This window comes from Syngnathoides biaculeatus, chromosome 15, assembly GCF_019802595.1.
Source record: "Syngnathoides biaculeatus isolate LvHL_M chromosome 15, ASM1980259v1, whole genome shotgun sequence".
Lineage (NCBI taxonomy): Eukaryota > Metazoa > Chordata > Actinopteri > Syngnathiformes > Syngnathidae > Syngnathoides > Syngnathoides biaculeatus.
This window is the reverse complement of record NC_084654.1, coordinates 20127173-20198699: the sequence shown is the minus strand read 5'-3', so window position 1 is coordinate 20198699 and position 71527 is coordinate 20127173. Positions and strand designations below refer to the sequence as shown.

The 71527-nt window shown below is 45.7% G+C and overlaps 1 protein-coding gene and 2 long non-coding RNA genes across 12 annotated transcripts; 2 read left to right on the top strand and 1 right to left on the bottom strand.

Moving 5' to 3' along the window:
* Nucleotides 1–21573: 21573 nt before the first annotated feature.
* Nucleotides 21574–35013, top strand: LOC133513279 (uncharacterized). Of its 7 annotated transcripts, none has more exons than XR_009798443.1 (4): nucleotides 21574–21687; nucleotides 22508–22660; nucleotides 29296–29400; nucleotides 30200–32204. It is a non-coding gene; the product is annotated as an uncharacterized LOC133513279 (long non-coding RNA). The 7 variants fall into 7 exon arrangements; XR_009798442.1 differs by lacking the exons at nucleotides 29296–29400; nucleotides 30200–32204 and adding exons at nucleotides 25493–25581; nucleotides 28572–28917; XR_009798446.1 differs by lacking the exons at nucleotides 29296–29400; nucleotides 30200–32204 and adding an exon at nucleotides 34839–35013.
* A 6396-nt stretch (nucleotides 35014–41409) lies between these two features.
* LOC133513464 (uncharacterized) lies at nucleotides 41410–51182 on the top strand. Its single transcript, XR_009798501.1, has 3 exons — nucleotides 41410–41556; nucleotides 42429–42551; nucleotides 49751–51182. It is a non-coding gene; the product is annotated as an uncharacterized LOC133513464 (long non-coding RNA).
* A 1743-nt stretch (nucleotides 51183–52925) lies between these two features.
* On the bottom strand, nucleotides 52926–69278 carry bmp4 (bone morphogenetic protein 4). 4 transcript variants are annotated; one of them, XM_061844301.1, is made up of 4 exons: nucleotides 68993–69278; nucleotides 64238–64360; nucleotides 63477–63844; nucleotides 52926–55008 (listed from the first exon to the last, which is right to left on the bottom strand). In XM_061844301.1, exons 3-4 carry the CDS (start codon nucleotides 63835–63837, stop codon nucleotides 54152–54154), a joined length of 1218 nt encoding a protein of 405 aa, XP_061700285.1. In that variant the 5' UTR covers nucleotides 63838–63844; nucleotides 64238–64360; nucleotides 68993–69278; the 3' UTR covers nucleotides 52926–54151. The 4 variants fall into 4 exon arrangements, with proteins under 4 accessions (XP_061700285.1, XP_061700286.1, XP_061700283.1 ...); XM_061844302.1 differs by lacking the exon at nucleotides 68993–69278 and adding an exon at nucleotides 68533–68657; XM_061844299.1 differs by having other exon boundaries at nucleotides 63477–64360.
* Between the last annotated feature and the right edge of the window lie 2249 nt (nucleotides 69279–71527).

The window sequence follows — 71527 nt, the reverse complement described above, 5'->3', positions numbered from 1 at the left end:
TTGAGAAGAAGCAGGAAGTGCCGAAAAGGACAGAAGTGCCCCCAAGTTGACTCGTTTGTTTCTACTAGTTTTACCTGTGAGAAGTTAGCTCGTTGTTCCTTCGTGTTAGCCAAAATGCCAGCTCGTTGCATTGCTGGATATTGCTCGATGGATTCGCTCTTCATACTTTTCCAAATGATCCGGTTCGTCGTGAAAAATGGATTGCACAGGTGCAAAGGACGAGATCTTCGTGGTTTCCAAATGATCGGAAGGTGTGTATAAAAACAATAGTTGGGGGGCTTAATCCGTATGTCAGGGGTGCTAAATGCATCAGGAGTCTCCTGTGCAGCTGCCGCTGAAGGACGGCCTCCGCCGGCCTTGTGAATTGCCACAACCTTGTCGACAAGGCCGACCCGGCCGCCAGACTTGTCGGCTGGGGTGGCTCGTCATGGTGCCGTGCCGTGGTGGCTCATCTCCGCTGCGGAAGTGGATCGGACGGGGAGGCGGTTTGGCCGCGGCGTCATTGTCGCTCGCGGGCGCCATTGTTTTTATCACCACCGTGCGGAGGTGGATCAGGCGGGGAATTGGTTTGGACTTGATCCGCATATCATCTAAATACGCCTCGAAACAATAGGGTCATATTGCCACGGTAAATTCACTCGGTTGCGAGATGTTCTCTTCTTCGAAAAGAGCTTCCGTGTCAGAAGGGGCGTGTCCCATAGCAGGGGCCACAGCAATGGCGAATTTCCCAGTGTGATGTCACGGACAGAAGATTCAGCCAATATGGCGACCACTTGGATGTCGAATGACACTTCCGCAACTTTGCGCACCGATGACGCGCTCTCCGCTCATATTTATTTTTTCGTATAAACTTGAAGTGAATAATTTTACATGTATTTTTCATTTCAATATCTCTTTTAGAATGTTTATAGGGATGACACTTGACCTTTAGGTTCCATACTGAAATTGGTGAAAAGAAGTCAAGACGAAACCCGCTCATTGTACAGCTACATTATTTTTACGTCACAGAAGACTGGTAGTAGCTAAATCCGATTGGCCGCTTTTCTTTTTATTGAAGTGTTTATTTTAAAGTGGGGCGGTAGGAGTGGGGGGATCCATCGCACCCCAAAAAGAGAGCATCTTGAAGCCGTTAGGAAAGCATTCCAGATCCTAAACAGAGCAGTCGGGGAGTGTGTACATCTCCACTAATTACATATTTGTGTACGAGCTCCACCGCTTCCGGCATGCAGCAGGTGAAAATACACAGATGAGGCTCCGCGCTGCACCGAACGCACACTGCGCGTCACCCAGAGGCCTTGTTCGTGGAGTCGAGGTCGCGCGCGGGGAAAAAATGGTGTATCGCATCTACGGGAGCAATAACTCCACAAATATGTTGTGTGTGTGTGTGTGTGTGTGAGAGAGGGAGGTGAAAGGAGAGTCGTCGCTCGCCCGGGGTCCGTATAACGTTTAACGCGCCGGCCCAACGGGGGATCCTGCGTCAATAATGCTGTCGGCACCTCATGTGCGTGCGGGCTCCGTGCTGTGACGTCAACATCCAGCGTCCATGGGAGAGAGCGCAAAGAAAACACACAAAGGAAGCCCGAATCCCATACATCGCACATGCTATATTAATAGAAGGCTTCCCTTGCTTGGCTACATGGGAAGGGGAAACGGAATGAAAACAGACGAGTAGTAGCGGGAGGAGGAGTGGTAGTGGGAGTAGTGTCAATGGTAGGAGTGATAGTAGTGGGGGCGATGGGAGTGGTAGTGGTGGCGGTGATAGTAGCAGTGGTAGTGGAAGTGAAGATAGCGATAGTAATAGTCGTAATGGTGTTGGTAGCATTGGTTGTGGAAGTGGTAGTGGGAGTAGTATTTGTGCTGGTAGTGGTCGTGATGGTAGTGCGGATGCTTTAAGCGGCAGTAGTGGTGGTTGTGTAAACGGTGGTAGCGGTGGTCATATTGGGGCGAGTGGAAGTTGTGGTTTTTGTGGTGGTAGTGGTAGTAGTAGTGGAAGTTAGGGTCGTGATAGTAGTAGTGGTAATGGTGTTGGTAGTGTTGATAGCATTGGTCGTGTCAGTGGTAGTGGTAGTAGTATTTGTGTTGGTAGTGGTAGTAATGGTAGTGGGGATGCTTTAAGCGGCAGTAGTGGTGTTTGTGTAAGCGGCGGTTGCGGTGGTCATATTGGGGCGAGTGGAATTTGTGGTTTTTGTGGTAGTAGTAGTGGTAGTAGTGGTAGCGGTGTTGGTAGTAGTATTGGTAGTGGAAGTGAATGTAGTGAAAGTAGTTGTGGTAATGGTGTTGGTAGTGTTGGTAGCATTGGTAGTGTAGGTGGTAGTGGTAGTCGTATTTGTGTTCATAGTAGTAGTAATGGTAGTGGGGATTCTTTAAGTGGCAGTAGTGGTGGTTGTGTAAGTGGAGGTTCCGGTGTTCATATTGGGGCTAGTGGAAGTTGTGGTTTTGGTGGTAGTAGTGGTAGTAGTAGTGGTAGTGGGTGTGGTAGTAGTGGTTCTGGTGGTAGTATTGGTAGTAGTGGTAGTAGTAGTGGTAGTGGAAGCGGATGTAGTGATAGTAGTGGTGGTAATGCTGTTGGTAGTGTTGGTAGCATTGGTCGTGTCAGTGGTAGTGGTAGTAGTATTTGTGTTGGTAGTGGTAGTAATGGTAGTCGGGATGCTTTAAGCGGCAGTAGTGGTGGTTGTGTAAGTGGTGGTAGCAGTGGTCATATTGGGGCTAGTGATGTTGTGGTTTTGGTGGTAATAGTGGTAGTGGTAGTAGTAGTGGTGGGGTAGTAGTAGTGGGAGTAGTGGTAGTGTAAGTGAAGGTAGTGAGAGTAGTAGTGGTAATGCTGTTGTAGCATTGCGTGTAAGTGGTAGTGGAAATAGTATTTGTGGCGGTGTGGTAGTTGTAGTTGTAGTGGAAAGTAGTAGTATTTGTGCTGGTAGTGGTAATAATGGTAGTGGTGGTTGTGGAAGTGGTGGTAGCGGTGGTGATCGTGGGGCGAGTGGAAGTTGTGGTAGTTGTACTGGTCGTGGTAGTGGTAGTGGAAGTGAAGGTAGTGATCTTGGTAGTGTTGGTAGCATTGGTCGTGTAAGTGGTAGTGGTAAAAGTATTTGTGGTGGTGTGGTAGTTGTAGTAGTAGTGGAAGTGGAAGTAGTATTTGTGCTGGTGGTGATAGTAATGCAAGTGGAAGTGAAGGTCGTGATAGTAGTAGTGATAATGGTGTTGGTAGTGTTGGTAGCATTGGTCGTGTAAGTGGTAGTGGAAATAGTATTTGTGGCGGTGTGGTAGTTGTAGTTGTAGTGGAAAGGCTAGTAGTATTTGTGCTGGTAGTGGTAGTAATGGTAGTAGTGGTGGTTGTGTAAGCGGTGGTAGTGGTGGTCATAGTGGGTCTAGTGGAAGTTGTGATTTTGGTGGTAGTAGTGGTCGTAGTGGTAGTGGTAGTAGTAGTGGTAGTGGTGTTAGTAGTAGTGGTGGTGGTGGTAGTAGTGGTAGTGGAAGTGAAGGTAGTGATAGTAGTAGTGGTAATGGTGTTTGTAGTGTTGATAGCTTTGTTCGTGTAAGTGGTAGTGGTAATAGTGTTTGTGGTGGTGTGGTAGTTGTAGTGGAAGTGCTAGTAGTATTTGTGCTGGGAGTGGTAGTAATGGTAGTGGGGATGGTTTAAGTGGCAGTAGTGGTGGTTGTGTAAGCGGTGGTAGTGGTGGTCATAGTGGTAGTGGTGTTAGTAGTAGTTGGTGATGGGAGTGGTAGTAGTGGAAATAGTGGTGGTGGTAGTATTGGTAGTAGTGGTGTTGGTAGTAGTACTAGTAGTAGTGGTAGTGGTGTTAGTAGTAGCTGGTGATGGGAATGGTAGTAGTGGAAATAGTGGCGTTGGTGGTAGTGGTGCCAGTGGTAGTATTGGTTGTAGTGGTAGTGGTGTTGGCTGTACTACTGGTAGTAGTGGTCGTGGTTTTAGTAGTTGGTGATGGGAGTGGTAGTAGTGGAAATAGTGGTGGTGGTAGTAGTGGTGCTGGTGATAGTATTGGTAGTAATGGTAGTGTTGTTGGTAGTAGTACTGGTAGTAGTCAGTGGAAGTGAAGGTAGTGATAGGAGTAGCGGTAATGGTGTTGATATCATTGGTTGTGTCAGTGGTAGTTTTTAATAGTAGTGGAGGTGTTAGTAGTATTTGTGCTTGTCGTGGTAGTCACGGTAGCGGGGATGCATTCAGCGGGTAGCGGTGGTGATCGTGGAGCTAGTGGAAGTTGTGGTTTTGGTAGTAGTAGTGGGAGTGGTAGTAGTAGCAATGGCCAAAGAGGTCATGGTAATAGTAGTAGTCATGGTGGAAGCAGCGGAAGTAGTAGTGGTAATGGTAGTGATCGTGGTAGTAAGTGCTATTCACTGCAGCGGTAGTAGCAGTGATAGTTAAAGTGGTAGTAGTAATAGTGTTGTATTTATGTATTTATAGTGATACTGGAGTTCGTCGTTGTAGCGGTGATAGTAGTGGTCCTCGCGCTAGTAGTCCACACAGAAATGGAAGAAATAGCCATTCATTTGGGAAACGTCTCGCCGCCTAAAAAAAACCTGACGCGACTCAAACGTACCTCGCTGGGCCCGCCGCGTATTTTGCGCGGCTCGGGTTGGACGCCGTCCGCAAATGATCCAAAACATCCTAAAGCGAGCAAAACATCCACCCGCTATGCGCTCCCTTCGCCTATTTCGGATCGGGTGAGTCAACATACGTGTTTGGACAGCGATCGCGCGAACCTCCTGCACGGGTCGGGGGGTGAAAAACATAAAAAGTACGCTTGATGGGGATCGGGCACGCCAACTTCCTGCGGCGGTGTTTACTATTTACATCCGAAATCAAGTGTGAAGACAGATATTTGCGTACATCTCCAGACGAGCTAAAAATGTATTTCAAAGTGGACGATGATTGATTATAAACACATGCGTTCATGCTAATTTGGGGAAGGCGTTTGCAGTGTTTGGATAGCGTGGAATTGGAGCACGCGACAGGGATGCTCACTATTTGAAGGAATATGCTGGATAATATGCTTGTTTATATTAGTCAGAGGTGGCACGGTGGTCCTGGTGGTCAAGCGTTGGCCTCGCAGTTCTGAGGACCCGGGTTCGATCATCGATCGTTTCCTCCCAAATCCCAAAAACATGCGACAACAATCGGACACTCTAAATTGCCCCTAGTTATCGGACATTGTTTCTTGTGTTTTGGATCCTGCCGTCTTGGACTGTGTTGTCGTGCGCAACTTTCGTTTATAATAAAATCCACTGAACATCATGTCCTCGTCTTGGAGTCCTGCATTTGGTTCCTCCATGTGCCCTGCTATTGGCCTGCAACCAGTTCAGGGTGTACCCCTTCTCCAGCCTGGTGACACCGGGGATAGGCTCCAGCGCTCCCTGCGACCCTTGTGAGGATTAGCGGCAAAGAAAATGGATGCACTCTAAATTGCCCCGAGGTGTGATTGTGAATGCAGCTGATTGTCTCTATGTGCCCTGCGATTGCCTGGCAACCAGTTCAGGGTGTACCCCACCTCCAGCTCGTTGACAGCCGGGATAGGCTCCAGCGCTCCCCGCGACCCTTGTGAGGATAAGCGGAAAAGAAAATGGATAGATGGACTCTAAATTGCCCCTAGGTGTGATTGTGACTGCAGCTGTGTGTCTATATGTGCCCTGCGATTGGCTGGCAACCAGTTCAGGGTGTACCCCTTCTCCAGCCTGGTGACACCGGGGATAGGCTCCAGCGCTCCCTGCGACCCTTGTGAGGATTAGCGGCAAAGAAAATGGATGCACTCTAAATTGCCCCGAGGTGTGATTGTGAATGCAGCTGATTGTCTCTATGTGCCCTGCGATTGCCTGGCAACCAGTTCAGGGTGTACCCCACCTCCAGCTCGTTGACAGCCGGGATAGGGTCCAGCGCTCCCCGCGACCCTTGTGAGGATAAGCGGAAAAGAAAATGGATAGATGGACTCTAAATTGCCCCTAGGTGTGATTGTGACTGCAGCTGTGTGTCTATATGTGCCCTGCGATTGGCTGGCAACCAGTTCAGGGTGTACCCCTTCTCCAGCCTGGTGACACCGGGGATAGGCTCCAGCGCTCCCTGCGACCCTTGTGAGGATTAGCGGCAAAGAAAATGGATGGACTCTAAATTGCCCCGAGGTGTGATTGTGAATGCAGCTGATTGTCTCTATGTGCCCTGCGATTGCCTGGCAACCAGTTCAGGGTGTACCCCACCTCCAGCTCGTTGACAGCCGGGATAGGCTCCAGCGCTCCCCGCGACCCTTGTGAGGATAAGCGGAAAAGAAAATGGATAGATGGACTCTAAATTGCCCCTAGGTGTGATTGTGACTGCAGCTGTGTGTCTCTATGTGCCCTGCGATTGGCTGGCAACTAGTTCAGGGTGTACACCGCCTCTTTCCCGTTGACAGCTGGGATAGGCTCCAGCGACCCTCATGAGGATAAGCGGCAAAAGAAAGTGGATGGATATTAACATTGGAGCAACACACGTGGACAAAAAATATATAAGAATGCTCGGAGAATATATTCCTTATCCTCTGCGAAGAGCGACAAATATTATTGACTGTCTCCATGTACTGTAATGTATCATTGCACGTTTATGGAACGTCGAAGGAAACTGGGGTATCGGGAAAACCAAAAAACAGGCAGAAATGGGGAGAACAAGCGAAATCCACACACGGACGTTGGAGTTGGCGTTTCAATCTCACATTTGAATATGTGGTTCCGATAATCCCACAACCGTCACGACCAGAACACGGGGTTTGGACCCAAATGCCCAACTCGGGAGACGTGGAGGCGGTTTGGGAAACGGTTTTTATTCAGTCTAGTGTCGGGTTTCAAACAGGCAGTCCGCAAAAGTAGCGGTGACAAAATCAACAGGCGTCAGAGGGAGGTCGGTAGGCAGGCATGGTACATGGTACACCGGGAGATCAGGAACAGAATCAGGAGAGCGCGGGAACGAGGACCGGCAGGGCCGTGACAACGAGTCAATTCGGCACTTGTGTCAGTGTAAAATTGTTTAATTTTGTTGTACTTCCTACTAAACTCTCAGCAGAACACGGAAAAATTGAATCAACCCGTCAATTAATGTTACGCTGTCTTCTAATTTGAAATTTGTTGACTACTTTGTCTCCCCATGCGACTGTATTTTCACGTTCACCATCATGGTGGTCGTTAAACCGCCTTTGAGGGCGGTCGGCCTAGACAAGTCGGATTCACGTCGAGTCGCAGTGACGATCCCGGCGTATTAAACGGTTTTAAAAGGTCACGCAGAGCCAACTTCAAGGTTTGTTGTCTCGCCACTTGAGCGGAGACGTCTTTTGAGGGTGAGAGGTCGGGGGGGGGGGGGGGGGGTTCTCCCGCCATTTTTCACGGGGGAAGACGGACGGACATGTTTACTCGTGCCGCGGAGGGACGTCGTGTTTTCAGAGGAGGGGGAAGAAGAGTTGTCTGGCGGCCACATGTCCGTCTCCCGGTGCCGCCGCTGAAACGCGGAGGCCCGAATCTCGGTCTCCGCGCAGCCTCTGCGTCAACTCTGACCTCCAGGCGCTGACTCATAAATCCGAGACGAGATGAAATCTTCTTACTCGCTTCATGTTTTCCGAAAAAACACACGAGGAGAACTCAATCGCCCTCCGCTTGATTATCGCCGAAGCCGTGAAAATTGGATGAAAAGTTCATATAATTCCATTTCTCCAATCGGGTTTCAGTCCGCTTGCGTCTGGGCCGACTGGCAGTGATCTACTAGACCCAGGGGTGTCAAATTAATTTTTGTCGCGGGCCACATTGTAGTTCTGGTTTCCCCCAGAGCGCCGTTATGACTGTGAAACCATAAAAATCGTTAATCGCCTCGTCACATTGACGCGTGAAATTTATGAATTGCTTTTTGGAATCAGAAATCAACCGTAATGGGTTTTTCGACGATTGTTGATGTTTGCTAACATAAAAACACTTGCAATACCTAAACGTCATCATTTATGATGTGACAATTTGAAATTTTGTGACAGATTTGAACAAGAATCACAGAAATTGACATACCGGAATTCCCGGCCTACTGAACGCGCCTGGTGATAAGCCTCGGTACACTGAAAGAGTTTAACGCTAGCGCAGCCGCGTTAATGCTTATGTGGCGGTGCGAATGCTAATGCAGCGGTGATAATGCTAATGCTAACAGTAGCGCGATGGTGCTAATGCTAATGCAGTGGTGCTAACACTAATGCAGCAGTGCTAACACTAACGCTAGCGCGGTGGTGCTAACACTAACGCAGCAATGCTAACACTAAGTACCGTGCAGGCTGTGAAAAAATTTGCAGCTTGTAGGCCGGGAATTATGGTACATGTTTTGCCTTCACGGCCTACTGAGCACACCTGGTGATAAGCCTCGGTACACAGAAAGAATTTAACGCTAGCGCGGCCACGCTAATGCTTACACGGCAGTGCTAATGCTAATCCAGTGGTGCTAACGCTAATGCAGCGGTGCTAATGCTAACGGTAGCCCAGTGGCTGTGAAAAAGTCACGTCTTGTAGGCCGGGAATTACGGTACATGATTTGCGGGCCACATAAAATCATGTGGTGGGGCCTTGAGTGTGTCACCTGTGTACAAAAAAAATTACCGTGGCAGTTGATGGGTTTCTTAGTCAGTTCATTTGTCACGTAGTTAGTACTTAGTCATGTAGTTTGTTCGCTAGGTAGTCACTTATTTGCTGAGTTTGTCAGGCAGTCATCAAGCAAGTAAGTTAATTATTTTATCAGTCCCTGAGTCACTAAGTCACGTATCCGGCCAATTAATCAGTTCCTAAGTTGTTGACTTAGTCAATTAGTAAATCAGTCTGTCCACGCGTTAGTATTTAGTCATTCAGTTAGTTTCCCTGAGTTTTGATAGTCATTCAGTTGGTTTGTTGCTTGGTTCGCTTGTTGTTTATTTATCATGTGTGGCAGTGGGCCCCCACTTTACAAGTCCCGTTGCAGCCGCCCATAGGACTGGAGGTTCCCATTTGAGCATATTGTGCGCTAAAATCAAGCTAGCTTGGAGTCTTCTGGCCAATGGAGCCACCTTGATGTGGACCTGACGGGCAAACCCGGTGTACCATTAGCGTCACCATTAGGAAGCACCTTCAGCCAGTGCCCATCCTGGGATGAGAGGAATCTGCGGCGCCAGTGGTTTTAAGCACTAGTTAGCGAACTCGTCTGTCTCCCGTCAATCCGCCGTCACGCGCACACGAACACGCGCTCCCTCCTAGACCGCTTGCACCCTTGTACGCTCGGAACGCGCATGTTTTGATTGCCGGCGGCCTTGTCAGGAGTCAAGTAGAGCCTCTTAAAAATGTGGTCCCCGGGGGCCAAGGGTCACCCGCTAATGAGTGAAAGCTTCTCCGTTGTCGGCGAGGAGGGAGCGGGAAAACGTGCTCGCTAGGTGGTAGGAAGGTGAGCAAAGGAGGGAGGTGACGTGTGAAGGGATGGACAATGGCGGGGGGGGGGGGGGGAGAAGGAAGGTGAAAGGGGCTCCCCCGGCACAGGGGGGTGATGTCAGGAAGCGGTGAGGCGAGAGCTGAGGTCTCAGGTGAGACGGGTGAGATTGATAAATAATTTTTTTTCTTTATGCCTCGTGAGGCTTTCAAAAAAAAAAAAAAAAACGACATAGAACGGATAAGTTTGCTGAAGAAACCAATACCATAGACCAATGGTGTCGAATAGGCGGCCCTGGGGCCAGATCCGAGCCGCCACGTCATTTACGTGGCCCGCGTGGGTGTGCGTCCACATTGTGTGTGTGGTTTTTTTTAAAAAATAAAATACCAAAATAGAAAATTGGCTTCACTTTTAAAAATACTGAAATATTCCAAGCAGTTTTGTTACCAACCCCGCTTCTAAAATGAAATTGATATCATACCGTAGCGGATCAAAGAGTTTTTACTGGCTTCTGATTTTGAAAGTAACTCTACATTAATAGCCTCCAGCTTTCCTGTGACCCTTGTGAGGATAAGCGGCTTGGGTAATGGATGGATGGATGGATGATAAAAATGTCTTTTCTGGAAGTCACCCCCCACACCCCCACCGCCGGACCCCTTCGATCTAAATCCCCTCTACCCCAAAACACGAATGTATACAGTATGTGCAGGTGGTTGTAGGCGCTCTCCAGGAAGCCTTTTTCTGACCCCCCCCCCGACGGATGAGCATGTCCAGATGTCCCCACGATTCCCTCTCGCAGTCTTCTTGTGTTTAGACAAGAACAAGAAGAGAAAAGGACCATGTTCCAATTAGCGATAGCTAAACAGTTGATGTAAAAGAAACTAAAGCTAACATTTACAGGCCGTGGAAAGCTCCGCTTTTGACGGATCGCCGGTAAATTCCCTATCCCAGAATGCACAGGGGCGCCGTTCGCAATTGGTAAGAAGCGAGAGACCCTCGGTTTACCTCCCCCTCCGTGGACTAGGGGAAATTTTGGGGGCGCAAGAACTGCGCAAGAGCCGTGAAATGGCTATCAGTTTAACGGCCAAGGAGACCTGACAAAAGGTCAAGGTTTACAGTTCGGATGATGAACTGCCCTCCTTGGCGTCTTAAACGCAACGGAAATAACGTTGAATACAGTACTCATCTTTTGAATTTTGTATATACATTTTTTTCAAAGGATACAAGCGGCCGCAATGAATTTCCTGCGCAGGGTGTCTGGGCTCTCCCTTAGAGATAGGGTGAGAAGCTCGGTCATCAGGGAGGGGCTCAGTGTCGAGCCGGTGGTCCTCCGCATTGGGAGGAACCAGATGAAGTGGCTGGGGCATCTGATTCCGATGAGGTGTTCTGGGTATCTCCCACCGGAAAGAGAACTTGAGGACGAACCAGGACACGCTGGAGAGACTATGTCTCTCGACTGGCCTGGGAACGCCTCGGGATTCCTCCGGAAGGGGTGTTCTGGGTGTGTCCCACCGGAAAGAGAACCCGGGGAGGACCCAGGACACGCCGGAGAGACTATGTCTCTCGGCTGGCCTGGAAACGCCTCTGGATTCCTCCGGAAGAGGTGTTCTGGGCATGTCTCATCGGAAAGAAAACCCGGGGACGACCCAATACACCCTTGGAGGTACTATGTCTCTCGGCTGGCCTGGGAATGCCTCGGGATCACTCCGGAAGAGCTGGAAGAAGTGTCTGGGGAAAGGGAAGTCTGGGTATCCCCGCTGAAGCTACTTCCCCCGCGACCCGACCCGGAAAAGTGGTAGAAAATGGATGGATAGATGGATATAAATATTTAGAACTTCTTTCGCCCTGGACGCTGCGGTATTCCGACTCCGCAGTCTCCACTTCGTCACTTTCCCGGAGCTCTCTGTCTCCTCTTGAATGAAGCGAATCTCCTTACCGCGGCGTCGCGATCCGCTTCAAAGAGCCCGACGTTTGCACGTTTACCGCGGGATTTCCAACCTCTGCGACTCGCCAAAAGCCGCACTTGAGCTGTGACCTCATTTGGGGCGGCGGGGCGCAAACAATTATCCCATTAGTGCTGCCGCTCACCTTTTTTTTTTTGTGACCGGGATTTCCACACGTGAAGAGGATCACAAGAAGACAGACGGGGGGCGGCGGCGGCGGCCCACACACACCTGGATCTGCGAGGGCTTCAAAGGGGCTCCGCCACCTGCGAAACACAGCGAAAGAGGCTTAAATGTTAAGTGCCGGTGACTGGAGGCCTACTTATCTGCATAGACCAAACAAACACTTATGCACACGTCTAATCCGCACACGTACACGGAGCTCCGTGGTGAGGCTTGGGAACGTTTGGGTGCGGGCTGCTGTGTAGGAGCTGTTTGAAGCCAGCTGTCTCAACCTGACAGCCTGTTGTTTTAGAGGCCTTCGCTATGGCCGAAGGGGGCCGAGGGGAGAGAAAAACAACACCAGGAATGTGTACAAGTCAGGACCCAACAGTAAATCCTTGGTCCGCTTCCTTTCTCCCGACACCCGGCGGCGGGAGAAATGAGGCGGAGGGAGGGGCGGGAGCGACGTCGGCAGAATCGCCGGTACCCCAATATCCTAAACCGGGACTGAGAGGTAGCGTCATGAAAGGGCATCCGCTGGAAAAATTACTGATGGGACAAGTCGAAAATTATAACAATGACTTGCTAGCTGGTAAAATACATACTCGATGAGGTTTAAGTTTGAGGATTTACAGTATTTGCCGAGTTAAGTGTGACTTTTTACTGGCCTTGTTAGCGTTTCGGTGTTACTGGCGTGTCTCAGTGATATTTACCGGTAAGTTTTATTTTAAGCGGCCCTGTTAGCGCTAGCTAACTTTAGCGCGACGCTAGCGGTAGTACTAGTATTAGCGCAGCGCTACTGTTAGCGCCGGGCTAGAGTTAAACTCTTTCTGTGTACCTCCTTTCATTGTGATGCGGCTAATTTGTGCATTTTTTTCTAATGGCCGCAAGGGGGCACTCGAAAGGAAAAGTGAGACCGGTGGAATATATGTGCCAAGGAAGTGACTTTTACTGGCCTTGTTAGTGTGTTGCTGCGGTGTTACTGGCGTGCCTCAGTGATATTTACCGGTATGTTTTTTTGTTTTTTTTTACCGGCCCTGTTAGGGCTAGCTAACTTTAGCGCCACGCTAGCGGTAGCACTAGTATTAGCGCAGCGTTACCGTTTGCGCCGGGCTAACGTGAAACTCTTTCTGTGTACTGCCTTTCATTGTGATGCGGCTAATGGCCACAAGAGGGCACTCGAGGGGAAAAGGTAAGAGTGAGACCTGTGGAATATATGTGCCAAGGAAGTGACTTTTACTGGCCTTGTTAGCGTGTTGCTGCGATGCCACTGGCGTGTCTCAGTGATATTTACCGGTATGTTTTTTTTTTTTTTTTTAACTGGGTCTGGTAGCACGACACTAGTGTTAGCAATAGCGCGGCGCTAGCGTTAGTATTAGCATTAGCGCTAGCACAGAGGCACAAGCATTATCGCTGTGTCTTTGTAAATATCTCGTGTTTAAATGTGGGCACTTGCGGCTTTTACACAGCTGCGGCGTATGAATGTACCAAATAGTATTTCCTTTACAAATGTACTGGGCGAGGCTTATAACCAGGTGCGCTCTGTAGGCCGGGAATTACTGTTGTTGAATTACTGGAATTACACACAAAAATGAGTGAATGCGACCAAACAAGTTTTACGATGTCGAATCACTTTATGTGCTGTCGTATTTACGTGATTTTTCACAATCATAACGGATCTTTTCATTGGCCAAAAGCTGAAGTAGGAAGTGGTAATCGTTTTATCGCGTTTGTTTTATTGGTACACCAGACTCACGTCATAATTTTTTTTGTAAATACTTTTGTACAGTCCAAAGCTACATGCCACAGACCTGAGTTTGAGAACCAAACACTCCTGCGTATTTGTGTGTGTCGTGCCCGGAAAGGCTCGAAGCGCAAGCAGTCATGAGCGAGTCGGGCTTTCTGGATCGTGTTACGGGCTGGGTACTGTACGCCTGACGAGGACACCCTGCTATCACCATCAGGGTTGACCCGGGTGTGGGGAGACGGGAATAAAATCGGCATCCGAAAAGACTCTTCGTCGGATGCAGTCGTCAGTCGATCGCGTCAACCGTACGGGCGGAGAGTCCGGGTGGGTGGGCTTGGCGGCAGCGCCGGGGAGTACGTAGAAAGTGGGCAAGCAAACAATGTCAACCGGAGACCTCGTCTGTGATTTGTATCTGCGGCGCCGTAAAAACAGGACTTTATAGGTTTTGTTTGGCAGTCTGTGAAGCAAAAGGATGAGCGGCGAGAACCCAAATCTAACCTGGACAAATGCAGAGTCTGGGTATGATGCGGCCGGGCGATATGGGCTTAAAATAGAATTGATGATTTTTATCATTAAAAAATAAAATGGAAATAAATTTCCCAAGGGGCAGCACGGTGGCTCAGCTGGTAAAGCGTGGGGCTCACAGATCTGAGGTCCCATGTTCAATCCTGGACCTGCCTGTGTGGCGTTCGCATGTTCTCCCCGTGCCTGCGTGGGTTTTCTCCGGGCACTCCGGTTTCCTCCCGCATCCCAAAAACATGGAAAAGTAATTGGACTCTCTACATTGCCCCTAGTTATTGGACATTGTTTTTTTGTGTTTTGGATCCTGCCTTCTTGGACTGTGTTGTCATTGCCAACATTCGTTTATAATAAAACCCACTGAACATCATGTCCTCGTCTTGGAGTCCTGCATTTGGGTCCGCCCGTGCACTGTTGGTCCGTGACACTAGGTGTGATTGTGAGTGCAGCTGTGCCCTCTGATTGGCTGGCAACCAATTCAGGGTGTACCCCGGCTCCTGCCCGTTGACACCTGGGATAGGCTCCAGCACTCCTGTGACCCTTGTGAGGATAAGCGGCTAAGAAAATGGATGGATGGATAGATTTCCCACTTTGCGAGTAAAAAAAGTGAAAAATGACATTGATAACCAAGTAAATTTGTTTAATGGGGCATTCTGTATATATTACAAAACTGTCGAAAACTATCTTTGCGAATATTTTTCACAAAATAGGAATAATATTTGCCTTTGAGTATCGTTACAACTTCATTCTCTATACTTTACTGTTCCCTTTGTGTTATCTGTTATTTTAAAGTTACCACATTGATGCTGATTTACATCGTTTTGTAATATGTGTAATCATCAAGCTAGCATCAAACCATGCGCTCGAGTAAATACACAAAGAGTAATTCTCTTTATTTTGTTTTAGTTTTACAATAAAATTAAAGTGAGAATATGAATAAACAGCTTGAGGAAAACACGTAGACACTTTCTGAAGAAATACTCGCTACCTGACAAACTGCTGATAGCTAAGAAAAAATAGAGCCACGGATCGTTAAATCTGGCTGGTAAAGTTACAAAAGCTTTGAATCGAGTTTTTCAAGCACGAACTCGCATCAACTTCCACAGATATTAAAGAAATACAGCAAATATTTTCATTTCTAAGTAAGCTAGGTAATGTTCATGGTCATGTAAATCCAGATACTTGCATTATGTAAATAAAAACGTATTGTTTTCCTGTTGTTAGCTTGTTAGCCGAACCGCTAGCTTCAGATCTTCTTCGTGATCCTGACCAGTCCCGGAGAGAAGAAAAAACTTAATTCTTGTTGGCTTTGGGATTGTTGTTGTGAATTTGGCAGCCGCGAGAGGGGGAAGGAATTGGCCGGCGGCCACCGCGTTGCAGCACCTGTCGATTTACAACGACCGGTTGAGATCTGGTCGATGGTTTCCAGAAACACCTAAAAAACAAAAAGTCATCAATAAATCAAAAGGGAATGAGTTTGGTTGTGAGAGGCATGGTGGTGTTGTCTTGAAATGGAATTTGTGTCTCGAACGCCCCTGCTGAGCGCAGGTGCATCGGCTGCGAGACGGGAGAAGATTTTTGTCTTGCGCGGTACGGTCGCCATCTTGTTTTTCCAGTCGCTGTTCATGGAGTCATTGGTCGGTCGGTATGTGACTCATCAACTAGAAAATAGACATCGTGCAAATCGGTCGTCGTGTGTTCTTCCAAGGCTGTGTGGCTTGTGTTTCCCTTTTAGTCTAGTGATCCGGTGACTTTAATGTAGTGGTTCATGCAGTCGCACGATTGACATGTGGACCAAAAACACATCAAATCTATGAGTCAGCATGTATTCTTCCACTGATCTATGTCTTATGTTTCTCTTTACTTTCCTTTTACGACTTTCCTGATCAACCGAGTACAGTGGTTCCCAGAGTCGACCTGGGCCCGGACCCCCAACCTCAACTTTCGCCAATAAATGTAGTGCTGGACACAGCTATGCCATTCTGGTACAAAGAAATCCTCAATTTTAGTGGCTCACGTGCTCTTGGTTTTCATTTTTTACAGGATACATCAAAACGTGGTTCAACACTGGAAAGGGCAATCCTCACGTCATGATGAGCTTCCAGACGATTTCAGTTTTTCGTCGTCACATCTAATAGAGTTGAAAACCCCGTCTCACACTTGTACGGAGTAACGAAGGGAACATAGTATGCCACGGCTGATTCGGCGAGTTTTGGGAACAGTTCCAACCCCTCGCACTAAAAGGTGCTGTTTGACTTGTTCTCAAATTGTTGACGGACAGCTTCTGAATGAGGGAGTTCGATGAGTTCTTCCTTTCTGTCGTCGTGCATCGTGTCAAGATTGAAGCCAAATGGATCTCGAACCCATGATTCTTCTTTTCCAGACAGTTCATCAGGTGTAAAATAGTGGTCAAAACCTCCCCGCAATGTTTTCAAATGCTGCTGGATTTCTTCTTTGATATCTGTCACGACCCATCGGTACGGAGGAGGACGCAAATGCAGGACTCCGGAGACGCAGAGGCAGTTTGGGAAAAGTGTTTATTCGGTCAAAAGTCGGGGATCAGGCAGACAGTCAAGTGGAGCAGCGGTATTCAGGACGTCGGGCGTAGAGAGCAGGTCCACGGCAGGCAGGGCTCGGTACACGGGGGATCGATCAGAGAAGGCAGGAGTATCAAAGATGTCGAGCTCACGGGGTCGGTCGGAGGACAGGCGGAGATCGGTACACCAGGGTTCACGATCAAGAATACGGGAGTGCAGAAACGGGGCATGAGTTGCGACGATCTGGCGAAGACCAGTCCTCCCCTGGGTCCTATAAATACAGGGGTTAATCAACGAGGATGAGGCGCAGCTGTGCGCCTCCTAATCAGCGCCAGTGTGCCAGGGCTGGACCGGCAGGACTATGACAATATCAGCTTTTTTTTGTTCTTTTCTTCAGAAAAATATTTTATTATTGCTCCGTCTCAGACTACGTGGAAAGATGTTTTTCACCCCCTGGGGGTCCGTGGACCCTACTTTGGGAACCACTGATCTAGTAGCAGTAGCTCTAACTTGTTATGTCTTCCTAACCAGTCTAGTTGCTCGCTGGCTTTTCAGTATGCTGTCGCAGTCATTTCCTGGTCTTCATGAGAATTATTAAACGATTTAGCGTGTCCAGCCCCTTTCAAGCGTGTGTCATGACATGACATCTTCTTCATCTTCTTTTCCTTTCGGCTTGTCCCGTTATCTCGTGAATCTTCCTCTCCAACCCCAACTGCCCTCATGTCTTCCCTCACAACATCCGTCAACCTATTCTTCGGGCTTCCTCTCGCTCTCTCTTCCTTGGTAGCTCCATCCTCAGCACCCTTAAACCAATATACTGACTCTCTCGCCTCTGGACATGTCCAAACCATCGAATTCTGCTGTCTCGAACCTTGTCTCCAGAACATCCATCTTCAGCTGTCCCTCTAACGAGCTAATTTCTAATCCTATCTAAGTGAAAACCTCAACATCTTCTTTTCTGCCACCTCCAGTTCTGCTTCCTGTTGTCCCTTCAGTTCCACCGTCTCTAACCCGTACCGGCCTCACCACTGTTTTATAAACTTTGCCCTTTATCCTAGCGGAGACTCTTCTGTCACATAGAACACCAGACACCTTCCGCCAACTGTTCCAACCTGCTTGGACCCGTTTCTTCCTTCCGTTTCTTGACCCTAAATATTTGAAGTCGTCCACCCTTGCTATCTCTTCTTCCTGTAGCCTCACTCTTCCCCTCACATATATTCTGTTTTACTTCGGTTAATCTTCATTCCTCTCCTTTCCAGCGCGTGCCTCCATCTTTCTAATTGTTCCTCCGGCTTCTCCCTGCTTTCACTGCAGATCACAATATCATCTGCGAACATCATGGTCCAAGGGGATTCCAGTCTTACCTCATCTGTCAGCCTATCCATTACTACCGCAAACAGGAAGGGGCTCAGAGTGGATCCCTGATGCAGTCCTACCTCCACCTTAAATTCTTCTGACACACCAACGGCCTTCCGCCAGCTGTTCCAACCTGCTTGGACCCGTTTGTTTACTACCTTACCACACTCACCATCGTTCTGGATTGTTGACTCCAAGTATTTGAAGTCGTCCACCCTCGCTATCTCCTCTCCCTGGAGCCTCAATCCCCCCCCCCCACCACCATTTACACACATCTACTCTGTTCTGTTTCTGTTTTGTCACGATATGACATCATTTAGGCAGTAAACCGACTGAAGCGGTGGGAAGCGAAGCACCTTGGGAGTCCACCACGGGCGCCACGTGTCGAGTCAGTGTGGGCTGCAACCGCTTGAGCGCGAAAACTTCTTATCGCGTTAAAAGAAGGGACGCGCACCGCCCCAGCTGCGGTCGGTCGGTCCGAGTCTGCAGCTGGGGCAACACAGCGATGACAGGGGGAGGCCGCGCACCGCCCCTCCCCGCTCCTCCCCCTGTAAAAACTTCAAACTAGGCATCCCCCTTTCTACAGCCTCGTCGAGTTGCCGCATCCCCTCTCTCCTGCGCGCACTCAAAAATGCAAAAATACTAATAACAATTCTGGTTTGTAGCCCAGAATAGTATCATATTTTAGAGATGTCGTTCAACATCCTGACAGGAGTTGGCGCGACCCCGCACACCTTGAAAAAACGTGAAATCAAACCCTGATTGTGATCAACGATCGTATGAACTGCATAATCGGTGCACGTGACAAAATGATCCAGAAGTGGTTTTCAACATCCCCAAAATAGTTGGTGCACCGCCTTTCTCACCCTTCAAGGAAAAGAAAAAAAAATCAAAACAAAGTACATTTAGAATTGATAATAACTTTCAAAATATGTATCCAAAAAATACCCCTTAACATCCCGAGTTTCCGCTCACCATGCAAATATGATCGACACACCTGAGAATACAGTAATCCCTTGTTTTCCGCGGTTAATTAGTACCAGACCAACCCGCGAAAAGTGAAAAACGGCAAAGTAGGGGTAAATGGCGTTTATTTTTATTATTATTATTTTTTGCTTCATAGGTCCTTGTCGATCAGATGCTAAAGTGTTAGCCTTACAGTTCTGAGGTCCCGGGTTCAATCCCGGACCCGCCTGTGTGGAGTTTTCATGTTTTCTCCGTGCCTGCGTGGGTTTTCTCCGGGCACTCCGGTTTCCTCCCACATCCCAAAAACATGCAACATTAATTGGACGCTCTTAAATTGCCCCTAGGTGTGATCGTGAATGCGTCTGTTAGTTGCGTGTCTCTATGTGCCCTGTGATTGGCTGGCAAGCAGTTCAGTGTACGCTGCCTCCTGCCTGTTGACAGCCGGGATAGGCTCTAGCGCTCCCGGTGACCCTTGTGAGGATAAGCAGAAAAGAAAATGGATGGATGGACTCTAAATTGCCCCTAGGTGCTACTGTGAGTGCGGCTGTGTGTCTCCATGTGCCCTGCGATTGGCTGGCAACCAGTTCAGGGTGCACCCCGCCTCCTGCCCGTTGACAGCCGGGATAGGCTCCAGCGCTCCCGGTGACCTTCGTGAGGATAAGCGGCAAAGAAAATGGATAGATGGATCCTAAATTGCCCGTAGGTGTGATTGTGGGTGCGGCTGTTTGTCCCTGTGTGCCCTGTGATTGGCCGGCTACCAGTTCAGGGAGTACCCCGCCTCCTGCCCGTTGACAGCTGGGATAGGCTCCAGCACTCCCTTGTGAGGATAAGCGGCTAAGAAAATGGATGGATGGAGGTTTTTATCATCTTGTTGGTGGATGCCGCATTAGTACGTAGCGAGCCAACGTTTTTTGGGGGTGGAGGTCTGGGGGTCAGAAATCCGCGATCCGCTGAATCCGCGATAGGTGATCCGCGAAGTGTAGAGGGATTACTGTAATCCCAAAACGGATTTGTTGACCCTTCAACAGTCATCAAAAGGATCAAGGGACGAGACAGGAAATCTCGCAACAACACTTTTTATGCCAACAAAAATCTCTCGTGCGTTTTATAGCGACGCTTGGGAAGTTGATCTGCCGGTGCCGTAAAAAATGTCAATGTGCATCCCATGCTTTTTTTTTTTTTTTATAGGAAAAACATAGCAAATAATCACGCAAAAAATATGTCAAGGTGTCGAAAAAAGAAGTCGGGAAATCCGCAGGAACATCTTGACGCAAAAAAATGCCGCACCCTCTCCCCCTTGCACAAAGCTGGGATAAAAAATGTTGAACTTCAATAATCATGTAGATATGATCAAAAAGTATGACGGAATAATCCAAAAAGAGCAACAGATTTGGCCCACCCATGTTCTCCGCTTCCCCTCCGTTTAATCCCAAATTTTTGGGAAACCCCGGCCAAAGTGAGCCACTCTCCCGATAGCCGTCCATCCATCCATCCATCCATCCATCCATCTCGTGCCGCGCTACCGTTAAACTCTTTCTGTGTTTGCGTGTTGCTGCTGTGTCCCTGGCATGTCTCAGTGATATTTACCGGGAAGTTTTATTTTCACTGGCCCTGTTACCGCTAGCTTTAGCGCGGCACTAGCATTAGCACTAGCATTAAACTCTTTCTGTGCACCGTCTTTCTTTGTAAATATCTCGTGTTTCAATGTGGGCACTTGCGGCTTTTACAGAGCTGCGGCGTATGTATGTACCAAATGGTATTTCCTTTACAGATGTACTCAATGAGGCTTGTAGCCATGTGCGCTCTGTAGGCCGGGAATTACGCTACTTTTATTTTCCTATATTTAAGGACAGTGTTAATGCTAAAACTGTGCATGCATGTGACACCTGCTAACAAAAAAGAAATACTTTTCGCGAATATGTCCATCTTCATTTTTGATGAACACTTAGCCCCACTACACTATAGTATTTTAATGTCGGTGATGATTACTCGGACAGCCAAGAACTTTTTTTTAGGTGGTACTTGGTGTAAAAAGTTTGAGAACCAGTGGAGCAAACTCCAGTATATTCTCCAGCGTGTGTCTTTTGACAGAATATTCTCTGCTACATTCATGCGGATAATTATAACTTTATGGAGAATTTTTTTTTCTCCCCTCCCTTCTTTACGACCACATCTGCAGCCGAGGCGAATCGTCCAGAGCCAAACCGGTTTTCTTTCTCTTCCTCCCCTGTTTCCATCCCATTTTTATCTCCCTCTCGGGGGAGACCGACATGAAGCGAGACCGGAAGAACGTCGCTCATGCTGAATTTTTTTTTTTAGTTGTCAGCATGGTGGTAAAGTGGCTCGCATGTCGGATTCACAAAAACATGCAACATGAATTGGACACTTTAAAATTGCCCCTAGGTGTGATCGTGGGTGCGGCTGTTTGTCTCCACGTGCCATGCGATTGGCTGGTAACCAGTTAAGGGCGTACCGCGCCTCTTGCCCGTTGACACCTGGGATAGGCTCCAGCACTCTTGTGACCCTTGTGAGGATAAGCGGCAGAGCAGATGGATGGATGACATTGGCCCTAGTTATCGGACATTGTTTTTTTGTGTTTTGGATCCTGCCTTCTGGGACTATGTTGTCGTGCACAACGTTGGTTTATAATTAAACCCACAGAACAACATCATGTCCTCGTCTTGGAGTCCTGCATTTGGGTCCGCCCGTGGACTGTTGGTCCGCGACGCTAGGTGTGATTGTGAGTGTGGCTGTTTGTCTCCATGTGCCCTGGGATTGGCTGCCAACCAGTTCAGAATGTAAGCCCGCCTCCTGCCCGTGTCATGGTCTTGCCGGTCCCAGCCCCGGCGGTGCAGGTCCCAGCACACACCTGCATTGATTAGGAGACGCACACCTGCGCCTCATCTGCGATAACGAACCCCAGTACTTATCAGACCCAGCGGAGGGTCTGGCTTTGTCAGATCGTTGCCATTCATGCCTTGTCCCAGCACTTCCTCGTTCCTGACCCCGAATCCCGAATCCCAAATCCTGGCGTACCGACCTCTGCCTGTGACTCCAACCATCCCAGTAAGCTTAACTTCCTTGATACTGCTGCTCTCTCTGACCGACCTCCCGGTTTACGACCTTGGAACAAACAAAAACCTTCTTTTAACCGCCTCCCTGCATACCGAGTCGTGCATTCCTGTCCACGCTAGAGTTCTGGTCACGACAGCTCGTTGACAGCTTGGATAGGCTCCAGAGCTCTCCGCGACCCTCATGAGGATAAGCGGTGAAGAAAATGGATGGATGGATTTTGGGGATGTCTGTTGGGGTGCTCCGCCCCTTGTTCTAATTGGCGCACCGCGTCTCTTCCGGACACACCCTTTTAAAAAAAAGAAGAGAAACAAAAACTTTTCTCGCAAAAATCATGCTAACGTGATCAAAACACGATAACCTCGATAGAGCCGGCGCACCCACAATGATACAAAACTACCGATGATTGTCGACAGATCGCTTGAACTTGCGCGACAACACTTGGAAAAAACAGACAAAAATCTCTCGTGTGGCAACCCGGCGAGTTTGCGATACCGCATCTTATCGCGACACCTGGGACGTTTATCGGCAGGATTAAGCCGCCGACGCGCACCCCTGCGGCGGGCGCGCTGTTTTCTTTTGGGAAAATGTTGGCATTTTTTGCCAGTAGACTGTAAAGACTGTTTCGTGACAACAGATTGAGATCAGACTCTTCCTTCTTTAGTGGATTAGAGGCGACGAGGGTTCCGTATGTCATCGGAACGACTTACTCGGTCGAATCCGTGCTGGCTCGTTTTTTTTATTATATTCCCTAGGGCACGTCAAGTCTCGCAATCAGCTGGTGTTTTTATCTTTTTTTATTCTATTTTTTTAGATGGTACGGGAGCAACTTATCTCCGCGAGGCTCTCATCTCTCCAAGCGTGGGGTTTCACAGCTTTGCCGGCCGCTATCTGGGACTCTGGCATGCGGGTCCGACGCCGGCACGAGATCAGACGGCGCGCGCTGTGTTGCCCAACGCGCTAGATGGTGAGATACTGGGAAAGAGGGCCCGGTATGAATACGAAGCCGAGCGTTATTTGGGTTTTACAACATTTTAACTTCTCTAAGTAACTTAGACATGATGGTAGCATGATGGTACCATCACTTACAAGTACCGAAAATTTGTCACGATCGTGATCTTGAGGTATTTCAATACTAGGATGTGTCTATAGAGTTCAACATTCAAGTAGCAGAGGCCATGTGATGTCCTTTTAATAAATGTGTATTTCTTTGTTTGATGTTTATTTTGACACCTACACTTGAGAGTGACATTTAAATGGTCAAAGCCAATTTTTTCCCCCAAAGAATATCTATCCATCCATCCATTTTCTTTTGCCGCTTATCATCACGAGGGTCGCGGGGAGTGCTGGAGCCTATCCCAGCTGTCGACGGGCAGGAGGCGGGGCAAGCCCTGAAGCGGTCGCCAGCCAATCGCAGGGTACATCGAGACAAACGGCCGCACTCACAAACGCAGAACAGTGCACGGGCGGACCCAAATGCAGGACTCCAAGACGAGGACATGATGTTCCGTGGGTTTTATTATAAATGAATGTTGTGCACGACAACACAGTCCAAGAATGCAGGATCTAAAACACAAGAAACGAGGTCCGATAACGTGATAGCGTGACTGGGCTATAATTGCGCGGTGGCGGGTCTGGGATTGATACCGGGACCTCAGGACTGTGAGGCCAACGCTTTACCAGCTGATCCCCCATGTCCCCCAAATATATACTCTCAAATTGTCACTTTCTGGGCGCCACGGTGATTCACCTGGAAAAAGTTGGCCTCACAGTTCTGAGGTCCCGGGTTTGATACCGGAACTCCCTGTGTGGAGTTCGCATGTTCTCCCCCTGCCTGCGTGGGGCCCTCCGGTTTCCTCCCACATCCCAAAAAACATGCAACATGAATTGGACACTCTAGATTGCCACTAGGTTTCATGAGCAAAGAGGGGCGTGGCCTGGCCACCGCTCCGAGCGGTTTTCATCTCTGACACCTGTCGCCAGTCACAGCTACGTCACATGAGGCACTGTGATTAGACAATGTATTTAAGTTGGAGTTTTGTCACTGGATTTTTGCCAGTTCGTTGAGTATGCTTTCCCGCATCCGGGGTTACATTATTGCCCAGTCACGCTTTTGGTTATGCTCTTTAGTTGACTCACAGTTATCGGACATTGTTTCTTGCGTTTTTGGATCCTGCCTTTTCGGACTGTGTTGTCGTGCACAAATTTCGTTTCTAATAAAACCCGCTGAACATCGTGTCCTCGTCTCGGAGTCCTGCATTTGGGTGACACCCGCTGTCAAATAAAAATCCCGAAACACCCTACGATAAAGTGACGCGCAAAGGTCGTTACGGGGTCCTCCTTAGCCTTCATCTTCTCGTTGCGGAAGCGTATCCGCTTGCATCCAATAAATGACATGCATGACTGGTCGCGTTTTTTTTTCCAGGAGGGTGGTTTGGCGTAGGGGTCGGGTTTGGCTGTCTTCAGTTAAAGACACCTACACTCCGCCAAGGCTACTTTAGTGGGAGCTTCCCAGCAGAATTCCCTCATTCGAGTGGATTAGCGCTAGTGAGTCACTTTTTTTTTTTGTCCGTGAGTCAGCCGGATGAGATTTCCCGTTTTTTCTCAACTCAAAAGCTCTCGTTAAGGCTCCGCTTCCTTAATTGACTTCCCTTTGATAGTCCCTGTTAAAGGCTCGGTCTGTGTACTGTCACCCGGTGGGGAGCCTGAACTCACCGCAACCCCATTGGATACTTTTTTTTTTTTTTTTTTTTGTAACCATTATGAAAAAAGGCCTGTAATTCGTGACATTAATACGATGACTGCTTCTTACTGGAGATGGTAAGACCGCGGCCACGTCACGTATAGGTGAGTGACTTTCAACTAAGTCACCGTTTTATGTTGTTTTTCGGTGAGTCAATGCCAAAACAAGTCATTAAAATTCCTTCTATATTTACTCACGGGTACACCTGTGGAATCTAATGAAGCCGTTCAAAAACTTTTGAAGCCGCGCGATTGGATAGAGTTGGTCCACCGTCGATATTTCCTGCACACTCGGTTAGGCTGAAACAATTAATCAGATAATTCTGGTAATGTGATCACCCAAAAAAAACAAAATGAAGCAAAATCTTTGCCTTTTATGCTTTGTTAACAAAGTGCAGCATGCTAACTGCAAGGCAGAACTAACTAAGATACTATAACTTCATGTTTACAAGCTAATTTAAGTTAGCTTTGCATGGCGCGTTACAACTTACAGCACAACCTCGGTTCTCGACCACAATCCGTTCCAGAAGGCGGGTCGAGAAGCAATTTGTTCGAAAACCGAATCGGTATTTCCCATTACAATCGATGGAAAAAGAAATAATGCGTTCCAAGCCTGAAAAATTTGGCTCTTTTTTTTTTTAGCTTTTCCTGATCATAAACTGCACAGTAGAAATACATGTATAGTTGAAATACTTTATATAATAAAATAATTTAAGAAATATATTTTTTGCTTAAAATTTATGCTTTAGCCTAGTATTGTATGCTAGGGCGGGAGTGCATTGCCATATCTGTAGCTACTCGGTCCCCAGCATTGTAAAGTTTTTTTTGTATTAACAAAAGTGCAGAATAACTTTAAACGAGCAATAATGAGGGGAAAAAAGAAATAATTAGTTTTACAAAAAGTAACATACAAAAACATTAACCCATAACTCGAGTTAACGAAATCTTTGAAACAAAACAAAAATGCAGAAATGCTAATGGAGCAGAGCATTATTAAAATTCACCAAAAAAAAAAAAGCAATGCAAAACTATCAGCTACTGTATCAAATCTCTCCAGTGGGGGAGAGGTGGATGGAGAAGAAGAAGGGGAGGCGGTGCTAAGCTATCGCAAAGGAACCTGGTCCTCAGTCCTCTCCATCTCAGCAAGTATCAAAGAACCTTATTTTGTGATCATTGTATCCGACATCGGAACGGAACCTTTCACATGCGCCAAAATACGGGCTTTGTCTTTAATAATTGTCACCACGGTTGAGCGACTGAAGCCTTGGTGGTGTTTGTTCTCCAATGTTTTGATGATCTTGAGCTTCTTTTACACGGTAATGGATTTTCTTTTGCCTGCAGAAGCATTGTTAAAAGACACAGCTTTCTTCTTTTTGGCGAGAATGTCGAAAAATGAGGGCAAAAAATGCGACGATACTCCCGGCGCACAAACGCGGACAAGCATTAGCCAGACAAAAATGGCGGACGGGGGACGGGCGTCGTAAAGTCGCAACGTCTTAGGTCGAGACGGTTTTAACACGAGGACTCCCTCTACTGCGTGTACTGTTATATTGTGGTGTCAATCCATTGTTTAAAGATTTAAAGCACTGCTGCAAAGATGCTAACTAGTGTTAGCATCAAGCTAGAATGGCCTTTCTTTAGACAGTTGTTGGGCCTTTTTTTAAATTGGTAAAGTGTCGTTTTCTTTGTTTGTTTCGCTTGTCAGTAAAACATATTTGGGAGTGACATTAAACAGCTGGAGGCCTATTTTTTGATCCGTTGTTCGTCATTTTGCTTCACTTTTAGCATTTACGCTTCCGATCCCTTTACTTTCGCTCCCTACATTTGAAAATGTACTTTCTACTCTTTCATGAAGATATAGAGATGGCGCAAACTCTTTTCCCCCCATCTCCGCTCTCGGGAGTCTCGATTGAACTTCCGTCATCCTGCAGACAAACAGGAAGTAGAACTACCCATCTGGATGAGGGTGATAGGGCGTGTTCTCTCTTTTTTTTAATTTTTTTTTTTTCTGGCTGTTCACCCTTAATGACAGAGTGGCATGCGGTTCAAAAGAGTTCAAGTTGGACGACACGCCGAAAAAGTCAATACGTACGACGGTAAACAGACGCAAAAGCAAAAAAAATAAAAAATCACGACCACCTGTGCAACGCGCCACAACGGCCTCCATTGTCAAGGCCTCGGTTGTTGACACGGTGCCCGCGGCAACGTCAGAGGCGAGCCGCACTGTAATTTAGCCCGTGCGTCGACTCCCAACCGTTCACGTAACCTTTCGGTATCGCGGCGCACCGTACGCTCTCGCAATATATTTTGGAATCATAACACACATGCGCGCACGCGCCCGCGATCAAAGCGGGCGGAAATTATAGCCTGCGTACTAAGTGGGGCCTGGCATACCCGCTCGGGCTCCGAAATAAATGCAGCCGTAAATGTAAAACAGGCAAATAGGAAAAAGGAGAGAAGCACATGCTGCCCTCGCCGTGCACAGCTATTGTCTTTCATTACTGTACTTCGCTTTTTAAATTATTATTATATTTTTATTCTGGTGAACAACTATTAAAATAAATAAATGCATCCTACAAGTAACAATGCCCGATCCTCTCATCTAGAATCAAACGTGTGCGCATTGTTAAACATTTTCTTGTAATTATCGTTGTCGTGTTGTGTGATTCAAATGTCATTTGTGCATTTTTCACCGCATTCCCGGTTAATATTACTGCGACAAAATTCAGAATTGTGGGGGAGGAAAAAGCAAGCACGTGCAAACCGTTTTTTTGTCATTCATTCCCCAGTAATTGTGGAAACAAGTACCATAATTTCTGGCCTACAGAGAGCACCGGAATATAAACCTACCTAGTACATTTGTAAAGGAAATACCATTTGGTACATATGTAAGTTGCACCCGTGTAAAAGCGGCAACTGCCCACATTAAAAGACAAGATATTTACGAAGAAAGATGGTACACAGAAAGAGTTTTTAAAGTTTTAATAGCTTAGCTTAACATGGCAACAACACGGTAGCACGAGCAGGGCTGGTTAAAAAAAAAAAAATCACTGAGACGCGGCAGAAACATGCTAGCGTGGTGCTAACAGGGCCGGTTAAAAAAAAAAAAAACATACTGGTAAAAATCACTGACACGCGGCAGTAACACAGCAGAAACATGCTAACGCGGCCCTAATGCTAGTGCGGCGCAAACAGGGCCAGTGGAAAAAAAAAAAACATACTGGTAAAAATCACTGAGACTCAGCAGTAACACAGCAGCAACACCCTAGCGCAGCGCTAACGATAGCTTGGCGGTAACAGGACCGGTAAAAAAAAAAAAAAACGTACCGGTAAAAATCATTGAGACGCGGCAGCAACACGCTAGCACAGTGCTGGTTAAAAAAAAAAAAAAATACCGGTAAAAGTCACTTCCTCGGCACACATATTCCACTTTTCCACTCAAGTGCCCCCTTGCAGCCGTTTAGAAAAATGCACAAATCAGCCGCAGGGTTGAAAATCGTGTGGGAAAAAAGTCAGGATTTATAGTCCGGAAATTACGGTACAAGCTATTTGCGTAGGATTGGGACCGCGAATACATTTGGGGCGTAAACGTGAACGTTGTCTCAAAAAGTACAATACAAAAGTTTGAAAAAATAAGATCAAAAATTGTTGAAAATATCTTTTAATTATTTGTGTCATTACTTCCTGGAGTTATCGTTTTTCATTTTCTTGTAATGTTGTTTTTTTAAAACGAGCAAAACAACTTGAACTTTTTCATTACATCCTGTCGCTATTATGATACTAGTGTAAATGTGTTTTTATGCATTTGTTTCAATGAATTCTGTAGTTGTTATGATCAATATGCCGTAAATTACCCACCGCTGTTGAATTTTGATGACATGCCTCACAGTAACGATAGCTTCATGCGTGCGTGGATGTTCTTTCCGACACGGGGCCCTCTCGCACACATCCAGCACGTCAGCCGGGAGATAAGGTCTCCACCGCAGACGTGTCGCTATCTGGTTTTGCCTCTTAAACTTTTGACGGAGTGCTGTTTTCACTTCTCAAATAAGAGGCATCATATTTCCAAAGATTGTCACAATTGTTTTGTTTTTTTCTCTCTCTCGCTCTCTCTCTCGCCCTTCCCTGCCCCGCAGGGAACGTGGAAACAAAACCATTCCGGGGATTCCTGGAGTATTATCTGATGTCAGGGACCACCGTGCATGAGCGCTAACCTGCAGATTTGTCAAAGTATTTCATCGGCGTTGTAATTTATCAGCTCTCCGAATGTGCGCGGGAAATAGCGCGAGTTTGTTTGTATAAATGATTAAATTCCCCTCGTTGATGACATAATTGCGGCCGGCGTAATTGCATTTAGCCGAGTTTTTCCCTCCTCTGCAACAGCTCGGCTGACCTTTTAAGCTTCGGGAAAACTGTTGTTTGTTTACAACGCTCATAAATCACCGAACAATGCGGCGCTAACAATCCTCCGCATAAAAACGCGATGTTTATCAGATTTTCTGTCGTAGGTTCCCGCCAGCGTACAATCCCGAGTCTCCGTTGTAAATTTGGAGGAATGTGGGCCATCAGCGCGTATTGTTTAATTACATCACCAACATGTCTCCGTGAAGGAGATTGTTATGAGTCAAATCAACTGGGTTTGTACTCAGGGTGAAGACACAGAGTCAAAGGAACCCAGATTCTTTTGGGGAAGAACTCATAGGGACCAAGATGAACCGTGATGTCGAGATACTTTTAGGGATTTCACTACCTTAAAGGAATGGTTGGATATAAGACTGGTCCCTAGGGACCAAGATTCTGCACCGGGCACGAGGACTTTCAGTACCATCGTCTAAATCTCATTCAAATTTTTCTGGACAGGTTCTTCTTTTGGGGTCAAGTTCGCAGGCCAGTAAATCCGGGAGGACCGTCAGGGGCGTCAGTCGGACCAAGTGATATCCAAGAAAGCTCAGGTTCCCAGTGGGGGTCAGTTTTCTGTCATTCTTTTCTTACAAATTCAGAATTTAAAAGGCTCCATCTTGGGGTCGAGTAGGTTCCCTGAAGCTTTCCGTCCAGTTGGACCCAGAAGTGGCAAAGAAACAAAATAACCGCAATAACTGCACTTTTTTAAGGTGGTTGTCAATTTTGTAAGGGACTACTATGACCCCAGAATTTTGGGGTCCAGAAGATGCATGAAATCTTTCACCAGAGTCGATAGTTGCAACTTGCAGTTTTTCAGGACCGTTTTGATTTTCCATCTCTCCAGTTCATCGAGCCTTTCTGATTTCTCAAAGTCCCAGTAGCTCAGCGGTTTGAGCATTGGTTTGGTAAACCAGAGGTTGTGAGTTTGGATCTCATTGGGGCCTCTACTCCCCAAGAGGGGTTGCGTCAGGAAGGGCTGACTGTGACGAACAAATATGAGCATTCATCCGAGATGTCACGCTGCGGCAACCCCTAACGGGACAAGCCGAAAGAAAGTTCTGGAGGTTCCGTTTTCAGGAGGATGACCAGGGACAGTAACTTGAACACAGTTCCTGGGAATTGCCACCTGTTTGGGGCCCTGGGAAAAATTTTGTTTTCTTAACTTTTCTGCGTTCAAACTCTGCCTCTGGTGTGGGGGTAAAAGATTTACCTGACCTGCAGGACCCAAAGAGTGCGAGAAAACTTGCATGCCATCTTGTTTTGGAAAAATAAAAATCAATGAGCAATTCGATGTCGCCCGGCCAATGGATGAAGAGTTTTGTATCTCCCGCATTTAAACTTGAATTCTGTGCTTTGCTTGCAGGCTACGTGACAAGCTCGATCATTTCTGACGGATTAGGTGGCAGTCCGCTTCGGTTTCGGGGACGGGTGAAGAGTCAAAGATCCAACAAGGCCGAACTGTGTAGTACAAGAACACAACGCGTGAGCCGGCTGACTGCAACATTCTTTGCCCTCGACTTCACTCGAATTTGGACTTAAACTAAGTGGTCTTGACTGCGGCCCATCTGCAGAATCGCTAATCATCCATCATGTCTTTGAGTTGAACTACGAAGCGGATCGCGCGGACCTATAAGGATGTTAGCACGACGTCTTCTGAGGGGGCAGACGTTTGAACATTTGACCACCCTGTTAGCTTGTTTACAATCTGTACACGGGCCCTATTTATAGACTCTTGTTCTGGTTGGTAACAAACAACAGCTTGTGTTCAAGATGTCGTGAGGCACCGTTGTAACTTGTGCGCCACATGTGACGGGAATGGCCCGTGAGGGGGTCTCTCTTGTCAAGGTGGGGTGAAGCGGGCCAATGTCAAAAAAAAAAAAAAAAAGCAGCGCTAAGTGTCGGAACAAAAAGTCTGATCTAAATTAGGCCTGGGCGCAGATGCATGCAGGTTGTAGATGAACAAATCAACTGGAGAGATGGTTGTACTAGTGTGTGTGTGGAGTGGAGTGGGGTGGGGTGGGGTGGGGGTCGTGGTGTTGGGTAGGGTGCGTCTGAGCTCACAGCTGGGAGAGTAGTGTGCGAACTCTGCCAAAGCCTCGGCACATGACTCCCACCACTTGTCAAAAAATCACCATGTGTGCAATAATGTGATTACAGTCTGGTTACTATTATGATTTTGAAACAACACACTTGTGCGGAATGGCGATCGAGGGTGGAAGGCGGCGGTTGGACGGAGAGGGGGAGGTCGGTTGGGGGGGGGGGTAGTTGTAAGGGTGAGTTTGGGGTTGAGAGTAAGGAGGAAAGGGAGGTGGGCTGCACTGGGTTCGTTGCCCCTAGGCACCACCCTGCCCTGCCAAAGGACACCGAGCGAAGGGGTGACTTTCTGGGTCTTGTCATGGATTTACAAGTTGAGGGAAGCTTTACATCATCCCCCCAGCCCCCCACCCCAATCCTTCTCCTAGTCTCATGCCAGGTTACACAATCAATGGAGTGCACACAAGGGGTTGTCATCACAGGTGCAGCCGGAGATTGGCCGAGATGAAGGAACGCGTCCAGCTCGACGTGTTTGCCACCAGCTCGTGTTTTAAGTACCTCCTGGTTATCCAAAATCTTAAGACCAAATGGCAGAAAATGCCCCCCAGTCCCTGCCCTCTTTTCTGTATAACTTCTGGGATCCTTGTGTGGGTGGTTTCTTGCTTTTTCTTGACCCATTAAGCAATGTCAAATCCTTCCCCGATAAGGTGTTGGCAACTTTACCCCAATGGTGTTGTTCTGAAAGATGTGTTGAAGATGTCTGGATTTTCATTTTTGCAAGACAAAACGGCCAAAATCTGACTCCGAGGAAATGCGCCTCAAAGAACTTTGCAGGCCAACAGTTGGCAAAGACTGACGACATCCCCTAATTTGAAATCCCCAATCGGGAAAGGAAAAACTCAATCCCCCTCTTGGGGGAAAGAGAAAACTTCAAAAGGAACCATAGATGGGGTAGCCCCCTTTTCAGGATGGACCAGGATCCAATGAATGTCGAGCGGGCGACAGCTTTTCACTGAGTACGGTGCTTTACAGTACCAATTAAGGTGGCACAAGAACCCATTTAAAGAGATGAAGTGCCACTGGTAGATGCCTCGGGGTATCTGTTCTGCCACGGGACCTAGCCCAGTCGGTCGGAGCAGAATCGCCCATTGCAACGACTCAAGGGAAGTGGACTACCTCAGATCTTGTCACACTTGGTCGGTCAGGAATCCATGCTGCAGTTGTCTCAGATTCAGTCATCTCCAAAATGTGAAGTTTTCTTCATTTTCGTTCTGTGTCATTTTGTCATGTCATTGCGTATCCCCCCCACCCCCCGACTCTGAAGCTTTTCCAAGTTCTTGGTTCCTCCTCGGCTGACTCCTCGGAGCACTCGGGCGACCTGCCGAGCAAAGTTGTGACATCATCAATTTGCCCCCCCCCCAAAAAAAAAAAGTGACCAAGGGTCTGTTTTTAATCACATTCTTTCTTTTTTCCACACGACAAGGGGAGAACTGGGAGAGTTACTGGTGTGTTCGAAGCTGAAACGGGGGGGCAACATGATCTGAAGCTAGCCATAAAATGCCCACCAAGGAATCTTGAATAAAATGGAATGCACACAGTTTCACGAATGCATATTAAACTTTGACACCGAAAACTACAGAAAAAAATGAACAAAAACAAAAACCGCCACAGTGAATGCATCACCCGGAACAACAAACGACACCAAACTACAGAACAAGCATCATTCGGCATAAGGAATCAAATTATCAAGCAATCATTTACAGGTGCAAACGTATTTGTTGTTGATATTGGTTAACCAGATACTAAAAAAAACCTGATTTTCCAAGCCATAGAGCACAACGAAGACTGTGGAATCACTGCCGGTTAGCTGACGTCGGAGTGTTTATTTTTGTCATTTCTAGCCAAAATATTTTCAAATCTTACAAGGACGTGGCAAAGATGAAACTGCTCGACCAATGAGCAAGTAGCATTGGTAGAGAGGGGACATGCTTGGAACTCAATTCGGCGATATAGGTACTACCTAGTAGTGTCTGTTCATGAACTGGAACTGTGGCACATCGGGTACCAGAACAACAGTTTTGACGGACAACGAGACAACAGGCAGACTACAGTAAACTGGAGACTGCGGAGTATAATGCTACAGGTTAGCTAACATCTACTTTCTACTAGTGTACCAAAAGGCCAATCGTTTCCCATCACTCGCTCATCTTCACTATTTTATAATCTGGACCCTTGAACGCCCCCCTAAAAATGTGGCCTCCAGACGATCGTAATGCTTTATTTCCCAGCATACATTGTGAATCCCTTTCAGATGGCGCAGAATGCAACATCTGGATCTAGATCAGTCGTGATACGTGATGAGAGCGACACTGGCAAATCAAATTAGGACTTCCCGCAGATGGACTTCTGTGACTGTTTAGCATGTTTCTTGTCGTTCGCCGTGTTCCCACGAGGAATGTCGTCTGGTCTTCCTTGCAATCAAGGCGGTCCGAGTTCCGGAACGATCGGCGCTGGAGCTGATTTATCCAGCCGCCCGTCTTCTGGCCGTTATCCTGTTCAGGATTGCAGGAAAAACCGGAGTCTATCTCTGCTGACTCCGGGGAAAAAGGTAGACTGCACCCTGGACTGGTTGTCAGAAGTCATACCCTGACGCTGTGTGTAGCGGGCTACCCGAGCAGTGACAAACAACAAGACAATATAATAACAGACAAAACCATACTTGTTCTTGTTTCTACCAGATGTGGGAGAACACATATGTGTCAAGTCTTTACCTTCAGGTTTCAAGCAAGTCCCGCTTAACTGCGGCAAAAATCAAGTAAATGAAGCGCAGTTGAAAACATTTGAACAGGACCCTCCAATGCGCTCCGGCGGGGGAGGTATGCATTTGACCGAGAACCCCAACTAACCTGCGTCAACTTTGGAATCGTTCAGTAAACCTAGTAGCGAGGCCTCTCGACCAGGACCCGGGCTTTAATTCTTTCACCAAGTCCTTCCGCGCAAAGCCGGGACGAAACCCAGACTCCTCATAGAAATACTTTGGAAAAGTCCCTGTTGGCTTTTTAGGGAGAGAGCGCTTTCCAAGGCGTATGTAAGGTCGTGTGTGTGTAATGGGCTTTTTGGTTTGGGTGGTGGTGGGGGTGTGTGTGTGGGGGGGTTTATGGCCTCTTTTGTGTCCTGTGATGAAACATCTGCGCGCAAGACTGCAGTTTGAGAGCAGCGGGTGCATGCTTGTCTCATGTGTACGAGGTGCGGCCCCAGCTGTTTACATCTTGCCTGTGCTCGTGTTTTCTCGCTCCGCGGCCCTCTCTTGCTTTTTTTTTTTTTTTTTTGCTGTTCTCGGGAACGACATGTCACAAAAGCAACCGCGGCGTAAACGTTTTGGCAGTTATGTCATCTCGGTAACGCGGGCCCTACCGGGACGTGTAGAATTACTGGACACGTGCGAGTTCGAATGAGGTGCGAATAGTTAAAATCTGATAATGTGTCTTTTTGGCTAATTTTTAGCCTCCAGTGGGAAAAACCCCAAGAAGTTAGTTTATTTCTTCGTTCCTGTACCCTCAAACGTTACACGAACACGGAGGACCAATGAGCAACCCCAGAAGAGCACCTAGAACTACAACTAGAGATAGTACATTGTAGTCGCTCGTAAATGGAGAGACGTGGTGAGCCAGGAATACTTGGTACCTTCTGCAACCAGAGACTCGGATTTCGTCGTGTCCCTGGGCAGGACACTTAACAAAAGAATGTTGTTGGATGTTTATAGGTAGTCTTTGGAGGGGCTGTCGGCGTGGAACGGTAGCCACCCATCCTATAGACTAACTACGCAAGTAGCTTACCATCACCTTCGTGTGACTGAGGAGTTAAAGAATAACGCAAGAAATTGTAAAGCGCCTAAGAGTGTCCAGAAAAGTGCTACATAAGTGTATTTTGCAATTATTATTATTATTATTTGTCTTGATTATGTGAAGGTCGCGCTGATTGGGAGGCACAAACGTGCGGCTCATGCTGGCTGATCGGCGCCGGTGTATATAGGACCATGGGGACGACCGGTCTTGCGCCAGATCGTTGAGGTTCATGCCCCGTTCCAGCACCCCCGTATCTCTGATCGTATTCCTGTGTGTACCGACCTCCTCCGCTTGGATGTCGAATGAGACTTCTTGAGACAACGTTGCGCATGGATGACGTGCTCTCCGCTCATTTATTTTTCATATACAATATTGAAGTGAATAATGTTATATGTATTTTTCATTACAATATCTATTTAGTTTACAGGGATGACACTCAACCTTTAATTAGCGTCGAGTTGGCAGAAATGTCTTGCTCAAGGCTCTCCTCGCTCGGTTTCGTCCTTCCTTTTTTTTTTTTTTGCACCTTGGAAGAAGAAATCACCGAAAATAAACAAATTCCCGAGCCCTGGACACAGCGGTTATTATTCTTCGTAGCTTGTACTCGGCTGCACCGGCCCCGGTTTCCTTGCTGCACTTCTTACCCTCGCAGATAAAATTTGTCGAAATTTCAAAATAAACACGAAGCCACTGGGATGGGGGGGGGGGGTGTTAGTATTATACTCCACAGCGTTCGTTTTTCTGCAGCTGGCCGCTTTCTCGCTGCCCGCGGTCTCTCCTCAGAATGTCAAAGCTCAGGTGATTAACATTTGTGAATGAAGCCAGCGAGCCAAATGACCTAAATTGAGAATATTTACAACCCCCCCCCCCAAAAAAAAAAAAAATGGCGCATAGTTTTCCAGAGACACATTCTTTCGAATGATGTCAATCCTCATTAGTGATAAACACGTACTTGAAGTCCCGCTGACAGGAGGTTGCTAACACGGGGGGGGGGGGGGGGTTCTCCCCAATTTTCCAAACCTGACCCCCGTGCGCGAACCCCCTTTCCCCAGAATGCTACATCGGACCCTAACCCTGAGGGACGCCTTTTTTTTTTTTTTTTTTAATTTTACTGCAGCTCTCTCACCACCAGGAAGCCGGGGGGGGGGGGGGGGGGGTCGGCCTTCTCCCCGCGTGTCTCGGGCCGGCAGCGTTTGACAGCTAATATTTTTCCGGCCAGTGCGTGTCGGTAATCCGCACTTCCACGCCGGGATCCCGTTACGGGCCGTCTTGAGTGGGCCAGCTGTTCAAACAAGGTGATTAATTAAAGGAATTTTGTTTGTAAAACGATCCCTGACCTCTCGCGCTTTCTCCACCGTCTCACGCTCTACACCTTCGTCGTCCTCGCTTCGTTTCCGTCCGTCCAGCCTGACGTCGCGTCGGAGTGGATCCGAGATGTGCGGCCCGTGTTTTGTACTTGAGCACGGACGGTTGTCACATGTAACAAAATTCTTGTCACGTTATGAATGACCTTTTTTCGTTCTTCTTCGCAACGTTCAAATTTATTTCTCGTGACATTACAGCATTATCCCGTAATGTTATTACAAATCGACTCCCTGAATGTTACACCTTTTTTTTTTTCTTTTTCTTTCTGTCTTCTAACTTCAAAACTTTTTTTTCCTGTCAACGTTACAATTTATCTCTGGCTATGTCCGGAAAGTTCTCGAAGAGTTTACTTTTTTTGGTGATATTATGGTGTCTCCACCCTTTATCTTTCAACTGTTATATTCAGACTTTTTTCTTCTTCCATCCATCCATTTTCTTTGCCGCTTATCCTCACGAGGGTCGCACGGAGGCTCGGTGGAAGTCGGGATCGGCGGACATGGCGGCGATGGGCACATCACATTTAGCACCTCTGACTTACGGACGCAGATCTCTTGTTACGCTCTGAAAGGATTACGTAAAGTGACCGGGGCAATATTATCCGTATTCGTTTCAAGCCATATTTAGATGATATGCGGATCATGGCCAAACCGCATGAAGCCAAACCGCCTCCCCATCCGATCCGCCTCCGCGTGGCGGTGATAAGAACAACGCTGCCCGCGAGCGACAACGACGCCGCGGCCAAACCGCGATCCACAAGTCCTGCGGAGGCCGTCCTTTCGCGGCTGCTGCAGGGAAGCCTTCCGATGCGCACATCGACACATTTAGCACCCCTGATTTACGGATTACGTCCTCCCCCCCAGCTATTGTTTGTTTTTAGTAGCTGCATACACGGCTACCTGCTCTCGTCCTTTGCACCCGCGCAATCCATTTTAACGACGAACCGGGTCTTTTGGAAAAGTATGAAGAGCGAATCCATCCTCCCGAGTGTTCGAGCGATATCCAGCAATGCAACGAGCCGGCATTTTGGCTAACGCGGAGGAACAACGAGCTACCTTCCGGCAGGTAAAACTAGCATAAACAGACGAGACCGCTTGAGTGCGCTACTGCCCCGTACGTCACTTCCTGCTTCTTGTCGAAAACAAATCCCTCGAGAGGATTTTCATAGCGAGAGTTACAAAAAGCCATACATGTCAAAATCATGTTTTATGGTGAAAAAATACCGTTTTTTGTTCATTAATAACATACTAAAAATCATGCATTTCATGACAGTGGACCTTTAAATTTGGCTTCATCAACATCAAAGACTTTGTGTGTAAAACAACCTGCAAAACACTCTACGATGTAGAAAATAGTGCACGCTTACTGAAACGACAGGGACTACATTGAACTTTAGCTGGCGTCCCGAAAGAAAACCTAAAAACAGATCAGGTGGGCTAACGCTAACTGGAAGTAACGCCGGCGGATCTAATGTCCAAGTTTAATATTTCTGGAAAGAGCTCACTCTTTGTCATGTTTTTCAAAATGGATTTTTATGATCTCGGTCTCGCGTCTCGTCGGTTTCCACTCTCCCCTTTCTGCGTTTTGCCTCGCCGCGCTCGGAGCGCGAAGGGAGTAATGTAGCATCAGGTGCTCGATTGTCAAAGTGTATTTACGCGTACGTGTAGGGAGGAAACAAATGTTCTCTGACCAAACATACACACATCACTAATGTGCAATTGTGTAAACACCTACGTTGACCTTCCACTTCACTCCCCTTGACCGTGATGTCACGACTAAGGTACGAACGGAAATTAGTCACCGAGTGGCGCGCAACCACAACAACGTGACACCAGGCGGGGTTTGTTGTTTTTCTGTTCTTTCCGCGGCGTGAAAAACAAGACCTCGTCTTTCTCGACATCTGTTGCTTGTTCCTTTTCGTCAGGACCGTAAAGTTTCGACGCTGACTTTGTCTGTCTTTCTCTCTCCCGGTGTCTCCGAGCAGCGGGATGGCGACCGCTCGCTCGCTCGCTCGCTGAACCGTGATCGGCTTCAAAGCGGACGCGAGTGAGCTGGAGGAGGGTTTTGGAAGCCCGATGCGTGGCGGGTCGCGCCGAAGGGGTCGCACCTTTTACGGTGCACGGTGAGGGCTTTACAAAAAAAAAAACCACACGCAAATCATTTACTCAACTTAAGACGGGGAAGAATGCGACATGTTTTCGGATACACGACGTTGTGGGGCGACAACGTGTCCAGAGTCGAACTGGAACGCGACCTGTCGCTCGCGACGCCGTCCCCGCACACCCCTTTAATACCACACAGGGAACTGTCTTACGCCGCACTTTAATTCATTCAGAATGCCGTTTCCGTGGGAGGTGCAGTTTTGGTTCCAGTGAGGAAAATAAGTATTTGAACATCCTGCTAGATTGCAAGTTCTCCCGCTTAGAAATCGTGGAGGGGTCTGAAATTTTCGTCGCAGGTGCATGTCCACTGTGAGAAGGATCCAGAAATCAGAATGTATGATTTTGTAACAATTTATTGGTCTGATACACCTGCAAATAAGTATTTGAACACCTGTCTATCAGGTAGAAGTCTGACCCTCCACCTTTAAAAGTCCACCTCCACTCCATGTATTATCCTAAATACATAAATACATTTAAATAATGAAATAGGACAATGTGACTTTTTTAGATTTTTGTCACGAAGACAGATTTTTCCTTGTTTCCGAGTCCATTTCATGAAGTTTTTCTTTCCTTCTTTACATTTGCGAAGTATTTTCCCATCAAAGTCACAAGTGTAAAAAAAAAAAAATGTCGTTTACGCACCGGTCGAGGTGCAACCGGACCGTCGCCGCAACCCTGCGAAGGTTCCGCGGGATAAATTTGAATCGGCAACCTCCTAAACGAGCGCAACGTTTTTCCCGAAAGCGTTTGTTTGTCTCCGCGTCGCTCACTCAGCACCGCTGCACGCACTTAGCGAGCACGTTTCACGCACATGTTGTTGCCGTGCACTAAAAGTATATGATCGGTATAGACTTACACAGCCGGGCGGTCCCTCCGGGCTTGTGACTGGTGGGTCTTAACTACCCGGGACCACATGTTCATGAGCTCACGCGACGCACGCAGCGTTCTTTTGGCTAAATTGGCTAAACTATATGCAGTTGTGTACGGGCCGTGCCAAAAGCAACACGCGGCCTCTTGACGATCAGTCGACTGGAAGAGGTTTTGATTCGAGCTTATAGAATCAGAAATCTGGACCGAATGAGCTGGAATATTTGGACTTTCTTTTTTTTTTTTTTTTTTTTTCTGGCGTGAACGCAACACGGAGATGCATCGCTTGCGATTTTGGCGATCTTGTGTCCGGTGCTAAGTGGAAAAGAAAAAGATAAAATAAAATCATCGACTTTATTCAAGCGGACTGATAAAATTGCAAAATTAGTGAACGCGGTAATGCGCCACATTTTAGCAGTTCGGCGTTCAGGTGTTTTTTTCTTTCTGAAGATGGCACCAAAAAGCCGCGCCGAATACGAAAGTGGTCCACTGATCTCTGAGGTCACAAACACACCTTGGGGCAATTTAGAGTGTCCAATTCATGTTGTGTGTTTTTGGGGGATGTGGGAGAAAACCGGAGTGCCCACCCGGAGAAAAGCCACACAGGCACGGGGGGAGAACGTGAAAACTCCACACAGGCGGGGCCGGGATTCGAACCGAGGTCCTCAGAATTCTGAGGCCAATGCTCTCACCAGATGCTCCACCCACCGTTCCATCTTATTATTATTATTATTCATCTATCCATCAATTTTCTTCACCTCCTTATCCTCACGAGGCCGTGCTGGACTCATTTTTCTCACAGGCCACATTGTTGTTCCGGTCGTTTTGACTGTGGAACAAAAATATTTAATCATCTCATCATATTCACATAATTTATTAACTCATAATCGAGGGTAATTTTTTCATTTTTTTGGTGACACAAAAATGCTTGTAATTTCTCAACTTTTTTATGACAATTTGAAATTTTGGTACAGATTTTTACGAGAATCATGGAAATTGACACTCTAGATTTGGCTTTGCGGGGCCACATAAAATCATGCGGCCGGTCCGGATCTGGCCCCCGGGCCTTGAGTTTGACACGTGTGAAGGCATAAAACTATGTTTTTAAAAATGTTCAATTGTTTACATTATTTTGCTTATATGAGAATCTTTTTTTTTTATTGGAGAATTTTAATGGTACTATCCGTCCATCCATCCATGTTCTTCGCCGCTTATCCTCACAAGGGTCGCAGGGCATGCTGAACTAATTTTTCTCACAGGCCACATTGTTGTTCCGGTCGTTATGACTGTGAAACTATAAAAATATTTCATCATGTCATCATATTCACGTAATTTATGAACTCGTTTTGGATGAAATCAAGGGTAATTTTGGTTTTTCAACGATTCACATTTGGTGACACAAAAATGCTTGTAATAGCTCAAATTTGTCATTCATGATGTATGACAATTTAAAATTTTGGTACAGATTTTTACGAGAATCATGGAAATTGACACTCTAGATTTGGCTTTACGGAGCCACATAAAACCATGCGACGGGCCGGATCTGGCCCCCGGGCCTTGAGTTTGACACCTGTGAAGGCCTAAAACTATGTTTTACAAAAATGTTCAATTGTTTACATTATTTGCTTTTATGAGATTGTTTTTTATTGGAGAATTTTAATGGTACTATCCATCCATCCATCCATCCAGGTTCTTCGCCGCTTATCCTCACAAGGGTCACAGGGCATGCCGGAGCCTATCCCAGCTGTCAACGGGCAGGAGGCTGAGTACACCCTGAACTGGTCGCCAGCCAATCGCAGGGCACATGGAGACAGACAACAGTCGGACTCACAATTACACTTATGGGCAATTTAGAGTGTCTGATTAATGTTGCATGTTTTTGGAATGTGGGAGGAAACCGGAGTGCCCTGAGGAAACCCACGCAAGCATGGGGAGAACATGCAAACTCCACACAGGTGGGTCCAGGATTGAACCCAGGACCTCAGAACTGTGAGGCCAACGCTTTACCAGCTGAGCCACCGTGCCATATTCTTCTTCTTCTTATTATTATTATTGCTATTTGCAACAGGACTCTGTGGCTTTATGTCATTTCAAATATCAACAAATTGTGAAGTCTTATGACGCCGTTTCTGTGACTTCCTGTTCCTCAAATTTTGATCTATTATTTTGTCAGATTCTACACTAACACAGGGGTCAACCTCTTTCAAATGTTGCGTATGCTATTTTTGTCACTTCCTGTTTTATTTGTTTCTTTTCCGGTTGGAACTGGTTTACCGAATATGCCTTCACTTGTACAGGTGCGCTATTTGTGTTCTAAAGCGACTTTAAATAGATTATTTTATGAATGTTGTCGCATATTTAAGTCCACGTGTGCTCACAAGTGATGTCGGTGGCTATGCTATGGCGTTAGCCGCTACATTGGCTGCTTCCACTTGTCACGTGATCAAAAGGTGCGTTTTTTAAAAATTATTTTATGGTTCGTTTTCCACTTGCGACTTTTCCAAATGGACACAGACCACGTTAGATGGGCTGACTAATGCTTATGACAGGTATTCGTGTTAAAATATGACCGTCTGCTTCTTCATGTTTTTGATTGCCAAACTAGGCTGCTATTGATTATTGTCACGTGTGACCTCCAAACTGTCACGAAACTTCAGCCTTTGCTTCCAAAATTAATAAATTGTCATGTAATTATTCTTATTTTCCCAAATGACTTTTAATTAATTTGAGCAACTAAATCAATTGTTGATTATTCCAAATAAACAGTTAAATATCAAGGCATCCATTTTCAGTCCGGCTTATCCTCACGATTTGCTGGTACTCATCCCATCTGTCTTTGGGCGATCTTATTCAAAGTATTAACTCCACAAGTGTGTACCTTGTTTTTGCCCTTTTTCTGTGTTTTTTTTTTTTCCTTTTTCTTCTGATGCCACTGCAAAAGGGCACCAGCGATGACAAAACAGGAAATGCGTGTCGATAACCACAGAACAGGAAATGGAGGGTCCAGCCACTCGGTAGAAATACAATTTATGGAATTTACAGTTACCCGTTTACAAAAAAAATGCTATTTTAAAGAGCATGCAGCTCAAAGTAACGAGTAACGACAAAAGAAGCTTCCTCACAATGTCCGACAATGCTTATAAAAGGCCACTAGGTGACAGTACCACTTCCTGTTCCGTAGCCATTACACGTCAAGCAAAGTCCGAGTGGTTTTACTTTTTTCTATTCTTACTATTATACAGAAAACAGATCATCTTTGGCTTTTAATGTCACTTGAATATGCCTGATCATTCTACTTTATTATTTCTCTCCCTTTTTCTAGGAACAAGATCCACACAAACAAAAGCTGTGCTGCACCATCCGGCCCCCCCCGTCACCACCTGGTTTCCCCCCGGACCGGTTTGGGACCAAAGCCTCCGGATGTCGGATGGAGACGATCAGGCAAGTGGACGGCGATGTGATGATATGATAACATACAAGGGAACCGTTCGTACGGAAGATGCATTTGGGAATTGTTGTATGGTTCATACCTAGATTGAAATTTTTTGGAAAACTCGACTCCTGGAATTGATCGGCATTGTTACTCCCTGCTGGGTAAAATTAATTTCTGAACGGTGTAGGAAGAGGATACCAAAAATCCCAGTTGGGTACGTGCCTTGTTTTTGAGGTGACATATTTGGTACCATAAGGGAACGAGATACAAAGCATAAACGACATTTTACATACTTATGTGCCAACGGGAAAAGAATAAACTGAATAATTGCAATACAAATGTAAAAATTAAAAAATGACAAAAAGGGCGGCACGGTGGCTCAGCTGGTAAAGTGTTGGGGTCACAGTTCTGACGTCCTGGGTTCGATCCCGGACCCGCCTGTGTGGAGTTAGCATGTTCTCCCCGTGCCCGCGTGGGTTTTCTCCGGGCACTCCGGTTTCCTCCCACATCCCAAAATCATGCAACATTAATCGGACACTCTAAATTGCCCGTAGGTGTAATTGTGAGTGCGGCTGTTGTCTGTCTCTATGTGCCCTGTGATTGGCTGGCGACCGGTTCAGGGTGTACCCCCCCTCCTGCCCGTTGACAGCCGGGATAGGCTCCAGCGCTGCCCGCGACCCTCATGAGGCTAAGCGGCGAAGAAAATGGATGGTTGGAATACAAAACTATATTTTCTTTTGTGGCAACAGGAAAAGAATAAATTGAATAATTGAAAGAGAAATGTAAAAAAAAAAAAGAGAAACTAGTACCATTAAAATTCACCAATAAATGAAAGATGATCAAATAAGCAAAATAATGTAAACAATTGAAATTTTTTTTTTTAGTTTTAGGCCCTTAAATCTTTTCTTTTTAGGACACTGCAGCATCCACAATAGCTGCTTTTCTTTCGTCTCAATGACATTTGAACTTTAAAACAAATTACTCACATTAAAATAAAATAAAATTACATATTCTCATTTTTCTTTTTAAAAAGTGCAAAAAAAAAACTTCTTCTTTTGAAATAAAGTAAGCAGAATAGGAACGGCTTTGATTTATCAATGCTAATTGCCAATTGATCCATTACCTGGAGGGAAGAGAAGGAACTTTGTATGGTTCCAATTTCCAGTTTGCGTAAAACCTTCAGGCTTCTTCTAGACAAAAAAACAACAACAAAAAAAACCAAACCAAATGTCACGAAATGCCTACTAAAACATCTGAACTTTATTTGAGGTTAATCCGAGGCACGTTTAAACGTGTTCCTGTTTACGTGAAATAAGACAAGAACATTTTCAAATTTCATACCTGTCCTTCCTGAAGATAAACGGAATTGTGACCTTTTAAAAGGACCTCCGACAATAATGACATCTTCAGTTTATATATATATATATATATATATATATATATATATATAATTTTTTTCAATGTATTTAAGATCAAATAAAACATTTTTTAAATCATTTTCATATTGATGTATTGTTGCAAAACTTTATTTTAACGTGGGTCGGCATTGTTTTTATTTTTTGCACCGCATTGCATTCTGGGTAGTAACGTTAAAAGGGGGTGTGGCCAGGTTCATTGGTGTTTTTAGCAGTAGTGGCAAGGAAAAAAATGTATCCGATCCAACCGATTAATTTAAAAACATTAATCGATTGTATAAAGAATCATTAGTTGCAGCCTTAATTAAATTATACGCAAAGAATAATTAGTATTGAGAAAAGAGAAATCAATTACACAAATCTTCCATTAAATTGTTGATGCTGGCTTTCAGGTGTGTAGCATGTTTTTACATTACAGTGAAGAAAATAAGTATTTGAACGCCCCACTATATTGCAAGTTCTCCCGCTTAGAAATCATGGAAAGGTCTGAAATTTTCATCGTAGTTGCATGTCCCCTGTGAGAGAGATAATTGAAAAAAAAAATCCATAAATCACAATGTATGATTTTTTTTTTTTTTTTTAGCGATTTTTGCAAGTAAGTATTTGAACACCTGAGAAAACCAATGTTAATATTTGGTACAGTAGCCTTTGTTTGCAATTACAGAGGTCAAACATTTCTTGCAGTTGTTCACACTGCAGGAGGGATTTTGGCCCACTCCTCCACATAGATCTTCTCTAGAAAACACAGAGTTTCAGCTCCCTCCAAAGATTTTCTATTGGGTTTAGGTCTGGTGACTGGCTAGGCCACGCCAGACCAAATCAATCATAATTCGTAGACGTTATTTGTGTTTTCCGAGCAGTAATACCAGTTGTATTTTTTTACTGAGCTTTTGGTTTTGTCGCACTGTTGTTATGTCGTACCTTGTACTTTTTCTGTGTGGCGACACCTTTCCCGTTTTCCGCCCGGCACAAGCTGTCGCAGGTCCGCATCTCAGCGCTCGCTTGACCGAAGACCCTCTTCTCCAGCACAGATAAAAATGCCTCCCAGTTTTTCTTGTACAACTCGTCAGTCGCTTTCTCTGAACAGCGAGTTCGAGAATGATCTTCAAAAAGCAAGATGAGAATGTCATGTCACACTTCCTTGACACCGATAATCTCTCAGTTCTGTTTTTTTGTAAAATCTTGTGGGGGGGGGGAACCCTCGACTCCACAAAATTCCTATACGAACCCCAATAATTAATATTTCACGATCTCGATGGAATATCAATCGATGTACCAGTTTGTGGGGGTGGGTTGGTACGTCACATATTGCACATACCAGAAAACCGGCACGGCCTCTGGATGTACGTCTGCTACCAGGAATGCGAATATCACACAAGTCGCCTTTCCGGCGGCCTTTGTTGCATCCGACTAACCTTCAGGCCTCAAATTATTTCCGAGCAGAACCAGCCTTCAAAGGACACGCACAGATTTCCCCACCCCCAACGGAGCAGGGCCCCGGTCCCTAACCGGCGGCTGACACATCAAAGTGGCTCGTCCAGAAGGGAAGTCCGTCCGGGAGGGTCGCAGGAGACAAAGGAAGCGATTAAGAGATAAGGATCACTCCGAGATATGACATTTCATCCTGGCCAGATCCGGTAGACATGCTGTATTCAGGGATCTGGAGGAGGAGGAGGAGGAGGAGGAGGAGGAAGAAGAAGAAGGGGGGGGGGGGGGGGCTGCCATCTCTTCCTCCTTCCATCCAGATGATGTATGCGCACCCCACCCTGTTTGTAGACAAATAACACAAGCCAGGAAGCTCCAAACAAACACTCCCTCCTTAGCCAGCTTTAACTTGCTACTTTCCAGCCTTTTCCCCTTAAAAATTATTTAGCCAACACACAAAGGGGTGAATTTATCTCAAAAACAAAACTAAACAAACCCCCCCAAAATAAAAAAAAAACAAACAACGACACTCTTCTTTGTGGGGCTAATTGCCTCGGCGTCGCCTCACGTCTCCGGTTTCACGCTGTCGCTCTCAGCTCGGCGAACCAGGGACGCGACCCACCTGAGATCGGCGCACAAAAGAGTCGGGGGGGGGGGGGGGGTCAACAGCACGCGGGGTGTTTGCTTGCAAATAAAACCCGCTTGCGCTCCGAACACCGCCCTCGCCGCTGTTGTTATATGATTAGCTCTCTGGCCCGGGTCAGCCATTATTTGAATGTATCACACTTTATCACAAATTCCATCTAAGTACCAAAACAGACCTTAATTCGGTTCATATGTTTATTTCAAACTAGCGAAGACTCGTGGAAGATACACAGTCTTTTTTCGACACGCTTTCAACCCTGCGGTTTACGCGGTGATGCGGCTAATTTGTGCAATTTTTTCTAACGGTCGCAAGGGGGGCACTGGAGCGGAAAAGGTAAGAGTGAGACCGGTGGAATATATGTGCCGAGGAAGAGACTTTTACCGGTCTGTCCCTGTTAGCGCTGCGCTTGCGTGTTACTGCCGTGTCTCTGTGATTGTTACCGGTATGTTTTATTTTAACCAGCCCTGTTAGCACGGCGACACTAGCGTTACCTAGCATGTTTTTATTTGATATAATACATTGAAGTACTTAGACCGCATTACGTAATCAAAGATGAGCGTTCATTGTGCTCCAGTAAGTGGCGGGCGTCCGTCACAGGCCCACACCTGTCGAGTGGGCGAGGCGAGGCCTCTTAACTACAGACCGGCGCAGCGGCAGCCATCTTTTCATAAGCCGTATCTAATGAAACCACGCGGCGTCCGACGGAGAATGAAAAGAAAGACCCACCGCGGGGACACCCTGGCCCGCACGAAATTACACCTCGCGCTCGCCCGCACAAAAGAAGCAAATTCCGTCAGCGCAGCGACAGGAACGCTTGACGGCGAGTTTGAAAATGCTACCGCGCTGGAAATTTCCACGGCAGGGTCCTTCCCCGTTCGAGTTTTGTCATGGGAGACGGGGGTGGGGGGTAATCGCACACAATCGAGCGCCCGCTTCCCTGCGAACGCTTCATTTTTTTAACTTTGTTTGGGGAGCAGTTGTCAAGACGGAAATATCCGATACTCTTGCTAATCACTCAGGCAGCAATTACGGTTATTAAGCTTTCATGGCGAGCCCCTCGCCGGCCCCCGCCCCTCAGTCTTGTGTCTTTTCTCACACCTCTTGACAGGCCTCACAAGAATTAGCACTCGCTATTGTAGCCGAGCGAAGACGGATTCTTACGCCGCTTCGCAGACTAGTTCACTGCCCGCCGTTTCCCACCTCAAAACGTCACGTGGGATAACCGCCTCGGCGAGGTCAAACGTTTGCATCGATGAGAACACCCCCCGGCTTCGGTGTGTGTGGGGGCGGATGGGCGTAGGGTGTGTTGTCACATTCAAAAGTGCCACCCAGATAACCCCTGCAGACGGACAACGGGACGGCTCTAAAGTTTCAAGCCCGTGCGCGAATGCGTTTGTGGGGAAAATGATACACGGATTAACTTTCTTTCCCGTGTGTGTGAAGTCCGAGCGAGTTGAAGAGCAGCTGTACCTCGTCTTGATCCGCATTCTCACGTTTACTGTAAGCTTGTAAAATGTTTCCGTAGCGTGAATCAAACATCGCGGGCAATTGTGGGATTGTGAGGTGGATGATATCAGTCACTGGTATCAAATCCTGTTTCTGATTGTGATCCACTAGATTCCATTAAGTGTGCTCTGGGAAATTACCCAATTTCTCTGAAGTGGTCTGAAATGATTTCTTCAGCGCTGCTAACGTGTCTTTCTTCACCTGTCAATGCTAACTTAGTAGTTTAGCGTCACTATATGAAGACGGGAGAACCGGCTCAAACGAGGCTAGTCCCAATTATCTCCCTTTGTTCCCGTGGGGAGGTTTACTGTCTCCAAACACTCGACTTTTTTACGGTGGAACGTCCAAGTCAAAAAGCCTTTTGAAGACTTCACCAGGTCAATTAGGCGAGCAGTGTCAATAGACCCCGCCGCTCGATGACTCACCTGTTGTGGCGTGCGAACGAGCACTTACTTGAGACTGAGCGGCACGTCACAAAAGAATGACAAAGCCCTCGATCTGTTCTTAAGAACGCCCTCTGCAATTGACACCCCCACCCACCCCGTCAATTCCCTTCTCACACAAACACCCTCTCTCGGGGTCGTCTTTCGAGTTCCCGGAGTTCTTGGGAATCACGTGGCTGACGGGGGGCTTTGGGACCCGATCTGTCACGTTGTCCGTGGCTCGATGTTAATGGAGATACGGTGAGTTCGTGGCTGTTGTTTTAAAAACACATCGCAGTCATCGCAATGCTGGTTTCAACATCTCTGACAACGCAGGCTGACTTCGTAAACATGTTTGCGCATTCATTAGTCGGTTGTCAAGTGCTTGCCAAAACAACAGGTGGTGCTATCAGCCCCCAATCCCCATTTCAGACAACTACAAGTCTAAAGAAAGTACAAATGGCATCGCAACAACACACTTTTAGGAGGTTTTGGGGTGTTTCATAGTCCATAAGTTATCAGGTAATATGTGGAACTCCCCATAGCTGAGTGGTTAGAGCCTTGGTTTGGTAAACCAAGGGTTGTGAATTTGTTTCTCACTGGGGTCTCCACTCCCCAAGAAGGGTTGCGTCAGGAAAGGCATCCGGCGTAAAAACTGTGCCAAACAAATATGAGCGTTTGTCTGAGATGATGCGCTGCGGCGACCCCCTAACGGGACAAGCCGAAAGAAACTTGCTTTCTGAGTCTAAAGTTCTGGAGGTTCCGTTTTCAGGAGTATGACCAGGGACAGTAACTTGAATACAGTTCATGAGACTTGGCACCTGTTTGAGGCCCTGGGAAAAGTGTTGTTTTCTTAACTTTTCTGGGTTCAGACTCTGCCTCTGGTGTGGGTGTAAAAGATTTACCTGACCCGTAGGACCCAAAGATTGAGAGAAAACTTGCATGCCAAGAAAGTCATGTTATCAGGTAATATCCTGGTTCATGGATGGGACTACTTTTTGCATCCTGTGAAGTTCAGTCACATAAAGAATACTGGTTTTGATCCTGAGACTGGACTATACCGTAAGTATACCGGAGTTGGGTCGCAATTTCGAAAAACGAAGTGCTGTATTCATGTTTTCTTGCTTTCTGGTTATTGGGGTGTAGCGAAAAAGCAATTTAGTGTACCTCCACTTGTATCTTTATCAGGAGTTGCACTCAGATCTAATGTTTTTCCCCTCGGGCTGGGCGATTAATCCATTTTTGCAATGAATTACTTGTTCCGACAGTCATTAGTCATTTTTTTAGCGGCTTCTGTCATTCAAACCCCACTTCAAAAACCAAGCTTCTCTGTGTACCGTGACTCCTCGTAGTTTTTCCGCGGACGGAATGCCAGAACACGTATTTGAAACCCACCTGCGTTTGGTAAACCCGCTGATCTTACGTAAACATCCCTCTTCAGGCCTCGGAAAGAACATGGGTGTCGTCTTTGCGCGGAGCAGCCGGATAATGAACAGGCAGACAATTACCATAACTAGCTGATGTTATCTCCACTAAAGGGGGTTGGAGGGCCGGGTGGCCTGGGGGTGTTGGTGGTGGTGGTGGGTAGGGAGGGAGGGGGGTCAGTTGAAATGTTGTAATTGCACTGTCAGCCCCCCCCCCAAGCTTCTTCTCAGACACATTACCATGTATGTTTCTCCTCCTACCAAGGTTTTTTTTTTTTTTTTTTTAACCCTTTGGCCTTTAACCACTTCAAAATGAAATTCTTCTTCTTCTTCTTATCCCTCCTTTTTCTCTTGTTTTGACACTGATAGGCAGGGCATCAAAGGGACGCCCAGTGGCCATTAAAGCCCCCACCCCCTCGTCCTCCTTGCCCCCAAGCCAGAGGTCGCTTGCACATGTTCCAGAAGGGAAGGCTAACAAACCTAGCTTGGTATTAGCGCAACTCAACCGATGTCATCGGGAGTTTATGTGACAAAAACATGTCTGTGAAATATTAAATATTTAAAATCGCTAGTTCGTGCCAGGAGAAAACACGGGGGTGGGTGGTTAGCTTTATAGTGAAGGCGTGAACTGTGCCGAGGAAACTCAAAACTGTACATATTCGCTTTTGCTGAAAAGATAATCTGTAATGTGTTCTTTAATTTTAATTCAACTGCAAAAACACTCAAATAAAACCAAAAAAGCACAATCTATGTCATTCAAAATGATTTAAAATATTTTAATAGTGTGTAATAAAAAGTTCTGGTACCAAAACAGAAATCCTGTATCCAATATATTTTAACTTGAGCTGGGGAAAAAGAATATATTAACTATTCAAATGACAAATTCTTCAGTATTTGCTGTTTTGGGTAAAAATAGTTTAGAACATTTGGAGACACTTTAATTTTTTGCTTTTGGAATTTGGACATTCGTGTTCCAAATGTTGTGAATTTATATCTTTACCCAAAACACAACATATTCGGTTGCATTCTTGGTAAAATAATATAAGTATGTAAAAGTATGTAGATAAGATTGCAAGAAAAAGTATGTGGTCCATTTGGAGTTACCTGGGTTTTTGCATAAACTAGAAATGTGATCTTCTCTTCATCTAAATCGTAACAAAAAACAAAAACTGTTTTATGGGACACACCAGGGTGACAGCATTCATGGTACTGTGTGGAAAAAGTACACGAACCTTTGGATGTAATCAGTGGTTGAGCCTCTTTTGGAAACAATTAACTCGACCAAACGCTTTCTCTAGCTGCAGATCCCACCTATACCACAATCAGAGGGAAATTCAAACCATTCAACTTCCAAAATTGTTTCAATTCTTTCAATCTTCTTGGAACGTCTGCTGTAAATCGTTGCCTCGAGGTCATGCCACGGCCTCTAAATCGAGTTGAGTTCAGGATTTCGATTTAGCCACGCCAATATTTTCTTCCGTTTAAACATTTTGCTTCTTTCCTATTATTGGCGTTCTGATGCTGAGCTCCATTTGGCAAATTTTCTGTTCAGCTCCAAAATATCGTGATCAAATTGAGAATTCCATTCACTTTTGAGTTGATGATCCAGTCCAGGCCCTGAGGAAGCGAAGCTGCCCCACGCACGATGCCCTCTCCACAATACTTCATTGACTAGATGAGTTTTTGATGGTTGTGTGCAAACTCATCTTCTTTTTTTGTTTTTTATTTATTGACTCAACTTTGTTTTTATCTTGCCATTACCTCTGAAAAGGCCTTTGCCGTGTTTCGTCAACATCAGACCTGTAGCCAATCTTTTCTATTGCTGTGATATCGGAAAAATCTTTGACAGCTATCCGAGGCAACGTAGCGACACTGCTGAACTTTCTTACTTCGTAGACCGCCTGATCTCGGAACTGAGGAACATCACGATTTTAAGAGATACTTTTGAGACCCTTATGCCAATAAAAAAAAACTCTTAAAATCCAAGTCTTCTGAGAGCCCCTTTGTCCTTCGTTCCCATCTGACAATGCTACTTGAGTCTTGCAAACTTTTATTGGTTAGGACAGCTTTAACCGACACCTCCAATCTTGTCACATTGATTGGACTCTAGCTTGGCTGATTCCTGATTCTGAATTAGCTCTCGGAGAAGCCATTAGTTCAGGGGGTCCACGTACTTTTCCCCCAACCTATACTGTGAACGTCTATGTGGTGTGTCTGGCGAAAACATTAAGACAGATTATTATTTGTGCGAGATTTATTGAAGATGAATATTTCAGACTCGAACACCGCCTCTCGCCCAGAGTCAGCTGGGATTAAAAAAAAATGGAAAATGGAAGGATGGATAGATGTTTGTCTACTGCTGTGATTTAGATTAGATCAGATTTTAACCCATTCATGGGCAGGGTGGCAATTTTTTTGCCTTTTTGACAGCCACAATCAAGGAAATAACACTTCTTTTTTCGTTCATGGTTAAGTTATATGATAACTCTAGTCATTTATAATCTCATCCCAAAAATGGGACGCTGCCCGAGAGAGGCTACTTGGGTTTTCTTAGTAGATCGTCCCAAAAACCAGAATAGGAATCAGATTAAAACACTGAAATATTGTGATATACTGAAGGATATAATGCGTGAAAACCATGATGTCCCAAAAATAGGACGCAGCCCGCGAATGGGTTAAAACCACTTTATGAACAAATCCAGGTAACTAGAAATTACATCTCTACATGCTTCCCCTGGACAGTAATGGTCAAAATTATGAATGCATGCTTTTCCCCCCAAAAAACATAAAATATTGGAAAGCCCCACAAAACTTCCAGATACTGTAATGACTTTCTTTTGTGGTGACGTACAATCACGTTAACGTCTGTCCAATGAAAAAAGTGTGTACGTGCACATATTGTGTGTGTTTATCGCAAACAAAAATTAGATGTGTGTGCGCGGCGGGAGACAAAATAAAGCTAAGTCAAAATAATAACATTTCGAGATACTTGATACTGACAATTATTTTCATTGCATTAATAATGGGATTTCCTTACTCTTATTTGCATTTCACCAGTGTGTTGGTGTGTGTTTTAAAATAGTCATATTAATGGTAATTATGCAAAAAATGATTTGTATCGACTATTGAATTCTCAAGCATTTCAATGAGTGGTGAAACTGGCTTCAGGCGGTGATCAAAACAAAGTGCCGCGGTGGCCTATGACACGATGTACGCGACCCTCTTCAAAACAATTCAGAGCTGCTGGCGGTGTGTCTCTCACCCCCCCCCCCTACACACACACCCAAACCCCATTAAACCCCCCCCCCGTTTCCAGCAGCAGTTCAAAGGAGAGGCTCTCTCCAAACATTATCATATAATTTGGGCCGGCCGCCGGGCTTGTAAATAAGCAATGTCGAGGGCCATTGTGTGGCGGGGGCACCGGTCGGAGACAGGCGTCTTCGCTGTTGCCGGCACGAGACAAAGACAGGAGACAGAGCGTCTAACCTTTTGATTCTTCGTCAGCCCGGGACACATCGCCGGCAATCATGCCCCCCCCCCCCCCCCCCCCCCCACGTCGGGGGGGAGGTGCATAGACTCACCCTCACCCGCAGCCCCGCTTGCAATTGGATTAGTGAATGTCCCAGCACATGTTAGCCTAATTGACATTAAAGTGAAATGGGGAGAACAATGGGCAGCCTAACGAAAGGCCCGCTACCGCCTTTGAAACGGATTTAAACCGTCTGTCACGGCAATTGGCAAGACGGCAAGGAGGGAAAAACAGCTTTAGGGGCTTTGCAAATTGTTGAAAAGTGGCGAGGAAATAGGAAAAAAAAAAAGAATAATAAATAAATATTTTGGGAGAAGTAAATAAGCCAGAGACTGCGTGAAATGAAACCCCTTAACGATACGTCGGAACAAGCCTGCCGTGCAAATGCTCGTAATGTTGTATTAGTTTTCTGATACTTTTTTAAAATTTTAGTCGACCAATAAAGTGAGAATTTACGTTTTTTTTTTTCTTTTCCTGAATCCAAGCACTAGTATCCCATGGTCAAAGTAAACTGGAAGCTATTGATCATCAAGCAGGCACACAATTTCTTGGTTTTTTGATTTGTTCTTTTCTTTCTTAGCATTTATTCGTGTACAGTATACGCTGACTTTATGCCAATATATTGTCGCAGTACAAAGGTAAAAACAAGTTTCTATCTCCAGATATGTCATTTTTTTCAAATCAGAAACGTAGCAAAAACTAACTCCTTTGTGTATTCAATCAAAATTCACCAAATCTGGGGACTCGTGCGACAATATATTTTACTCTTTTTGCACAAAATAATTGGAGATTTTCATTGTAGTATCCTAATATGGGTCTTCTATGATTCATAAAGTGTTGTTCTTTGGGGAGAAACAATGTATATGAGGGTGAGAGAAATAAATATTAAAATTCTTAAAATTCTTTTTTTCATCTTTACTATTTTATCAATAAAAAATGTATACAATCTAATGTACATGATGAAAAGTTGTACAGCTTTTTTTTTCTCCATGTTTAAAATAAGGACTCAATTAATTTTTTAACATGTTGATATAAATATATATATTTATATATTTTGTCAAAATATATGATCATATTATCAAAGGAACAACAACCAAAAAAAAGAGTGAAACAAAAGTACACCTCCGTGTAGAAGTTATAAATAAGGGTCCAAGTGAAATTTTTAAGAAAAGATCTTTTTTTTTTTTTTTTTTTTAGAGAGTTGTTTTTGTCCGAATCCGTAAAGTCCGGTTTTTAGCTGGCGGTTCAGCGGCAGCCGCAGCCCTCCACCACCATTTCCTGGTAGTTTTTCAACACCACCTTATCGTGTTCGTCCAGGTAGAGCATGGAGATGGCGCTGAGCTCCGTGGGCACGCAGCAGGCCTTCGGAATGTTGTTGTTCACAGAGTTCACCAGTGTCTGGACAATGGCGTGGTTGGTGGAGTTGAGGTGGTCCGCCAGCGGGAAGGGGCACTCCCCGTGGCAGTAGTAGGCCTGGTAGCCGGGGGGCGCCACTATCCAGTCGTTCCAGCCCACGTCGCTGAAGTCGACGTAGAGCGCGTGGCGCCGGCAGTTGCGGTTGCGCTTGCGCCCTCGCTGCTTGGGGCTGCGCTTGGTCCGCTTGGTCAACGGGTGACCTTTGCCGTCGTGGCCGAACGTCACCAAGAGGGGGCGCAGCTGGTCCCAGTCCTCGCCGGGCTCCCGGCCGAGCGAGCGGCTGACGCGGACGTGCTCGCCCCGGCGCCGCGGCGTCTTGTCCAGGTGCTGGACCTCCACGGCTAAGCCGTGGTTGGGGCGGCGCTCGCGAGTCCAGCGCAGCACGGCGGGGCTGACGTCGAAGCTCTCCCAGCGAGACGTGTTGTGCCGCACTAGTCGCGTGTCCAGGAGCTGCGTGATGAGTTGACCCGGCCGCGGGGCCTTCAGCACCTCGTACACGTTGATCCGTTGGAGGCCCGCGTTGGCGTTGTCGTCGTCGTCGCCGCCCGCCTCGGCTACCTGCCGTCGGTAGAGGCGCAGTTCGGCCGAGGAGAGCAGCTCGTCCTCGGGAATGCTGCTGAGGTTGAACAGGAAGCGGAAGGGCGCGGCCTCACCGTCATCCAACTCGTGCACTCGCTCCATGTGCTCTGAAAGGCAACCGGAAGAAACATTGTTAGTATTTGATTGGAAAAGTGCAGTACTTACAAGTTTAATTGGTTCTCTGATCCAGTTCATAACACAATTCAGTCAAATCAAATATACCCCATTCAAATGAATTGACTGTGTAAATATCACGTGCAAATTAATCCTCTTCCGTTTATATTTCTGCTGCAAAGCATTTTTTGATTTTATTTATCTTATTTTCCGTCCATACCCCAAGACTCCGATGCTCACAAGGGTGGGAGGGGTGTTGGATTTCGGGTTGCCCGCACAAAAGTCAGGCGGATGTACCGCGGCACCATCAGCGACTTCCTGTTTTATTGTATTATTCCATTAATGTTTCCCAAGTCTCTGGATTTATTGGGCTAATGCGGGACCTCGAGTATCAAATTTCGTGCCATATCATGTAAATCTGCCTTGGTATGACAATTAAATTTCTTCCGTCCTCGAAATGCGGAGCGTGGCTTAGCGAGGGACTCAAACTTGACTCACTAGTCCCCGTGTGACTTTGTAGTATTCAAGAAATGAATGAACACAGTCTCCATTTTTTTTTTCCAGGAAAAAAAAAACAACCAAACAAAAAAATAATAATAATATGGAGGACTTGCTAGTTAATTATACATTTAATAATCCAACGAAATAACAGTAATCCTGCCAATTTGCGGTTTGCTTTTTACAAATAGACCTATTAGTGTTTTGTACAACCTTTATGTCGCTATTATCATAAAAACTCACCTATTTGCATTCATGTGGTCGTTTTGAAACTCCATAGTGCCACGTGATGGTGTCAAAGTAGTCCACTAGGAGCAAGGAATTATGTTGAAGTGAAATATCTCGACTGAGAGACAAGCAATGAGAACCTGAGACTTTGCGGAGGAAGTAATCGAATCTCAGCTCCGTGTGTGCACTTAATGCATTTAAACAGAAAATCAAATCATCTTTAAGCCACTTATTAAGGGTAATGTTAGAAAATGTGTTCAAAATGATATTCAACTTTTTGGGGGGAATCCGTTAATCTTTCCAGGGCCCGGTCCCAACGGAGACGTCTTTTAAAGTTGTTCTGTTGTTGCTAAAAGTTTAGGAAGTAACAGAACCTCATCTGTCAGTCATTAACTAACATTAACCACTGCAAACAGGAAGGGGCTCAGACCGGATCCCTGATGCAGTCCCACCTCCACTTTAAATTCTTCCGACACACCTACGGCAATTCTCACCGCTGTTCTGCTGTCCTCATACATGTCCTGTACTAGTCCTCTACTAATATTTCTCCGCCACACCAGACTTGTGCATGCAGTACCACAGTTCCTCCCTTGGTACTCTGTCATTGGCTTTCTCTAGACCCACAAAGACACAACGTAGCTCCTTCTGATCTTCTCTGTACTTTTCCACGAGCATCCTCAAGGCAAATAATGCATCTGTGGTACTCTTTCTAGGCATGAAACCATACTGTTGCTCGCAAATACTTACTTCTGACCTGAGTCTAGCCAATACTACTCTTTCCCATAACTTCATTGTGAGGCTCATCATCTTTATTCCCATGTAGTTTCCACAGTTCTGAACATTGCCATTGTTTTTCAAAATGGGAACTAGTACACTTTGCCTCAATTCTTCTGGTATCTTCTCTCCTGCTAGTATTCTATTGAATAAGTTGGTCAAAAACTCCGCAGCGACCTCTCCAAATTGCTTCCACTGGTATGTCACTTGTCTGTCAGCCTCTTCAATCCACAGTCATTTGTTGTACAGTTGTACGTTATAAAAATGACTGACAACAGAAAAACAGGAAGTGGCTGATGTGCGCTAACTTTCTACGATGAAGGTTTAAGAAATAAACCGGAACTTGCTTGAAAAATCACGACGTTAGCTTTGCTAATGTTCCACTCCAGACCGCTAGGTGGCGGTAATAAGCTGTGTAAGTGGTTGGCAACTACCAAAGAAGAAAAATCAATGTCGTATTTTCCATTACAAAGTGATCGAGAATCGCCACGAACGTACCCTTCGCCCTATTTTTAATATCAGCTTTTCAAATTCTACATCTCAACGAATCAAAAGCACCTCAAATTTAATTATTGGCGAAATTGCGTTCCGGTCTTGGTCACCAGAATGAATTAAAAGTCCTCAATCGGATCTCTGTTTTCCCGCATCCCGTGGACTCATTCACCTTTCTCGGAGCGGCGAAAACACGCGTCCAAGGGGAGGGTGGTGATTAGCGTACCGCAACTACGGTATAAACACAGTGGAGGCTCCCTGTTCCGCGCTCGCGATGCAGATTTCTAGCGAGATGGCCATTGTTGAGGCGGGGCTGGGGGTGGAGGAATGTTGTCTACTATTTTCCTGCTCAATCCCACCCCTGTTATTTCACACCCGACCCTAATCTTGCCCAGGTGGTTCTCATTATTAAAACCCGCTGCGGTTCTGATGAGCGCCGCGCAGCCGTTTTGGTAGCCCGAGATACATTCATCAATTTATTGATTGTTTTTTTTTTATATGTGCGTGTATATATTATTCGATGCAAGCCAGCTGAGTCAAACGTTCGCGGTGGACGGATGAAAATGTAAAACGTCAAGCGACTCGCACAATGACTGAGACCCGAAACTCCCACTCAAAAGAGCTCCAAGCGTATGATTAACATAGTTTAGCTCCTTGGGGGAAAGAAAAAAATAAAAAAAAATTAAAAAAAATTGGAAGGTTATATTCTTGTACCGGGCAGTAGAATCTCTTCTTACATACTGTATGTCGTACTTACACATACAGTACATTGTATCACATGTACAGCTACTTGTACCTGACGACCAAGAAGTCCGTTCAACTCGGAATTCAATTTCTTTTTAAACTAAACATCATGTTTACCCGACTGTTCATTTTCTGTATAGTTATACTAATAAACAGGTGTCAAACTCAAGGCCCGGGGGCCAGATCTGGCCCGCCACGTGATTTTATGTGGCCCGCGAAGCCAAATCTAGAGTGTCAATTTCCATGATTCTTGTAAAAAAAAAAAAAATCACAATATGGTCAAAAGGGAACCTCCAGTCTGATGGGCGGCTGTAATGGGACTTATAAAGTGGGGGCCCACTGCAACACATGATAGCTAAGCAACGAGCTAACCAAGCAACCGACTAACAAACCAACTGAATGACTATCCAAACTCACAAACTCACGGACTGATTTATTGGGTAACCAACTGAATGACTAAATACTAACTCACTGACAGACTGACTTACCGACTGACAAAGTCAACAACTTGGGAACTGATTGACTGGCCGGATACCAGACTTAGTGACTCGGGGACTGATTAAATATTTGATGACTGCCCGACAAACTCAGCAACTAAGTGACCACCTAGCAAACAAACTACATGACTAACTACCTAAATAATGAACTGACTAAGAAACCCATCAACTGCCACGGCAATTTTTTTTTTTTTTATCACCTGGTGGGTCTAGTACACAGGTGTCAAAGTCAAGGCCCGGGGCCCAGATCCGGCCCGCCGCATGATTTTATGTGGCCCGCGAAGGCAACTCATGAACGTCAACTTCCGTGATTCTTGTTCAAATCTGTACCAAAATGTCATATTGTTATACATCATAAATGACAGAGTTGCGATATTACAAGCATTTTTGCGGTACCAAACATGAATAGTTGAAAAAAAATTATCCTTGATTTCTGATTCCAAAATAAATTGATGATGTAAATATTATGAGATGGTTACATATTTTTGTTCCACAGTCATAACGGCCCTCTAAGGGAAACCGGAACAACAATGTGGCCCCTGAGAAAAATGAATTTGACACCCCTGTACGAATAGTTGAGTACGTGATTTATTTGCGCAGAAATTAGCATACCTTTTGATAGAGTAGCTCATTATCTGTGTCCATATTTAAGAAGTGGCTCACAACTTCAAAGCTCATTTTATCATAAATTTATAATAAATATGTGACCTTTTTAAGATGCTGGAACCTTTAAAATAGAAATCGAAAATCAGATTCTATAGACGACCGTGCAAGACTTTATAAGTGCTCAATTATCGCTCAATTTTCCACGTACATGACAAATCTTGTCAAATTCCAATGAAAAGCAATTTTTTTTCAATTGGTGATAAATAAAAGGGGGAACCTTTTATTTATCAACCAAATATGGATTGTATCTCCTTAATAAACTCAAGTGCTCATCAAGTTAACTTCATCATTCACTGCATTGTATATGTATACAAATTCGCAAGTATACAGAATAAATTAAATAAATTTGGCCTTTATGTATTTAAAAAGTATACCAACATTTTTTTCTGCAGTGGTACTTTATCTTTTCATCAATTTTAGGCGGCCGGCGCTTCAAAAAACAATATTTTATACTTATATGTTGAGGTTTATTTATTCATACATGACCTTTTTACGTTAATTGAACTTCAAACAGTCGGTTAAGATTTGTCCGTGTCCAATGAAAAGCAGACATTTTTTACTTTTATTGGAAAAAAAATGACAAATCTGACAGTTTTTTACCTGATAAAGTAAAATGTAAAAAAATGTTCAACAACAACAAAAAAATGTATTCAACTAAAGATACGCATGCTTTGAACTTACTTTCTATAAATAGACCAGAGGCCTGCCCTAGACAAGGAGATTCATATTTTTGATACATAATTTACCTCCTACACTTCCATGTACAAATTTATGAATTCATAGATGAGCAGGTAGACCAGGGGTGTCAAACTCATTTTTGTCGCGGGGCACATTGTACTTGGGGTTTCCCTCAAAATGGCCGCTAGGGCTGCGAAACGCTAAAAATCTTTAACCGCGTCATCATATTTACACATGAAATTTATGAACTAGTTTTGGAATCAGACATCAAGGGTAATGGGTTTTTCCGACTACAGTAGAGCCTCGGTTCTCGACCACAATCCGTTGTAGAAGGCGGTTCAAAAACCGAATCATCCGCCGAGCGAGTTTTATTTCCGTTTTTTTCCGGGGGTTCATTTGAATTTACAAGAACAAAGTGCGTTGTGGGTGGGTCAGCTGGTCGGGCCGCGCGTGTTCTGATATTTCCGGGTTTGGTTGGGGGCGTTCGAGTACCGATTTTCGTTCGAAAACAGAAGCAAAAAAAAGATCTCGAAATTCTTGTTTGAAAACGGGGACGTTCGAGAACCGACGCTGTACTGTATTGTTGTTTGGTAACACAAAAATGCTTGTAATATCATTTATGATAGGACAATTTGAAATTTTTGTCCAGAGTTGAACAAAACACAAAACAAAACATGAAATCGTGGAAGTTGATACACATGATTTGCCTCCGCGGGCCATGTAAAATCATGCAGTGGGCCGAATCTGGCCCCCGGGCCTCAAGTTTGACACCTGTGAGGTAGACTTATCCAATCGACGCGCAACGAAAAGCACATTTTAGGAGGCAGCGAAGCACACCTTCAACCGACAATCTTGCACGACGTACATATTATATATTATATATTTAAACGCTGATTGTTTGACTTGTTTATTTTATTTTTTTTGCCCACCAACTTTCAAGCGAGTTTCACAGGACCGAAAAGGGACGTTTCCAAATGCAAATTGTGTCTCTCTCCCCCCTCACACACAGACTCCGGTTCAGTGACCCTTGAAGATTTTACCCGACCGGTTTCAGGCTTTCCAACCGCAGTTTTACCTCCAGCAGATCAGTCGACCGCAGGTTCCTTCAACATGAATCGAAATCCGCCGGGCCGGGTCAGCGCAACGACGTCCCGCCCACCTTCCCACCCCCGCGTCGCGCTCCACTCTGAGGCACTTTTTTCCATCCTTCGGCTCTCGGGCACCCACATTGTTAGCAGTGGCCATCTTTATTTAGAACGCGGCAGAGTAGCATTAAAGATAATTGCACGTTAAAGAATGTCTTTTTTTTTTTTTTTTTTTTTGGGTCCAAAAAAGCCCATCTCCACATAAACTGGAGAGTCGCGATCCAGTTTTCCGAGTTGCTCCCTGCAGGATGTGGTCGGACGTAGACGTCGGTAATATGAATGTATGCTTTTTTTTTTTTTTGCTTTTTTTTTTTGGTTTTCTGAAGATGTTAACCAAACACTTTAGTCCAATGAGGCTCTTAAAAGTTTTTTTTTTTTTTTCAAGCAAATTTTGCTCATCTGGCAGCGTTTAGCGACTTTCACATTAAAATCTGGTGTGAAGCCAAAATCACTTACATCCAATTGAAAAAATTATATATTTAAAAAAAAATTACTGGTATGTGTGCAAGCGGAAATATTTGACCTCAAAGTTTCATGATTTTACTACATTCTCATGATGAAATTATTTTAATGATGTAAAACAGGATATGAACTATTTAAAATGGACTGAACCTTAACAGGTGGATCAGCTGGTAAAGCGTCGGCCTCGCAGTTCTGAGGACACGGGTTCGATCCCGGCCCCGCCTGCGTGGTGTTCGCATGGTCTCCCCCATGCCCGCGTGGGTTTCCTCCCGCATCCCAAAAAAAAATGCGACATTAATTCCACACTCTAAATTGCCCCGAGGTGTGATTGTGAATGCGACTGTTGTTCCTCTCCATGTGCCCTGCGACCGGTTGAGGGTGTACCCTGCCTCCTCCCCGTTGACAGCTGGGATAGGCTCCGGCACGCCCCCCCGACCCTTGTGAGGATAAGCGGCTAAGAAAATGGATGGATGGATGGATGGAATACAAAACGGGAACTATAATTTCTTTTGTGGCAACTGGAAAAGAATAAATTCAATAATTGAAAGAGAGGATAAGCGGTGAAGAAAATGGATGGATGGATGGATGGATGGATGGATGGATGGATAGTACCATTAAGATTCTCAAATAAGCAAAACAATGTAAACAACTGAACATTTTTTTAAATGTAGTTTTAGGCCTCCACAGGGGTCAAACTTCAAGGCCTGGGGGCCAGATCTGGCCCGCCGCATGATTTTACGTGGCCCGCAACGCCAAATCCAGAGTGTCAATTTCCATGATTCTCGTAAAAATCTGTACCAAAATTTCAAATTGTCGTATATCGTGAATGACAAAGGTGACATATTACATTATTATTATTACATTATTATTTTTGTGTCACCAAACATGAAAAGTTGAAAAACACACATTACCCTTGATTTCGGATTCCAAAACGAGTTCATAAATTGATGATGTAAATATGATGAGATGGTGAAATATTTTTGTTCCACAGTCATAACAACCGGAACAACAATGTGGCCTGTGAGAAAAATGACTTTGACACCCCTGCTCTAAATTGTCCCGAGGTGCGATTGTGAGTGCGGCTCTTTGTCTCTATGTGCCCTGCGATTGGCTGGGAACCAGTTCGGAGGGTACCCCGCCTCCCGCCCGTTGACAGCTGGGATAGGCTCCGGCGCGCCCCGCGACCCTTGTGAGGATAAGCGACAAAGAAAATGGATGGATACTACCATTAAAATTCTCCAATAAATAAAAGATTCTCAAATAAGCAAAATAATGCAATCAATTTAACAACAAATGAAAAGTTTTAGGCCTTCACAGGTGTCAGACTCAAGGCCCGGGGGCCAGATCCGGCCCGCCGCATGGTTTTATGTGGCCCGCAACGCCAAATCAAGAGTGTCAATTTCCATGATTCTCGTAACATCTGGACCAAAATTTAAAATTGTCATACATCATGAATGAGAAAAGTTGAGAAATTACAAGCATTTTTGTGTCACCAAACGTGAAAAGTTGAAAAACACACATTACCCTTGATATCTGATTCCAAAAATGAGTTCATAAATTGATGATGTAAATATGATGAGATGATGAAATATTTTAGCACCACAGCCATAACGACCCTCTGAGGGAAAGGGGAACAACAATGTGGCCTGCGAGAAAATTGACTTTGACACCCCTGCCCTGAATTGTCCCTAGGTGCGATTGTGAGTGCGGCTCTTTGTCTCCATGTGCCCTGCGATTGGCTGGCGACCAGTTCGGGGTGTACCCCGCCTCCCGCCCGTTGACAGCTGGGCTCGGCTCCAGCGCTCCCCGCGACCCTCGTGAGGATAAGCGGCCAAGAAAACGGATGGCTGCAAGCACCTTTTTGTTTTGGAAAAAGTAAGAAGAAACAAAATGCAGCATTTGGAGATTTTTGGGAAAAAAAGATTGAGCAACTTTTTTGCAAAATGATACAGATCCCCAAATTTTGGACGTAGATATGAAAGATGAGGCAGAGGCTATTTCCTCCGAAGCTGGAAGGCTGCTTGTCTGCTGGGTGCGGTTAGCCATGGAAAGCGCTTAATATGAAGTTATGCTTTTTTTCCCCCTCCGGCTACTGACCAAACACTTAAGTCCAGCGAGGCTCTTGAGAGTTTTTTTCGCAGCTCGTCAAGGCAGCGTTTGGTGACCGCTTCCCAAAAATTTGTAGTTAATAGTGAGATGGGTCAAGTTTTCATTACTCCTTTTAATATTTTGAGGGAATCCAACAATCTCCACTTCCAATCATTTTTCCGTCCTTACCTTCATGGTGGAAGCCCCTCACGGTGTTGGCCCGGCTGGCCGACTTTTCCGGGTACTCGAAGGCGAATTCGCCGCCGCCGCCGGACTCGTCTCCCTCCCCGGACTGCAGCCGGTACAGGTCCAGCATGTAGCGCGGCACGCCGGCCGAACGGCTGGGCCGGGGCCGCCTCTTGAGGCCGAACATGTGCAGCAGGGTGGCCTCGAAGTCCCGCAGCAGTTCATGGCTCCGGGCGTCCGAACGACCCTGCAGGCCCGGCACTTTCTTTTTCCCTTCTTCAGGTATCAGACTGGCATGGTTGCTCTCTCCCAGCAGGACTTGGCATATGAAAAGGACCATCAGCATTCGATTACCAGGAATCATGATGTCTCTGATTGGGACACAGGTCACAAGAATGGAAATTGAACTTTTGACACACACCCGGAGACGAGATTTCATAACCGGCCCGCGAATTGCACTTAATGATCCGGTCTGGCGTGTTGACAGGAAAGAAGACCCTCTCAGATCACTTGCATGTGGTCTTTGGTGACACACTTCAAACCGGAGACCAAATTGGACGGGCATGCAGTCCGCCTCAACGTTCTGATACACTCACAAAAGCATTATTTCGAAAATATTTGATCCTATAGATGAAAAACTGAATTTGATGGATCACCTTCCTTTCCCCTCCATTTGAGGCTAAATAAGCTAAGACCGAGGGCCAGTTTTCAAACTGGAAATGGGATTTTATCCGCGCTTTAAAAGTCACATGCCAGTCACTTACCGACAGAAAATAAAGCATGGGAAAACAGTCCATGTTTGTTGGGAGCAGGCCGCGGACACGTTCTTCCAGGAAATGTTAGGTGGCGTTGGGCGGCTGCGGGAGAACGTAGGAGTGAGCCTGTTCCTGGAAAAGACACATACAAAGCATTGATGAACATCATTAGAAGATTGCAAACACGATTTGTCTCAATTTTTGTGTGTGTGTGTGTGTGTCTGTGTGTGTGTGAAAATGCAGAGATAAAAACTTTCCAATTTGTGACACATTTTTGGTGTTACTGTTCCTGCTTAGCGCTGACCCAACTGCGAATGATATTGAGCTAATGATGACCTGCACGTCGCTAAAAAGCAAACAATTTGAACAAATCTCATCTGCACCTGATGCTTAAAGATAGAGGTTGTTGACTTCCAGGAAGTACGCCACAACTGGTACTAGGAAGTACTTCAAAACTGAGTCATAGGCCTGTTCCAGCAGAAAATAGGCCAAGCGGCTTTACATGATCGTGAAATGGAGAGATAAAATGATCCTGTTTTGTACAAGGTTGTGAGCAGGTTCCTGTTCCGGCAAGACGCCAATATTCTTCTTCTTTCGGTTTGTCCCTCACAACATTCATAAACCTGTTCTTCGGTCTTCCTCTCGCTCTCTCTTCCTTGAGAGCTCCATCCTCAGCACCCTTCTACCAATATATTCAACTCTCTCACATCTGGACATGTCCAAACCATCCAAGTCTGCCCTCTCGAACCTCGTCTCCAAAAAACCCAAACTTTGGCTACCCCTCTGATGATCTCATATCTAATCCTATCTGACCTGCTCAGTCCAAGCTAGAACCTCAACATCTTCATTTCTGCCACCTCCAGTTCTGGTTCCTGTTGTCTCTTCAGTACCACCGTCTCTAATCTGAAGATCATGTCTGCCCTCACCACTGTTTTATAAACTTTGCCCTTCCCGTCACATAGAACACCAGACACCCTCTGCCAACTGTTCTAACCCGCTTGGACCTGTTTCTTCACTTCCTTACCACACTCACCATCGGTCTGGATTGTTGACCCAAAGTATTTGAAGTCGTCCACCCTTGCGACCTCTTTAGTTTATTTTCATTTAGTTATTTTTAAATCAAAACAAGATTCGAGTTGTTCCAGATAAGCACATCCAACCTTCTAAGCTCTTCCAGACCAGGAACATACGGTACACTAATCCACTGATCAGCAAAGTTTGGTTTCCTTCAGTGCAGAGTTTCATTTCCTTTCAACAACTGATCCATTCTGTACAGAAACGGTACGATACCAAAACCGCTGGACTTGTCGGCGCCCTACGGAGAATTGTCACCTCGGCAATACGGAAATCAGCCTTTTGCCGGAACAAATCGCTTCTATTTTCCACCGTTTCTCGCCGGTGCCATGCTGCGCTGTTTCCAAAAGTTAGCATAGCGTCGGTCGGCGGCACGATCGTTCTAAGTTGGAACTTCAACGCGCAGCTCCAGGCGAGGTCTTTAATCAAAAGCGCGACACTTCTCGGAACAGGGCCTCTCTCCGAGAGAAAGCGTGAAAACAAATCCGCTCCGGTATTAATAGACTTGTCAAGTGAGGCAACACGCGTGAAATTATGTCGTAAGGTGGAATACTCGTCTTGATTTATTACACATAACACTGTCTGGCACCGAGGAGAAAAGCAGTGTTGGCTTGGGTGTGTTTCTCTCTTTTTTTTTTTTTTTTTTCTTGGTCATTAAACGCACCGCAGTGTTGAATCACAATCGTAAAAGTGTTTATTAAGTTTACGCTCGAGAGTGACGTCGGTGTTCGGTCATCATTTTGGACGCCGAAGCCATAGAAAGTGTTTGAAGCGGCGGATGAGCGTTGTTATCGGAGTCTGAAACTTAAAAAAAGATTAATGTTCATGCTTTGGAGCTAATTTTGCCCCGTTCTTGTTCTTGCACAAAACTGGCGGCCAATTATACAAAAAATAAAATGCTGAAAGCAAATCGTCTGCATGAAAATGAGCACTTGATTGTTTTTTAAAGTGCATAGTTTATCGAGTTTAAAAAAACGTAGATGGATGAAAATCTCATGTATGTTTTTAAGCTTTGTGATTGACAGCATTCAGTGTTATGTCGACTTACAAGTCCCCCAAGTTTGGTTTTTCAAGACTTGTCATTTGGTGGATTTAAAATGGCATTTTTTTCGTGGGCGGTTAATGTTGTCAGTAAAAATTGAATTCACACCCTCATTGTCGCCGATCAAATTTTAGCCAAATGAGGAGCATCGACAGATGAACCGGCCATATTTGTGATGTCACTAAATAGGCCACACCCCTTCATAGGGCCACAAGTTTGTTTTTCTAACTTCCGGCTTGTCCCTCATGGACAGTACTCACGGTTTATGTCATGCCATGTCGTTATCTGAGCCGCTTATCCTCACAAGGGTTGCAGGAAAGCGAGAGCCTATCCCGGCTAGCTTCGGGCAAAAGGCGGATTACACGCGGAACTGGTCGCCGGGCGGATATCGACGCCATCACAGAGTGGGAATCGATCCCACGCTGCCCGCGCCAAAGGCAGGCGTGTGTACCACTACACCATTAGTGTAGTTTTCTGTGCTTTTTGTAGGATTCAACGGAATCGTTTAAACGGGGGATATTGCGCGAATGACGTTACGAGCTTGGTCACCGAACCGATGAACCTCATTAAGTCAAGGGTACCGCTGGTACATTCGAGGATACTTTTTTTAAAATTATTTTTCATTTGACTTTGACCCGCGATTGAACCCCTGCGCTCGCTCGGTCCCGACACGCAATCCCTCACCCGCGCACGGACGGGAAATCGGCGGCTAATGCACGACTGGACTCGAGTGAGCGAGGACGGCCCGGACCACGATCGGGTCGGTTTACCCGCCGAGTGTGTGCGTGGACATCGGTGTCGAGAGAGAGAGACGGAGACCTCTCCCATCATTAAAGGAATTGAAAACATCGCGACCACAACTAAACATCTTGTAACTGTTAGCAAAGTCATGACGCAAGATCATCAGGTGCTCGGGCTCCTATGACGTTTTATTGACGATTTTCATAGTGCAATTATTATCATGAATATGAGATCAGCGCAGCAGGCCCAGGGGAAGACATTTTGCAACAACAAAAAAAACACAAGAGCAGGGGCGCAATCGGGACCCCCACCCGGGGGGGGGGGGGGGGGGGGCTTCCTGAAGCCGAGATAACGCGTTTGTTGAGGAATTTGATTCGCAAGGGGTTGGGTCGGTGAGTGCAAACCGACCAATCGGAAGCCAGCCATTTTTTTTATCGTTTCAGTTGTCCCCTGATTGGTTTCCAGTCACGGGAGCAGAGGCGGCTCGCGACGGCCCGCGGATATCGGATGCTTCTGCTGTGGTCCGATCGAGCTAGCGGGTCGCTTGGTCGTTTTTTTTTTTTTTTTTTTTGCTATTTTATTTTAATGGCAACTTGACATCAAAGGAGAAAATGTTTTTAAGTTTTCACATCAAAGGGAAATATCAAAGGCTTTGATGTGGTTGTTTATTGGTTTGCTGCTTTTTTGCCTTGCAGATCGCAGCCAACGAAGCAAAAGTTGATTGATTTTAGACGCTCAAGCAATGTTCAATCATATTTCATGACTATGACACAATTGATTGATTGATTTGATTGGCTGAAGTCACGAGTGAAACTTCGGGGGAAAAAATGCACCGAGTTTGCCTCGCTGGGGCCATTTTGGTTTTTGGGCTGTTCTATATTTGTGAAAAAAAAAATATATATATATATATGACAACCCTGCTCTAAAACTACAAAATAAGATGGATTGCATAACACGGAATTGCAGAGGCGATAACTAAAAATGCCCCCCCCCCCCAAAAAAGCAATTCTAGTAGCAATAACAGGCTAGCAGAAATGGAAGGGAATAATTCTTTAAAAAAAAGAAAAATAAAAAACTTCATGTTTTTATTTTCAATAATTGAAAAAAAAATCAAAATAATTTTATTTTGCCACTTTGAAAAAAACCCTATAATTAGAAAACAAAGAATTACAAAATGCTCAACAATATATTACTCCTAAATTCAGGAAAAATAATGTTTTATGCCTTAATACTCAGGTATTTTTGAACAAAGACAAAAAAAGGAATGTAGAAAACTTTAAAAAAAATATACTGCTAGACTTAAGATTGAAAAGAATACTCATCAATACTTTTACAATAAAAAACAAAACACCCCACAAAGCAATAAGTAGTCCTTATTTGATCAATACTGGACCGATCCATCACTAAACGTTCAGGTTCACCCCACGCTGATCTTATTATAACTTACACGTCATCTTATACGCGTGCGTGGGTGCCATTTGTCCTCTTCCACTCAAAATGAGACATTTTAGACACAAACTCACGCGACAAGCCTCCTTAAATGCATCCACGTTTTGTGACGTAATAATTAGTGTTGCTGACAAAAGGGCAGATGTTCGGCAACATCTTAAGCCGCGTGGACGGGTTATGTGAACGATTAATGACGCACATAAATCCGTGCATCAAAATAAATAAATACATGAAAAATAAAGTGGATGAGTTCGTTCGTCATGTGAAACAGCAGAGTAACGTCACAATCACATGTTGTCATATGGAGCGTTCACTTTTAAGTTAAATTTGACCACCGTTTTGTATTTACGTCAATCTTAAAAAGGCAAACAACCCAAAAAAAAAAAAAACGCAACAGGTTGGTGAGGTCAGTGAACGCCTCACCGCGGCGGACGCGTCAGCGCAGGAGCGAAACTCACCATCAGTAGAGGTCCAGGTCCAAAACCAGTTCAGCACCAAGAGACGGACGTGATACAGTAATAAAGTCCAGCAAGATACGCTAAGGTCGTAAAAAGAGAGCCTGGATGGGTGTGGGGGGGGGGGGGGTGAATCGGCGTCTTCGGGGGCTCAATAAATCCCTTCCGAGGTGGCTCCGAACGAGCGGCGAGCGCGGAGCTCCGAAGCGGGTCAGCCGGCGCCGCTCCTCGGCTGAAGGGGACTGACGCGGGGTGGGACGGGAACGCGGAGACGACGAGGGCGGTGCGCGGCGGGGACGTGTCCGAAATGAGCCAGCATCCGAGGCCACGAGCACGTTTTATGTGTCCGCCCAATTTCAAGATGCCTGCCCCTCCTTCTCCCCCCTTTTTTCTTCCATACTGCCTCCCTCCTACGTTCGCAACCCCCACCTCCTCCCTCATCTGTCTCGAACACCTTGAATAAACCCCCCCCCCCCCCGCCCCAGAATGACAGGTGTCAAACTGGTGGTCCGGGGGCCAGATCCGGCCCACCACATTATTTTACATGGCCCACGAAAGCAACTCATCCTTCATGTATCTTAATGACAAATTATTAACAAATTAATGAACGGATTAAAAACAATGAATAACAAATTAACTCGGAATGCTGTTGAGAAAATTGCAAGATAATTTTTTGGTTTTTTGTTTTTCAATATTAGTTGGGGAAAAAAAAAAACATTTCAAAATATTTCAAAACTAGCTGTCCGATCAATTTGTTGTGTGTATGTATAATTGTACAAATTCAAAATGTACTTATACGGGCTCATGGTCATAGCAGCTTTCTGACTTTTTCATCACATTAAAAAAAGTGCTTGACACCCCTGCCACAAGTGAACAGCAACACCCTTCAAATTTTTTTGCAAATATCATATTCGGCGGAGCAACTGCTTTGCGCACAGGTGTCAAACACAAGGCCCCGGGGCCATAACCGGCCCGCCACATGATTTAACGTGGCCCACGAAGCCAAATCGAGAGTGTCAATTTCCATGATTCTTGTAAAAAAATCTGTACCAAAATTATTTTAACCCTCTCTGGACCAAATAAAATTTTGCACAGAGAAAAAAATCTGATACTTTCAGAAAATGATACTCTGGACTTAAATTTTTTTTTCGATAATATTAAACTTGTTGCAAATGTACAACCCCTGCTCGGAAAGGGTTTTAAATGGTTATAGATCATAACTGATAAAGTTGAGATATTACAAGCATTTTTGTTCCCGGACATAATAAAAACACGTTACCTTTGATTTCTGATTCCAAAACTAGTTCATAAATTGATGCTCTATTTATGATGAGACGATCACATATTTTTATTGTTTCACAGTCATAATGGCTCTCTGAGGGAAAGCAGAACTACAATGTGGCCCGTGAGAAAAATGAGTTTGACACCCTCCTGGCTTCGAGCCTCTGCCTCACAGTTCTGAGGTCCCGGGTTCAATCCCGGACCCGCTTGTGTAGAGTTTGCATGTTCTCCCAGTGCCTGCGTGGGTTTCTCTCCGGGCTCTCCGGTTTCCTCCCACATCCCAAAAACATGCGACATTAATTGGAGACTCTAAATTGCCCCTAGGTGTGATTGTGAATGCGACTGTTGTTTGTCTCCACGTGCCCTGCGATTGGCTGGCATCCGGTTCAGGATGTACCCCGCCTGCTGGCTGATGACAGCTGGGATTGGCTTTGGCTCTTCTGCGACCCTCGTGAGGATAAGCAGCTGAGCAAATTGATGTATTTTTGGCATTGGTCCAAGTGCAACAAATACAGCGGCCAAATTGAAATTCAAATTGCACATTTTTTATTGCCTCGATGCAGAAATTTTGTGTCAACCAACTTTTGGAGCCAATTTAGCAAATTAGCCGATTTTTTTTTTTTTATTATTTGATTTCTTTCAAAGTCCTGCTCGCAACCCTTCGAGTCCAGTCTCACGGGTGATTTACAAGACCCCGTCGGCCAGAGAAAGATACTTTCTCCGATCCCAAACGATCACAACAGAAGGATGATGTGTGAAAGTCGCAGATTATTTACAGCTGTTGGCTCCACTTGTGGAGCTTGAATAAGCACTGCTGAGCGAGACGATGCTGACGGAGGAGCCATTAAGGCATGGAAGCGTTCTGGACCAAGACGGTATGAGCAAGTACCCTCTGGCCCACTTTCATGTCGTTATTCAGTTTTCTCATTTTCAACACATCTCAGTCAACCTGACAGGTGGGATTTTTGTTTTCCTTCCACCTCTGGGGTGTGCCCGCATGCTAAAGATGTCCAAATAATTGGCAAGAAACAATATAATAATTATACTTAGATTTTACTTTTTTTTTTTTGGGCACAGTGCTGTTTTTAGAAATTCATATCACAAATCAACTTTTCCCATCAAAACCAATGTGAATCGCATTAATCCGTTCCAACCTTCCCTCATAAAAAAAACTGTAAAAATTCAGGATTGATTTTAATGAGGAAAAATAGCATGCTAAAGATGTCCAAATAATTGGCAAGAAACAATACAAAAACT

What these genes read in the sequence shown, in the direction of transcription:
- bmp4 (XM_061844299.1), bottom strand. Translation starts at nt 64,038, where the DNA reads ATGCCCGTCCAATTTGGTCTCCGGTTTGAAGTGTGTCACCAAAGACCA. An exon ending in GAGGGGCTTCCACCATGAAG is followed by an intron (nt 55,009 to 63,476) that starts GTAAGGACGGAA and finishes GTTGCCTTTCAG; the next exon opens with AGCACATGGAGCGAGTGCAC.